The sequence below is a fragment of the Lactuca serriola genome, chromosome 4, assembly GCF_051521515.1.
Source record: "Lactuca serriola cultivar US96UC23 chromosome 4, Lser_US96UC23_V15, whole genome shotgun sequence".
Lineage (NCBI taxonomy): Eukaryota > Viridiplantae > Streptophyta > Magnoliopsida > Asterales > Asteraceae > Lactuca > Lactuca serriola.
Genome location: NC_136411.1, coordinates 74,018,633 through 74,090,721, shown reverse-complemented (window position 1 = coordinate 74,090,721; position 72,089 = coordinate 74,018,633). Strand labels below are relative to the sequence as shown.

At 36.7% G+C, this 72,089-nt stretch overlaps 4 protein-coding genes and 1 pseudogene across 4 annotated transcripts; 2 read left to right on the top strand and 3 right to left on the bottom strand.

Annotated features, from left to right (window-relative positions):
- Positions 1-12,025: 12,025 nt before the first annotated feature.
- LOC145098513 (uncharacterized) lies at positions 12,026-15,946 on the bottom strand. The gene is made up of 4 exons (XM_079036146.1): positions 15,449-15,946; positions 15,023-15,178; positions 14,706-14,959; positions 12,026-12,410 (listed from the first exon to the last, which is right to left on the bottom strand). Exons 1-4 carry the CDS (start codon positions 15,944-15,946, stop codon positions 12,026-12,028), a joined length of 1,293 nt encoding a protein of 430 aa, XP_078892272.1.
- Positions 15,947-18,632: 2,686 nt separating this feature from the next.
- LOC145098511 (GDSL esterase/lipase At1g29670-like) lies at positions 18,633-27,809 on the top strand (annotated as a pseudogene).
- On the bottom strand, positions 20,976-24,118 carry LOC145101903 (uncharacterized). The gene is made up of 7 exons (XM_079039207.1): positions 23,050-24,118; positions 22,828-22,954; positions 22,387-22,742; positions 22,195-22,299; positions 21,688-21,873; positions 21,322-21,531; positions 20,976-21,225 (listed from the first exon to the last, which is right to left on the bottom strand). The coding sequence occupies exons 3-6, from the start codon at positions 22,525-22,527 to the stop codon at positions 21,331-21,333; spliced, it is 633 nt and encodes a 210-aa protein (XP_078895333.1). The 5' UTR covers positions 22,528-22,742; positions 22,828-22,954; positions 23,050-24,118; the 3' UTR covers positions 20,976-21,225; positions 21,322-21,330.
- Positions 24,229-25,566, bottom strand: LOC145101902 (uncharacterized). The gene is made up of 3 exons (XM_079039206.1): positions 24,887-25,566; positions 24,482-24,808; positions 24,229-24,418 (listed from the first exon to the last, which is right to left on the bottom strand). The coding sequence occupies exons 1-3, from the start codon at positions 25,441-25,443 to the stop codon at positions 24,268-24,270; spliced, it is 1,035 nt and encodes a 344-aa protein (XP_078895332.1). The 5' UTR covers positions 25,444-25,566; the 3' UTR covers positions 24,229-24,267.
- A 30,908-nt stretch (positions 27,810-58,717) lies between the features above and the next one.
- LOC145100198 (GDSL esterase/lipase At1g29670-like) lies at positions 58,718-67,011 on the top strand. The gene is made up of 5 exons (XM_079037568.1): positions 58,718-59,011; positions 65,487-65,611; positions 65,857-66,102; positions 66,351-66,591; positions 66,720-67,011. The coding sequence occupies exons 1-5, from the start codon at positions 58,768-58,770 to the stop codon at positions 66,929-66,931; spliced, it is 1,068 nt and encodes a 355-aa protein (XP_078893694.1). The 5' UTR covers positions 58,718-58,767; the 3' UTR covers positions 66,932-67,011.
- Positions 67,012-72,089: the final 5,078 nt, after the last annotated feature.

Here is a 72,089-nt window from a genome sequence, read left to right as displayed (position 1 = left end):
TTGCTTCGATCATCTATGACTCCTATTGTTCCCAGAGCCTTTTTCACTGTGCCTATAATGTATTATAAATAAGCATTAGCTTACATGTATTTTCTAAATAAAAGAATTATGGTAAGTTTGGTGTTAAAACTGATTGTTGTATAAATTTATCTTTGTGTTCATGAATAAGAGACAAATAGGAACAACACTGGGAAAAGTTCATTAAGTTTTTTATGTGAGGTAAAAAAGAAACATAAACTTAAAAGAAAATAATATATAGACATAGGGTAAGTGTCGAACCATTTACATAATGACATCTAGAGCATATCACCACCTTCTTACTACTTGCCATAGCAGTACACCTTCTAACTACCTGCTTATAAATTCCATTCTTCCTCAAATGGTCCAAATTTGGATTTATGATCCTCTTTAAGAAGTTTACACGTTTTGTCTCCACCAACAGTATGCAGGAACAAGACTGAAAAGGAAAAACCATGTAAATGGGAAAGAGAAGGGGAAGGGGAAAAGCAAACATAAATTGCAACTACAATACCTTGCATATGCACTTCAAAATGTCCACAGCATGAGACATATATCCAACATTATAAACTGGAAGCACAAGTGGCAGGTAACCAAAGTGACCAGGCCAACTATGAGAATCCCCATGGCATGTCTCACATGTGTCGAGCTTGTTTGTAGGACCCTGAGATACCAAAAAAGATGCTTTTCTAAACTTCACTTCACTCACAAAAAAAGTAGAATTAGATTAATAATACAACTAAAGTAAGCCAATTGACCTAGAAAATATGTATCATAAGGTGGGAAGCATAGACATACCCACATAGGAGTCACTTCCGGAGTCATCGCCCTGTCGATTCAGATTTGAGAAAGTCCGTATGCGTCCACTAGACCGACTACCTGATGGCTTCTTATCCGTAGTGGTGTTCCTAGATCGTAGATTGTAAGGATTTTGTAAACCAATAGCAGGATGTGGGGAGGCTGATCGGGAGCGAGATGGAGAAGACGACGGAGAAAATGAAGGGGAATGTGTATCAGAAGGCCGGTTAGGGTGTCGGCCATGTAAGGCAGACACAGGAGCCTCTTCTACGGCGGCAGCGGTTTCGAAGAAGGCTCTTCTAAGAATGCTGCGATCATTTCCTGGTGAGCGTCTTAGCCGATGTTGGTTTCCAGTCTGTATTTCATTCTTAGTTTTCTTGTGTGAGATGAAGATGAAGGCCCTAGGGCTTTTTCTTGCTAAATCAAAGAGGGGGGTTTAATTTTTGGGATCCAATATGCGGGGGTAATTTTGATCGATTTCATTTCCCGCCTAAAATGCGTGTTTCAATTAAAAATTATAAAGCGACACATTTACATGACGCACATTTTATGAGAGTCGCGTCCGCATTTCTTTTTTTTTCTTTTCTGACACTAATTTTAGGGCACGCATAAATGCGTGTCCTCTAACCTTAAAATTTTGGAAAACTGACATTAGTTTTTAGGGCACGCACAAATGCCCGTCCTCTATCACTGTGTGTCATTGTTTGCACGTCCTTAAAAGCAGTTTTTCTTGTAGTGTAAAATTTAAAACCTTTTAATTTTAAAATTTTAAATATTAAAACTTTGGTTTAAAACTTTGATTTAATAATTATCCCAAAATTAAACTATTAGCTTGAATTATTAAATCTTGAAGTATTATCTTGTTAAATTAAACAATTAATTTAACCTAATCCCTTAAATCCCCTCTGATTCAAAAATATGGGATGCGATAATTCAAAATCTTTAATTATCAAATTAAACTATTAAAAAGATAATCAAAAGATATGCCAATATCCAAATCCCTAAAATTTAGGGATCTTATCTTGGGGAGGAGGCAAATTTTGAAACCCTAGGGTTGGATAACCCTAAAATCGAAATCTTGGAGGCTAAGGAAAGGATTTAGGAAACCCTATCAATTTTTGAAATCTAGGGTTTATGAACCCTAATTTCGAAAATCATGGCTTTAAGTTTTATTGGCTATAAACCCTAATATGACAAATTCATACTTTTATATAAAACTAATTGAAAACAAAACCATATGCTCTTATACCATTGATGGGATTTATACAAACAATCCTATGTGTGCATGCAACCCTAGATAGGATCTATGTTTTCACTATTAGTTACACAACATTATGAACACAAAAGAAACCTGTCATGCTTATAGTATTTTCGAAATCTCATAGAATAATAGAACACATACCTCTTGTTGTTAAGTTAACATAAGAACTTGTATCTTGAATCTCTTTGCCTTTGAAAGAAAGTATCACAAGTGTAGTACCTCTAATGGCTCACAAACACCAAGATCAAATGGAGAGGAAAGAGAGAAAGAGGGGAGAGGTAAAAATTCGGTTCTATGAACTCTAGATATCAAGTGGTTGAATTTCTTATGCCAGTAGGTCTTTATTTAGGTGTAGGAATTAGGGTTTCAGTCCTTATCCTTATCTGATTACTTGCCCACCAAGCAGTCCAAAGGATAACCCTAGAAACCTTATCATGGACAAAATCTAAGGCCTTATCCCCTTGAATTCGTCCACCGTATCATATAGGGCATCCTTTTCCCTACTTTGCAACTATCACATAATTACAGTTCAGTCCTCTAGTTTAATTAACTTCTTTTGATCATAAAATTAATTCTTAATTAATTCTTGACCAATGTTAATTAAATAAATATGATTTCTCTTTTAATATATTATTCTCATAATATATTCATAAACCATAATAACCTCTTTCTCTATTATTTCTACAGTCAAGTTGCTTTGGTGAAGGCAACCCAAAAGGACCATGCACAACTGGGTCAAGTACTTACTTAATATGGTTACGGGCTTAGACAGTAATCCAACAGAAGGTAGTATTGGGCTTGTACTACTGAAAGCACAGGATCCATACTCGAATTGATGAGTGTGTTGGAGAATCTGAGAAGCTTTTGGGAGGAGTTATGACCTGGTTTGGGGACAGAGGATGTTCCAGTTGTTGTAGCTTCGCCATTGGCAAGTGAGCTAGTGAGCGTGACAGGGTGCCAGACCCTGAAGGATATGCTTTCCAAGAGTTTGCAGATGTGAGATTGATTTGGAGCACCCTGGGAAGAGAGGGTCATGCCAGGTGCGTATAGTAAAGGGTCCCAGGAAGAGACCCATGACCTCTGACCATCGGATGAAAGGTCAACAGGGCCGAAGTCAGTGCAGCACGTGTGGGAAAGTACACAAGGAATTTTGACATTCCAAGGGTTTAGGCAGTTACAAGCATAGTGCGGTTGGTTATGTTCGCAGAAGGGGTCAGGCCCTACAGTGTAAGAAAAGAGAAGTCAGAACTTCAGCAGACAATGTTGTGGGAGGAGTAAGTGTATCCCTGGTTTATTTCTTTGCTCCTGTTGGGTTAGATCATCAAATATCGTCATATGCTAATTGCATACCATGGAATTACCGGTGGTCAGTGTAAGAGCCTTTTCTTTTTGCTGGTCTGGGGTGTTAATTGTTCTCTCGGTTCATAGTAGAGAATTGTCGCGGGACAGTTAGGGGCTCATCATAAGTGCAAAGCTTGTGAATCCTTAGAGTCCTTCAGGAAGGAGGATCCTATTGTTAGTTCATGTCATCGGGATCGAAAGGGAGTTTTGCACCATGATCTCAGGTTGATCGAAGTATCTCAGGAGGAAATGATCAGGATTCCTCCGGATGTTGCAGGTATGTCATCTTCTACTGCTACTAGGTGGATGTTGGGAATACGTATCACTTTGAAATTGTGAGTGAGTTTGGATAATTAAGATTTTGGGTTGGTTTTCTGCTAGTGCCTGGGATATCAAGGATCATATATGCCATCCTGCATGCCGAAAAGTCCTTGATGAACCCATAGAGGGACGCATATTACGGAGTGGGTTCCGCGTGTACCGTTATTATTCTGGATCTTGTCAGGATCTGTGTAGGAGTATTATTTAAAGGATAGTCATTCAGTATTAGAGCGATAGTTCTTCAGTGAAGTTATCGTCCATTGGTTCTATCATTTGTTCGGGTATGGTTGACAATTGCCTATGGAAGAACTTTGGAGTTCAAGGCACTATCGTTGCTAGGAAAGGGTTGGTAGCATGAAGATAGTGGAGTCAATTATAGGTGTTAGAAGCATAAGGGGTTGGTCATTGGATGTTCAAGAGAATTGTATTTTTGCATGGGCTGTGTTCAGTTAGAGTTTACTGGTGCTGCAAGATTGGAAGTGGGAACGAGGACTCGTCAACCAAGGTGAAGATTAAGGTCTCCAGTTGTCAGCATGGATGATGGATTGAGGTGTCACACTGGACCAGATCTCAAGGGTACTCTTCAGGATTTTAGAGGATGGACGAACTTAAGGTTTGACTGGTAATTGACCGTTAGCATTGGTAAGCTCAGATTGTCGACATTGGGATATTAGAAAGCAAGCAGGATTGGGAATCCTTCAATTCTCACGTGCCGTTAAGACTTAGTCAAATAGAAGTCGGGGAGAATCGATTAGGTATCCAGGAGCAGAAATATGTGTGTGAAACTAGGATGAGTTTCGCATCCCCGTTAGGACGGAAGACGGTTGAGTGGTCATCTTGATTGAGGATTGCGTGAGTTGGGAGCTCAGAAAACAACCCAACATTTGGTTCACGCTTTTCCTTGGCATCAGATAGCAGGTTTTGGGAACCCGGTTAGAGCTTCAGTTAGGACTCAAGTTTAGTTGAGTGGAAGGTTGACTGTGTGTTCGACCTGGTTTTAATAGTGTTGTAAGACTACGGGGGTAGCCGTAGCATTAACTAACATTCAGATAGTATGCAAAGTGTTGCATGACTATGGGGGTACCCGTAGCATTCACCAATAGTCATATAGTATGGAAAGTGTTGTAAGACTACGGGGGTAGCCGTAGCATTCACCAACAATCAGTTAGCATGGAAAGTGTTGTAAGCCTGCGGGGGTAGCCGTAGCATTCACAAGCGATTGAGATAGTGTGAAAAGTGTTGTAAGTCTACGGGTGTAGCCATAGCATTCACAAGCGATTGAGATAGTGTGAGAAGTGTTGTAAGTCTACGGGTGTAGCCATAGCATTCACAAGGCTGACAGATAGTGTGAAAAGTGTTGTAAGTATGCGGGTGTAGCCGTAGCATTCACTAGGTTGGTAGATAGCATGAGTGTGTTGTTGGAACGAGAAAGGAATAGTAGCACCCACCAGTTCAGGTGCAGCAGTGATGACGTGGCAAGTCCACAAATTGGTTTACAAATTTCCCTAGGTGGATTAGACCTGGTTGATCCAGTGATAGGATCGTGGGTATAGTTACGAGATGAAGGAAGCAATGGATTGCTTAAGGTTGCTTGTGATATAAAGCTACAATTAGTCATGTAGCAATCACTTTTAACCTTGGACTTGATGACGTCCGGATTCGGCATAGGGATCCGATTAGTTAGATCAAAAGGTTGTTAGAGCCACAATGATATGATACCTAGTGGCAACTAGTTCCAGAGAAGGATTTCGTTCAGGAGTCGTATCAGACAACTTTTAAGTGGGGGTCCTTTGTTTTGGGTTGCAAATATGGACGGATGAATTGGGACCAGGAAGGTCTCGGTGGATTTTGGAAAGCAGCAATGTGGCAGCATACTGCTTCAGGCAGTTAAGTGTTCTGGCAGTTTCAGCGTTTGAGCAGTATTATTACTATTTTTGTTTTGGGTTGCAAATACGGACGAAATAGCTGGTTGATTGGGAACTGACAAGTCACTCACAACAGGACTAGCTGAGCCTTGGCAAAGTATAAGTGATCTGCGGGGATAATTAGGTTTGTGACTTTGTTTTCCAGTGGGGGCCTCGTGTTATCAGAAGTTGAGTAGTCAGTTGAGAGACAAGTGGATTGGGTTCAACAATGATGATTTAGTATGAGCGGTCTGTCAGGGAGTCGGACCATCTCGAGACAGCAAAATTAAGATAGAGTAGATTTGATCATGTTGCGAGGAATTCGTTCACCTGCATATTTTAGGGATTTGCGAAGATTTGGTCACGGCTGCCATAGGAAGGCTGGGGCTATGCTCGGGGTTGTGGCCCTGTTACTTGAGTGGTCGGTCGTGTAAGGAATGATTTCGAGGACGAAATCTAATTTAAGTGGGGGAGAGTTGTAACACCCCGTTTATTAAATAGATAAATAAATTGTAACATCCCAAGTCCAGGTATACCTTGTAAACCTTGATCTATTGAGCATTTGTCCATTTTGGCCCTTTGTAGAGAAAAGGTGGTAAATGAGTATGCGAGGCGTACTAGAGTGTACGCTCAGCGTACTCATATGCATCCATTTCACGCGAAGGCCACCTAGTACGCTGGGCGTACTAGGCCCATATTAGAAACCCTAATTTGGGGTGTGACCCTATATAAAGGATATGATGGCCTCATTCATGGCCACCATTCCCAGACACTAAACCTTCCTAACCCTAAATCTTCGTTCTTATAGCTTGTGAGTGCATTGGAGAGCTTGTGAGAAGAATCTTGTGTTCTTGAAGTGGAGAAGGATCTTTGGAGAAGAAGGAGGAGAGTCCAAGCTTTTGGATCTGAGCTTAGCTGTGTGGAAAGCTTCACTTAGAGGTACAAAGCTTCATTCTCTCTCATTCTTTTGAATTGTGCATTTATATGGAGTATTTTAGGGTTTTATCCCAAAAGATGGAGACTTTATGATATAATAAGCTCTAGAGATCTTGATCTATCCCCTTTTAGTGTATTTTGTGGATTAGAGTCTTAAAAATCCAATCTTGGACGTTAGGAGTAAGCCATGCATGAGATATGACCTTCGTGAAGAAAGAGGATGGATGTTTTAAGTGTTTGTGACCTAATCAGCCATGTAAAGGCCTAAAGTCACTGACTTTATGGATTAAGAGATGTTAGAGAGTCCAAATCCATGATATGAGTTAATGTCTTAACTGATTAAGACGAAAAATGTGAGGAGAGTGAAACTGGGATGTACGCTAGGCGTAATCCCAGTACGCACAACGTAGTGGTCGAGCATCCCGATGTATGCATGGTAGTCGAGTACGCTGAACGTAGAGAGTTGGTACGTGCAGCGTACTCCCTCCCGTTGACTTTCGATTGACTTTTAGGGTTTGCTCAATTTGTGGACTATAAGGCCATAAAGGGGTAAAATGGTCTTTTTCCCATCTGTGAGTTTATAGAAGGGTTAGTTTAGCTTCAATGATAGCCTTATTAATTAGGGATTATGCTCGTTGTGTTAGGCGGAGGCTAGACCGGTGATTCGAGTTCGAGATTATTTAAGTTCTACGAGGTGAGTCTTCTCACTATACTTACCTTAAGTGGTATTCTATGTGTGACCGGAATGTCTTATGTGCATACACTGTGTATTGATATATCCTACTAGTTGTACTTGTGATTTATATGTTGTGTATTATATTAAGTTGTCGAGTTGAGGGACCGAGGGGTCCAACTGAGTTGTGGGACCAAAGGGTACCACTGAGACACATTGACCGGAGGGTCTTATCTGAGTATAGCCATGAGAGGCTAATGAGATATGTATGGTATTTTGGGGAAATCACTAATCTTTGTGCTTACCGTGTTATGTGTTATGTGTTTCAGGTACTTCTCAGGATCACTGGAAGGCTTCGGCTTGATTTTACACACGTTAGAGATTTGAGTTATGTTTGAGAGGATCCTGGATTTGTTAGATATTCAGTTTTTGGGATATGTGTTGAACGATTTGATACTATAACACTTTTTGAAATGTTTAAATTGAGAAAATGTGTTTTAAAATTTGAAAAAAATTTGGTTTGAAAATTTACATTATTACATAAATAAAAAATTAATGAATGAATAGTAGCCATAAAATCAATAATTATATAGCAAGGTGTGATTTCGAGGAGTTAACTAGCATAATTTAGAAGTCGGGGGTTAAAAGTGTAAGTTACGGATTAGTTTTGTAAGTATTTATGAAGGTAGGACTAAATGGTAACTTTTAGGATTTCATTTGAAGAGATTTTGGGGCTAAGGGGTTGTTTGGTAAACTAGGGATCAGATTTGAGAGGAAATATTGAAGCAGGGGGTATAATTGGTAAATATTGTACCTAGATTGTAATGGATATTTAATGTTGGGGTTTAAAGGGTAAATATGGAATTTATTTTGAAAAGATATTTCTGGAGAGGGACCAATGGTGACATTATGGCGAAAAGTTGGGAAGGCGTCGGGTATGAAGTATTCCCGTAACCCTAACCCTAACCTAAGGATGCAGCCGCCACCATTGGAAGTTCGACAACCGCTACCTTTCTTCGTGTTTCCGATCAGAAGAGTCCGACGAGCATGCCGTTTCCCAGCCGCCATCACCATCTGGTTGCATTTCTCCGACTGGTCACGTCTTCGAACGACCGCCACCATTTATCTCGTCCGCCGCTGCTTGCCAATAACCACCTGCACCGCAGTTTCATTGCCAGTGATGCTGTGAGCAACCAGGACGATCACCAGAGGCCGACGAATGGATGGAGTCGCTGTTGTGTGGTCATGAACGATCGGCAATACTTGGGGATCAAGAAACCACCGTCACCACCGTGAGGTGGTGGCTGCCATCATGAAACAGTTGTTGCCGCCGCCGTGAGCTACCACGTGGGTGGTTGGACCTTTTGAACAAATCAAAATCGTGTAGGTGTATGTGTTTTGTTGTGTGAGCGTTTTTTGGGCGGAAAACCAAGAACAGGCACCACCACCACCGTGAGGTGGTGGCTGCCACCATGTACCGTCGCGTGTGTGTATTTTAATAAGTGTGTTTTATGTGTACATTTGTTATTTTCATTGTAACATTGTAACCAGAGCTAGAATAATAAAAAGAAACTCAAAACCACCATTATGAGGTGGTGGCTACCGCCTCCTACCGCCACCAACCGTCATGTTGGGTGGCAGTGTGCTTAGTTTGTGTTTGGATTGCTTTTGGAGTGCTTGGACTCGATTGGACTAGAACCCTAAACCACCACTGTGAGCCGCAGTTGACCACCATTACCTGAGGTGGTGGTGGGTGGTGTCCGACTAGTGAAACCCTAACGGGCCTAATGAAACCCTAATGGATCTAACGACTTATTTATTGGGCCTATTGGGCTGGGAGTGGGTTGAAAACCCTAATAAGGGTTCAGAAAACCCTAATTGTGGATATATGGGCCTTGGACTTATCGGGACCCACATTTGGTCCAGGAAGGTCTCGGTGGATTTTGGAAAGCAGCAATGTGGCAGCATACTGCTTCAGGCAGTTAAGTGTTCTGGCAGTTTCAGCGTTTGAGCAGTATTATTACTATTTTTGTTTTGGGTTGCAAATACGGACGAAAGAGCTGGTTGATTGGGAACTAACAAGTCACTCACAACGGGACTAGCTTAGCCTTGGCAAAGTATAAGTGATCTGTGAGGATAATTAGGTTTGTGACTTTGTTTTCTAGTGGGGGCCTCGTGTTATCAGAAGTTGAGTAGTCAGTTGAGAGACAAGTGGACTGGGTTCAACAATAATGATTTAGTATAAGCGGTCTATTAGGGAGTTGGACCATCTCGAGACAGCAGAATTATGACGGAGTAGATGTGATCATGTTGCGATGAATTCGTTCACCTGCAGATTTTAGGGCTTTACGAAGATTTGGTCATGACTGCCATGGGAAGGTTGGGGCTATGCTCGGGGTTGTGGCCCTGTTACTTGAGTGGTTGGGCGTGTAAGGAATGATTTCGAGGACGAAATCTAATTTAATTGGGGGAGAGTTGTAACACCCCATTTATTAAATAGATAAATAAAGTGTAACATCCCAAGTTCAGGTATACTTTGCAAACCTTGATCTATTGAGCATTTGTCCATTTTGGCCCTATTTAGAGAAAAGATGGTAAATGAGTATGCGGGGCGTACTAGAGTGTACGCTCAGCGTACTCATATGTGTGCATTTGACACGGAGATTACCTAGTACACTGGGCCTACTAGGCCCAGAGTAGAAGCCTTAATTTGGGGTGTGAACCTATATAAAGGATATGATGGCCTCATTCCTGGCCACCATTCCCAGACACAAAACCCTGGTTACCGGTCGATAGGGCCAAAGGGGTAGTCTAGTACCCAGCTATGCTAGACAATATGTTTATGTTATGTTATGTTATGTTATTATGTAGTAGTGGTAGAGGGTGAAAGAGTCCCCGTAACCGGTTCAGATACACCGGAGGGTAGGTCGGGCACCCAAATATGCCTGACAGTGGGGTAGGTTGAAATGGTTTTAGTAAGTAACAACACAATAATTATATTAAATAATGAAATGGTTTTTTATTAATCGCCATAGCAAGTAGCTTTTTTTTGAAGGACAATCAAATGTATTAGCACAAAAAAGGACTTAAGCGAGAAACTCAAGTCAAAAACAAAAAAAGTTCAATAAAGATTACATACACCAAAAAGACAAATCAATATTACAAAATTTGGAGTTCTTAATATAATTAAAAGTGTTAATGCTAACATCACGCACCAAAAGTATAACTGATCGACTTTTAGTTTTGAAGACAATTCCATTGTACACCTTCCAAATAATCCATAAAGTAGAGTAAACAGGGGACAATCAATTTAAGAACATGCTTGTCACATGTATGCGAATTAACCTTATCCATAGACTTGTGCAAGAAAAATGCTCATCAATGAAGATACCCGACCACTCCAGCAACCACTTCCAAAGAGACGCATCAAAGGAATATGAGAAAAAGTATGATCGATACTTTCCTCGCGGGAAGGACAAAAGGCACAAAGACTTGAAGAAATGCTAATACCACACTTTTTTTATTAGAGAAGGTAGGAATTCGATTTTTAAACAATCTCCAAATAAAACAATTGTTCTTGAGTGGAATCCAATCTACCCACCTCATCAAAGTTGTCATTTGATTCACTGAACCTATCAATTAGTTGCCTCAATGCCTTAATAGAAAAAATGTAATTGGAATCCCATGTCCACTGTTGTTCATCTATTAAAATGAACAATACTCACCAAATCAACCATAGCCGAGAATTGCATGGATTCCCTACCTCATCCGTCGTAGCAAGTAGCTAGAAAGGAGAGAAACCAATTACAAATTAGTAATAAACAAACTAATCCGAGTTCCAAATGGAAAAACCTTTATTTATAACTACTTTACTATATCGAATCAACTATTATTTTTATTTTCTTATTTCTATCAAAAACAATATAATTTATTTTATTAAATATGATAGTTTTCGTCATTTAATATAGATATAGAAAGATAAATAAGAAGAAAAATTAAAAGGATATTTTATTTCTCTTTCAAATACCACACCACTCACAAAGTAGTCTTCATGATCGCTTCCACTGTTGATTTTTCTGAAACTAACGTTTGTAAAAAATCTAACCAAACTCAAAATGTCCATAACTACACTCAAAGAAGAAAAACAACATACATCAATCTAGGAATAACATCCCAGATTTTAGTCACCGATTCACATTCCGTAAAATAAACGATCTAGTTTTTCTTCATAATTCAAGCAAATTGAATACAAAGTCGAAGGAACTATTGGAGATCAGGCAATTGAACAGTAAACAAATATTAACAATACAGGGGCAAATTTGGAATAAAGGTAGCCGAATGATTTTCTTTATTGAATGAAGACTACTAGCAGCCTAATGATTAAGGTGCTATACAATGAAATTTCGACTGATAATGACTTGCTGAACTACAACTAATAAATAGTGCTAATTAACATAAAAAGATAAAAAATAGCAACGTTCCTATTCTAACGTTCCAGTCACCCACGTGCTTTTACCTTCCTAAATACTTGGTCAACCATTGACTAACATTTCTCCCCATCAATGTTGACTTTCTTGAGCTTTAGGTCTTCCACACCAATGAGTGCTTTCATCTCAACAAATTTTACTCCAGGCATTGCCTTGGTCAACACATCAGCCTTTTGTTGATCACCACTTACATGCTCCACATGGATCTGCTCTCTTTCAACACACATCTGGATGAAGTGATACTTAGTATCTATATGCTTACTCCTCCCATGGAAGACTGGGTTTTTTATGAGGGAATGGTGGATTGATTATCGATGAACAACTTCACCTTTTGAGCTTTCTTTCCAACCAGGTCACTGAACAAGTTTCTTAACCAAAGTCCTTGACAAGCAGCTGTGGTTGCAGCCATATACTCTGCCTCACACGAACTTAAGGCCACAGTTTTCTGTTTTTGTGAGGTCCATGTGATCAGATTCCTTGAGTAATAGTAGGCCACTACTGTGGTTCCTCTTCCATCCTTACGATCATTGCTATAGTTGTTGTCACTATAGCCAATGAGCTTTCCATCACCGCCCTTTCGATACATCAGCCCATGTTCAGTTGTCCCTTTCACATATCTGAGGATGTGTTTTACAGCTGCATAGTGGCTTTGCTTGGGATCTTGCATATACCTGCTCATAACCCCAATGTTGTAGCTTATGTCAGGTCTTGTGTGAACCAAGTACCTTAAGCTCCCAACTAGTCTCCTGTAATTTGTTGCATTTACAGGTTCTTCCTTTTCATCTTTGGTCAATTAAAGTTTGGGCTCCATCGGGTACTGTGAGCTGTTGCATTCTTCCTTACCTGCCACCTTCAATATTTTTTTGCATAACCCTTTTGTGAGAGCATTATTCCTTCTTTACTCTGAGTCACTTTTATTCCCAGGTAATAAGATAGCAATCCTATATCACTCATATCAAACATCTGTTTCATCTTTCTCTTGAACTCCAGAATTACCTTCTCACTTGAGTCAGTGACTATAAGGTCATCCACATAGATACCAACTATGAGAGTCAGGTTGGGTTTGTGTACCTTATAGACAACTTGTTCTTGAGCACATCTGGTAAATCCAAGCTTTTTGAGTGATTGGTCCAGCTTCATGTTCCAAGCTCTCAGTACCTGTCGCAAACCGTAGAATGCCTTGTGGAGTCGATATACCATATTTTGTTTCCCTTTGACCCAAAATCCAGTTGGCTGAGATACGTATACTTCTTCCTTTAGGTCTCCGTGTTAGAATGCAAACTTGACATCCAGGTGGTGCACAAGCCATTTCTCTTTCGTTGCTAACGCCAGAATCAACCTTATAGTCTCCAAGTGGGCCACTGGTGCGAAAACTTCTTCGAAGTCAATCCCTTTTTCTTGGACGTAACCTTTAGCGACCAGTCGTGCCTTGTGTTTGACTATGTTACCAACAACGTCCTTCTTTGATTTGAACACCCATTTTAACCCTATTGCCTTATGATTTGGGGGAAATTTGGTTAAAGTCCAGGTGTTATTTCTTTCAATTAATTGCAATTCCGACTCCATGGCTTGCTTCCAATTCCTTTCAGCTGATGCCTCTTCATACGATGTGGGTTCATCATCAACCAACAATAGTTATTGATTTTCTTCATATAGTTCTTGGATCTTAGCTTCATCTAACCTTCTTGTGTTCTCATAGACATCATTCAGGGATCGAAATCCCCTTACTGGAGTGTCATCGAAGGAAGCCACTGATTGATCTCCATCTTGGTTTCTCGAGGATTGAGTTGGAGGAGTTAATCGAGAACTAACTCTAGATGTTTGTGATCATGATGGGTTTTCAGGTTGCGAGTTATCTGGTGTATAGTCACCGTGAGAGTTGTTTAACGGCATCAAGGGTTCCTCACTTACTTCATTTGTTGGCTCTTGGTTTTGGGCTGTTTGGGTTGTCACGTTGACCACATAATTGGTCCAGTAGGGTGTGGTAAAAGGCTCCCCCGTAAGTTCTTCATTCCAGAACCACTTCCTTGCCTCGTCGAATACCACATCCCTTGAGACTACAATATGCCGATTAGTGGGGTTGTACATACGATGCCCCTTCGTCCCTTCCTCCGTTCCAAGATACACCATGGCTATGCTTTTATCACTCAATTTGTTCAGTCCTCGTAGCTTTTTCATATATCCTACACATCCGAAATCTTCAAATGTGCAATTAGGGGCTTTGATTTCTTCTAGGCTTCATATGGTGTTACATCCTTGAGCGCTTTTGTGCTCGTTCTATTCAGCAAATACACAAAATGCCTCACCGCTTCACCCTAGAATTGATCTGGTACATTCATCGCCTTGAGTAGCGCTCTTGTCATCTCTAGGACTGTCCTATTACGCCGTTCCACCACCCCATTTTGCTGTGGGGTGTGCTGTGTTGTCAATTGACGCCTGATACCTGTCTGCTCACAGAAAGCCTGGAATTGGTTTGAGTTGAATTCACCTCCACGGTCAGTTCTCAACATTTTGACTTTATGGCAACTTTCCTTCTCAACCTGTAATTTGAACTTCTGAACATACCAAACGCATCATCTTTGGTCTTGATCAGGTACACCCACATGTAACGTGAGTAGTCATCCACGATTAAGAAGATGTATTGATTCCCCCCTTTGGTCGCTGGTGTAATGGGTCCGCATAAATCCGCATGTAGCAACTGAAGTGGGTCCTTAGCTCTCCACTGGGCCTCTTATGGAAAACTTTGTCTTGATTGCTTCGATATCATACATCCCTCACATACTTGGGATGGGTGAGCAACCCGATTCATACCTGTCACCATTTCTTTACGTTTCATCTCTTCCAGTGTTCTGAAGTTCGTGTGACCCATACGTGCATGCCACCGCCATGAGTCATCATCTATTCTCATGCTTAAACACACGGGTCTTCCAGGCATGAGCTTTATCTTATAAAGCTTGTTTTTTTACCTTTGTACTTTCATAATCAGGCTCCCTTCTTCATCATACATGCGTAAGAATTCCCTCTTCATACCTATATCATAGCTTTCTTCTGTCATTTGACCCAAGCTTATGATGTTGCTGTGAAGGGTTGGTATGTAATACACCTCTGGAATGATGAATTGATCACCATTCTTACAGTCAAACAGCAACGTGCCCTTTCCTTTTATTGGGGCTCTGGACCCATCTCCAAACCGTACTTGTCTCGTTACATTTCCATCTAGCTATGCAAATAAGGATTTGGAGCCAATCATGTGATTACTAGCTCCATTGTCTAGATATCATACGTTCTCATCTTCACTTTCTTTCAACTGACTTGGATACACTCGTTCTTCATTCAGGAGCACCATGCTTGATGATTCTTCTCCACATACAGTTAATAGGAGGGCAGGGCCTTCTTCATCTGCAGCTAGGTTCACCTCCTGGTCCTGCTGCTTCTTTGCCTTGCATTCAGATGTAAAGTGACCAAGTTCTTGGCATTCATAGCATCTGATGTTGCTCTTGTCTCGTGGCTTTTTGTTTGTGTTTTTCGTCTCCTGTCGTGAGTCACCACCTCAATGCCCACCTCTGCCACGAAACGAGCCTCGCCCTCGTGTGCTGCCTCTTCCGCCCCTTCCTCGACCACCTGTTGAATTTTGCTTGCTTGGACTCCGGTGGATTGACGAGCCTTCTGCCTTGGCAAGCAGCAGGGCATTATCTCCCTGTGTGCTTGCCTTCCAGAGCTGGAGCCTGTCCTCATAAGCCTTCAAATGCACAATTGCTTCTTCAAATGGCATCGATTCCATATCACAGTTTTGTTCAATTGATGCCACCAGGTTTATAAACCTCTTCGGAACTGTGTCGAATAGCTTTCTCACCAATTCTTCATCTGCGAATATTTCCCCTGCACTCCCAAACTTTGAAATCATGGCTGATATATTTCCTGCATAATCATCTATGGTTTCAGACTCCTTCATTTGAAGTGCTTCAAACTCATTCTTGAGTACTCTTATTCTTGCCTTTTGGACCCTCTCTGCACCCACATACCGTAACTTTAGAGAGTCCCAAACTTCCTTGGTTGTCTTCTTCTTGGCAGCCTGTGCAAGAATCTCCTTTGGTATAGATTGAAAGATGAAAGCTCGAGCCTGCTTGCTCTTCTTCTCATCCACAATCACTCCAGTTGGTGGCTTAATGGCATCGCATAACCCATGGGCATCCATGATTGCTTCCATCTTTATTGATCAGGTATTGTAGTTTAGTGAGGTTAACATTGGGCATTGTAGGGTGAAGGGGCTGTCCTTGGACTGATTGGATGATGATGGGTTGTCATCTTGTTGAATCGAGGGTACTTGGGCATACAATTGATAAGGATTTGTAAAGCTCTGATACCAAGTGTTGGAGATCAGGCAATAGAACAGTAAACAAATATTAACAATACAGTGGCAAAATTGGAATAAAGGCAGCCGAATGATTTTCTTTATTGAATGAAGACTACTAGCAGCCTAATGATTAAGGTGCTATACAATGAAATTTCGACTCATAATGACTTGCTGAACTACAACTAATAAATAGTGCTAATTAACAGAAAAAGAGAAAAAATAGCAACGTTCCTATTCTAACGTTCCAGTCACCCACGTGCTTTTACCTTCCTGAATACTTGGTCAACCATTGACTAACAAGAACATCCACTTGATGGTGACACAAATTAGTTCTCGTTAGAAGATGATTTAATAGAGCTCTTCAAACTAGAATATTTACCTTTCTAAGCACCTACATACTCCACCTTATAATAGGATTTGACTTCTCCAATAGATAAACATCAATATACTTTCTAGCAATATCAAGTCCTAATTAAATTGTCTCTGTCTTTAGATAACATGAAATTTTATAACACTTTCGAACCCATGAAGTTGCTTAAGCTCGATTCAGCGTAATCTTCTTATGCCAATTAAAGTTCCAATCATTATTCAATCTTTTTTTTTTACCTAACAGTTTGCCCATTCACCAAATAGTACAACCTACTAAACCAATTCTTCAAAGGAATGTTTCCAATCAAAAACTTTCTTCAGATAATCTTATTATTCTAGCCCAAACTTCGAAGCCTCAGACTCGACTTTCACGAAATTGAATCCCCCTATCATCCTTAACAAATCTCCATCTTTATTTCTAGAGGAAAGAATAATTAAAAGCTTCCAAACTTTCAATAACAATATGACTATTATCCTTTGAAGCTAGCATAATGTCCTACTTGATCTAATGGATTTTTCGAGAACTCCCCCCCACCACAAAATAGAAGCTTTGCTCTAAGAACCTTCAAATAGTTTTTAACATAGATTAAAAACAAACAAAATAGACATAAAACAAATTCTACTGACTCTAGCACCGACGAAATAAGCTTTGAAAAACCTCCAATGGAAAGTATATTGACATTTCATTGGGAGAGCCTCTTGTCAAATCTATTTGTCACCCTCTGCCAAATTTAAATTCGACATATGCTGGAGACCAGAATCCTAAAATAATAATAAAAAAAAGAAATAAAAAAAAAAACTTTTCTGGTTTACAACCCAATAAATTGACGGGAAAATAACACAAATGCCCTATGAACTTTCTATGATTGTTCCATATAAGTGATAAACTATTTTTGTGGCTTTTTGAAGGAACTAACTCACGGGCAACCTGAATATTTAGCCCCTAAGACTTATTTTTACCGGTTCGCTTGCAACATCAGCCAAGTCAAGAATCAAATTTGAACCTTCATTTTTGTTGGTTGAAAGTCAACACATGCTTAGATTCAACTGTACACCTTCAAATCCCTTTTGAACCTGCAAAATGAAACAAAACTTCGAAACTCATATCAATCCTTCAAGCAAATTTGGAAACCAAAATCCATTCGGTTATATTTCAGTCAATTTGTAAATGTAAGTCGGGTTAGTAAATTTGTAGATGAAATGTTCTCCATGTAAAAATCACAGACAAAGCTACTCTACACCGGTCATCTTCAACACCCCCCGACTCAGATTCTCTTCTTCATGTCTCCAAACTTCCACCCGTTGTACATCTCTATCGAAGCATCTGTAACCGCAAATTAAAGATATGTACACAACATCTCTAACCTTAGTGCACGCCACCACCTACAGTTCCACGAAGACAAAGACGATCTTACTAACTAGAGAAAGACGAAGACGTGTACACTTACAGATAGACCCACCATTCACGTCTTCTATAAATCTTGTTTCCAAGAAAAAATCTATAAAGATTAAGTAAATTGTTTGTATTGTATTCTTTCTTAAGAGCACTCTTTGAATTTGAGCCAATTATTTTCAAAATTGGTAAAATTGTTTAGTTTCTATTGTGCTAATAAGTAGATTTATATGTTCTTGAAGCTTTAAACCTTTAATCGTCATAGATACATGCTACATTGCAAGTGAAAAACTGAAAGAGCTAAGTTACAGCGAAGAACTCCAATTAGAGAGAGAAAGAGGAAGATGGAGACGTTGGGGAAAAGAGAGTGCTTTTTGGTTAAGTTCACCGAGTGTGTTTAGCTTCATCTTAAATGGCAACATAAGTATGATTTTTGGTAGAGTTCCGCCTTTCTCCTCTATCTTCTCCACCACATTCACTACTATTTTCCGGTACTTGTTCGCCAACCATCTGTAAAACGACGAAACACCCATTTCTTCTTGCTTCAAGCAACTTCGATCTCCTTTCTCTGTTAATGTACCAAAATTGGAATTGATAGGCTGCAACTACTGGTAAAGTTCTTGAGTTCCCTATAACCCATGAAGCATTTACTTCATCGCCTTTGTTTAAACAAAGAATCAGAAGAAACCCAAAATCCAAATCAAAGCACATGACTTCATCCTCATCGTTTCCACGTAAATGAAAACATCCAAAATCTAGAAATACAAAATCTACATAATGATTCTGGTGTGTGTGTGTGAGAGAGAAAGAGAGAAGGGGAAAGAGAAGGCATATCAATAATGTTTGTAGAGGAGGAATCAATTTGAGATTGGTAAAGAAGACTAAAGGAACACCAACCAATGGAGGAAATATGGACACGTCCGCAAAAAAAAATGAGGTGGCAAATATATTACCGGCTTACCCCTTCTAATCTTCCAAAAGGACCTAACTGAACCGGCAAAAACGACCTTGTTCCTTCATAAAGACATTAAGAAAGTCAAATGACTAAAAGTAGGGGTGTTCGTTTGGATGGATCGGTTCGATCCGATCCAATTAAATAAATCCAAATTGATTTCGGTTTTCAAAATATGGATCTGAATAATCCAAACTAAATTCAAATACGATCCGATCCGATCCAATTACAATTCGGTAGGATCGGTTTTTATAATTCGGTTTTCAAAAACTAAAACATTTTAAAATGACATAATTTTAATATTATCCAATTTTTATAAAAGAAACAAAAAAAATATTTAGGTATGATTTAAAATTTATAAACTACTAAGAATGTATATTATAGTTTAATATTCAATAGATAAAGAACTTTTAAGAGAAAATGCATATTAATATTTTTTATTAGATGAAACTTTTTAAACTTATTTGAAAAAATAAATTATAAAATTAATAAATAGTTATAGTTATATTAAAAATAAATAAATAATGCATTGTTATTCGGTTTTTTTGGATTATTCGGTTCATATTTTATAAACCAAAACCAATCCGAAATCCAAACTAGTAATTCGGTTTTGTTGAAAACCAATCCAAAAATCCGAACCAAATAGTCCAATCCAATTTGTCCAATTGGACAATTCGGTTTTATCCAAATAATGAACAGTCGTAACTAAAAGGGTTAACCCTAGAAAGTTCGTAGGCTATATATGTCATTTTCCCTAAATTGACATACACTTTTAATTCATAAACTTAACACCAACTCAAAATAATAGATTTTTATATTCAGACACAAGCGAAAAGTAAAATAAAAACAGTTGAGAACCTTTGCAATGTTGGAAATATTCTCATACGATTATTCCCTCACAAAAAATAGCAACATGTGCGTAGAAAAGATAACACTAAGATCAACCGCATTCTCAGTAGTGTTGACTCGAAAGTACCATCTTTTTTCTTTTTTCTCACTGACAAATCAACCGATTTATTAATAATTAGTTGGACGTTCAAGATTTGCATACCTTTTATAAAGTGAGACTCTTCTTGACTAACGATTGTAACTCTTCATAAATAACGGACACACTTTCCTGGCATTTAACTAAAACAACTAACTGAAAAACAACTACTAAAGAATCCTAAGTCTAGTTTACTTTCACCATGCTTTTGTTTTTTGTATATAACCTTACTCTTTGGTAACTTTAATAATCATAAAAATATGTTTTCTGCTTTCTTGCCAAATAAAAATCCATTTTGATATTTTCCAAAAGTTAATTTTTTTTATTTGAATATATGTGAATTAATTAGCAATGTTTACTTTTTTGAATTAGATCGGTCATTTCAAGATTTGTCCAGGACCTCCAGGTAAAAAAGAATAATAATATTAATATAGTCGAATCTTATATTTGATTTAGGTCAATACCTGGGTTTTGTTAACTATATCCCACCTTACGCTACCGTAACTGACCAAGTAATCAGACCAAGTAATCAGCACTGGCGTAAACTATGGTAGTGGCGCTGCTGGTATTCGAGAGGAATCTGGAAATATTGCGGTAATCTAAATTTCCTACCTATTTATTCCTACATTTTTACTTGTAATCTATTATAAATCCCTCTCCAATGATCATATTTTCCCAATGAAGTTTACAATAACTAGAAGATACAAGAATATAGTCTCACTACTAGAAACATGAGTTTTAGAGACATAAGTATCCGTCGCTATTCCGTCGCTAAATGTTGTTTGCGATGGATCAGCGACGGACTCACTCCATAGGTAATTTATAAGTGGCTAATTTCTCAGCGAGGGTTTTAGCGACGAAGAGGTTTTTCCTTGCGACAAATGTAGCGACAGAATATCCGTTGCTAAATGTCACTCAACACATTTACTCAGGCATGGTTTTTTTCCATAGCTAATCCCTTGCAAAATTTATACATTAATTTTTTTTTTGTTCCGTCGCTGATCCGTCGCAAACTTTAGACATGATATTTTTCCGTAGCTAATCCCTCGCAAAATTGATGCATTAAAATACTTTTTTTATTCTCACCAATCCGACGCGAACTTGTAATATCAGTTTTTTTTATTATGATTCTTAAAGAAAAAAATACTACAATCATCAAATTTTTATACTAAAAAACATCAAATAACAATGCAACCAAACATTACAATACCAAAACTATCAAAGTTTACCAAAGTATCATTCAAAAAACATCCAAAACCAAAACTATCCATATAACATCAAACTCCCAAAGGTTTAACTTCAAAATAACATTTTAGCACCAAGAAATCCAAAGTATGCATCGGGAAATGAGTTTTCACAAAACATAATTTCAAAATAACATTTTAGATGCTCTCTTCATTTCATGTCCATCCAATCATCTTCAGTTCACATTCCTATAAAATATTATTCAAAACAATCAAAAGTATCAAATACAAAAGGTTAACAAATCATGCAAAAACATCAAATACTAATGGTTAACATCATATTACCTCTAATTTTCAATTTCTCATCATATTTTGTAAGGCTGCATACATCTTCTCCATTGCTTCATATTTTGCATCAATTTGTTGTTGTTTGACATCTATTGCTGCAGCTTTCGCATCCATTTCCTCACGCATTTGTTGATGTTTAGCTTCCATTTCTGCAGCTTTAGCATCCATTTCCCCACGCATCTCATTTCGTACACGTTCATAGACAAGCTAAAGTACAATGCCATGATAGGAAACTTTGTAAGTATAATGCCATGATAGGAAACTTTGTAAGTACAATACCATGATAGGAAACTTTGTAAGTACAATGCCATGATAAGTAACTTTGTAAGTACAATGATATGATAGGAAATTTTTATAAAGTACCTCTTGGGATGTTATTGTACTAGATGTTCCTTCTAAAAAGCTCGCTGGATCAGACACAGATCCGAATCCATATATTCTTCCTTTCTTGACTCCTCCGGAAACATCACACCATGTTTCATTATCCAAGAGGGGGTGGCAACTAGTATCATCACCAAACTTAGCCACCATAGCACGTTCATAAGCCTCCTATTATAGCAAAAAAAATATGAAACAACAAAAACATGAAATAAGGAATAGAATGGTTCATTCCATTCCATTAAATTCATAATTAAGGAATGGAATGAACCACTTCATAAGCCTCCTATTAATTAATACTCAAACCTTTTATAAAGTTGATTACTACTTACAAAATACTTAATTACAACTAGGCAGAGGATAAAACATTTAGAGATAATAATTTGTTTCTTTTCTTTTGTAAGTTGATTACTACTCACGAAAGATTTGTTTTCTGTCAATTTGTTGCTTTATAGTAGGAAGTTTTGTTTCCTAAAAAAGAATTGAAAATACCTTAACTTTAGCTGCCTTTGGTGTAATGTACTCCTGAGTAGACCGTTTAGTGTGCAACCTTGCATAAAGTTCAACTCCTGTAGGAGGGCGTTTAAGTGTTGCTTGCTACAAAATCCATTAGTAATACATTAAAAAACAAAACAAAAACTCAATAGTCTAAGTGGAAACTAAGGTGAGATGCAAACATCTTACCATTCTTTTCTTATGTTGACGAATAGATATAGATCCCCCTGTATGTTTGGAAACAGAGCCATCTTCTAATTTATTTCTGTTATTTTTCCCTGATTGTGATAAACGTTTCCATTTGGATGTGGTCCACACTTCATTAATCATTTTTTCCCAATACTCCTTTTTTTTATCCAATTTGGGTGATAGTCCTTTAGCAAATTTAAATCACCTTCTAGTGAGGCATTCACATTTGCAGCTTTGGCAAGTTTTAAAGATTCTTCACGTGCTCTTCGCATTATGTCAGGAAATCGTTTCTTCATACAGTCTTCCCATACCTTGCGAGCAAGAACATCAGTCGCTTCGGGCCAGACATACAAACCCTACATGTAGATCACGCATACAGTTATCTTTTCCATTTTACACCAAGTTTTACTTTGATAAATCATAAAAATAATAAGTACAAACCTTGAAGTGTTCCCACATTGCATCACAATGTTCTTTGTCAACCTTCTTCCATGAGGTCCATGGGCCGTCAAACATCGTCTTCAGTATACATGCGATGGCTCTAATCACTGAAATCTGATCCGTAAATCTTGCAAAAAATAAATAATTAAAAAATTAGCATTAGTATTATCATTAACAAGTAAATTCATTTTCATAAACAATTGTAAAAATTAACATTAGTACTCCTTTTCAGAATCGACTTCAATGAACTTCCTTTTTGATGGGTTACTTGGAACTTGTTCCAAGATGTTTGATCCTCTAACTGAAGAAGAAGAAGGTTGACTTTCTGCATTATTGTGTGATTGAGATGCATTTCTATCTCCAGCATCACGACCACCAATGTGACTACCACTACGACCACCACCACGGGCTCCTCGTGGCGCCATTAGTCAAAAACTAACCCTTAAAATCAAGAATTAATAAACTATTGGTTAGAACAAGTATGTATTATAATAGAAAATTTTAGAAGTAAGAGAAGGTAACATGCTATAATACACAAATAAATGAAAGTGCAATGTATATAGAAAAAGAAAACGATCATTTTAGCTAAAAAGTTATTGATAAGGTCCATTAGACAATATATAGTTCCAAATACATTGTTTCATTCCACATTTTTAGTAATTACTCATCATCAGAATTATCATCACATATGTTTTCTTCATCTTCAATATCATCTTGGGATGAATCATCCAAGTTATCATCAACTTCTTCATCCTCTTCTCTCTCAATGTCATTGTCATTAACTTCTTCTATTTCTCCTTCAATTACATGAGAAAGGGGTCCTGCCACCTCATTTGCACCACTACTTGTAGAAGGTAAAATTGCTTCACTTTCTTGAAAGAATTGGTCCTCTTCATACTCATCATCATCTTCTTCAATAACACATTGGCATAGATCATATACACCCCTTGGTTTCGTCTTGACGACAGCCCACCAATCTTTCAAATCCTTCATTGCGGGATATAGTGCATAATACACTTGTTCTGCTTGTGACGCTAGGATAAACGGATCTTCATTTCTTAGCCTTGATTTGTATTTAATATCAACCAAATTATGCTTTCGATCCACACGTACCCCTTCAGTAGGGTTAAACCATATACACTTGAACAATACTACGATGCAACGCCCTATGCCTTGATATTCTACTTCTAAGACCTCATCCAACAACCCATAATAGTCACACTCAGTCTCATTGTAACAAGTCCCTCTTACACATACACCACTATTGTGTGTGACCCGTCCATCACCATATTTTTCAATATGAGACTTGTAACCATTGACAAAGTATCCTTTATAGGACCTAACATGTCGTAATGGTCCTCATGCAAGGCATTTCAGATGTTGACTAATATCATTTGATTGTTGAAAAACCTACATTGATAAATTCATTTGTTAACTAATTCACGGGGGAAGACACTTTGGTAACACAAAATTTTCTAGTATCATACTCACATGATCTTTAAACCACATAGCAAAATGTTGATCCCTAAACCTTTCAAATGCTCCATCATCCATATCAGGTTGGCTTTGGATCACATAATTTTCAAACAACCTTAAAAAATAACAAACATTTTAGAGATTCACGATATCAAGGAAAATAGATAACTTGACATACCTTAAAAAAGGTAGAACCTCAACACAATTGATCAAGATGTAATTATGAGCAATACACATCTCATCATCTGTCAAAGGCCTCCGTTGTCCACTTTTTTCGAATAATCTTCGAGATGGAACTTTGAAAATGCTTAATCGAGAGTCGACCATGGTATAACTAGGAATGTCTGGGGCAAAATTACGCGACTCACGATTCAACCGGGTTTCAATTGTAGGCAAAAAGTATTGTGAGCAAAAAGTCGATATTTCTCCAATCATGTAAGCCTCAACAATGGACCCCTCAACCTTCGCATGGTTTTTTATCTTTCTTTTCATTGATCCCAACTTCCTAAAAAGATGTTGGAAAAGACTTATTAGAAATTCCATAGGTTTTATGATAGAATATTTTGTATGGTAAAAAATATACCTTTCATAAAGATACATCCACCTATATTGAACCGGACCACCAAGCATAGCTTCTCGAGCTAAGTGGATAACAAGATGCTCCATTGAATCAAAGAATCCAGGTGGAAATATTTTTTCCAACTTGCAAATGGTTTCAACAATAGTAGTTTGCAAGCGTTGTAAGTCATCTACGTGTAACACCCTTGAACATATTACACGAAAGAATGTACACAACTCTGTAATTGCATCCCATGTTGAATTTGGCACCATACCTCTTAGAGAAATAGGCAACAATCTTTGAAGAAATACATGGCACTCGTGACTCTTGAATTTGTAAAAGCTATTATCATCTACATTAACGCACCCCCCCCCCCCCAAGTTTGAGGCGTATCCGTCCGGGAATTTAAGTTTAATCAACCATTGACATATTTTAGCTACTTGTTCTTTGCTCAAAGCAAACGATGCTCTCTTTTTCATATCCTTATTTCCCTTCTTCCATGTATGCCATTGCACTCGATTGCAATACATTTCTATATCTTTTCTTGCATTCATGTTGTCTTTGCTTTTCGGAGTGTCCATCACGGTGTTGAAAAGATTTTCAAAAACATTTGTCTCAATGTGCGTGGGATCAAGGTTATGTCGTATTAACAACTTCCGCCAATATGGTAGCTCCCAAAAGATGCTCCTCTTAACCCAATTAAGAGTAATCCCGAAACCAGGCAATTTTGCATTCTTCGCTCTAAAAGGTTTGCCTTCATAAACAGTTGGAAAGTGTCGTACTTGCTCCCAAATCTGAAACTATCAAAAACATATCAAAAACATGGTAGATCCATCGTAATTCCGTAGCTATAAGTTTAAATTTTGCTAGAGAACATATCTGTAGCAAAATCCATAGCTGAAACTCAAGTTTCTAGTAGTGTCTATACCATAAGGTCTATCGATATTCGTTGTCCTTGTATTCATAAGGAAGCTGTGTAGAAAAATTCTAAAATTTTAAGGCAAACTACTTGGTGTTCCTTTTCTTTTTTTTCTTTTTTCTTTTTACAAAGACAAAATTACATATTTACTTGGTTTCATATATCGTATTTTAAAGATCATTCTATTAAACACATAAAAAAAATCAAAGCATATAGCCAAGGTTCTAAAAAGTTCGCTCCGCCATGGCGCGCTACGACTCCAAGGCTTGCACATGCCGCCAAGTTTTGCCAAAACGCCGCCTTAACACATATATGTGTATAAAAATGAATAATAGTTGAAAATACATATAAAAATATTAATTATATAGGAAATTGCCGCCTTAAGTCACGCCTTACAAGCATCATGACTCGCCAAGGCTCGGAAAAGCTTGAGGCTTGACATTGCCGCCAAGTCACGCCTTATGTTATTTACAACATTGCATATAGCCATATAATTTTGTTTCGTTTATTACTTCACTGCAGGGTGATCGGATCAGTTTGGATAGGCAATTACTTAATCACGTAACAACAATTTCTCGTATTTCTGCCTTGCAAAGAAACAAGACATTTACCAATGAATACCTTATGAAATGCATTTACTTAGCAGATATTGGAAGCAATGATTACGTCAGCAACTACTTCATACCTAGTATTTACAACACGAGTAATATATATATATATATATATATATATATATATATATATATATATATATACTGTTGAGGAGTATGCAGTAGTCCTTGCGGAACAATACTATGAACAACTAACGGTATAAATACTATAATATTTGGTCTGATTTTTCATAATATAGGATTTCTTGGCCATTCTTATTGCCAATCTTATCTTCCTTGCAAGTATAATATGGTTCAAATGTTATCACACTTCTCATTTTAGTTTCGAAATATTTTGTGATCTTTAATACTTTACATATTATAATTACATAGTTTTAAGAATACTTTATCTATTATAATTAAGTGTTCAACCAAACCTTTTATATATATATATATATATATATATATATATATATATATATTTAAATCATGTCACAGAAGTTGTACAATTTGGGAGCTAGGAAAGTTATTGTCTTTGGTCTGGGTCAGTTAGGTTGCATGCCAGGTGAGATAGCATTGCATGGAACTAATGGAAAACCATGCGTTGAGTGGATTAATGTTGCAGTAAAGCTATTTAATGACCAGCTTAAGCATCTTGTAGAGAAGCTGAACAAAGAGCATAATTGTGATGTAAAATTCACATTTATTAACATTACAAGCATGTCAGCACCACAAGAAGGTAATGCAAGAGTACAAAATCTTCATATAAATATGGTGTTTGATGTTGATTGCTACATCGTATTTTATAAGCATACTAGTTTATAACCCGTAAAACCACGGCTACAAAATTAATTAAACTTTAATAGTTAGAACACAAAATTATTAATCAATTATAATCGTTAATTTAAATAAATATGTGAAATTATATCACCTTATAATTTGTATTAATTTTATTTTAATTTTTATTGCATTGTTATTAATTTATTGTAATTAAAGTGAAATTTTTAAAATTTGAAATAAAGAATTAATAGGTTGACAAGTGGCATGCATTAATTAAGAGGTTTAAGGGGTAACACATGACAAAAAAAGAATAAAATGTGTATTAATTAGGAGGCCTACTATGATGACACGTGTCAAAAGGATATTAAAAGTATTCTTTTATTAGAATAGGGATTTATTACATAATATTGAATGTACTAACTTAATAAAATGTTTGGATATTGTAGATATACCTAATCCAAATGTTCCTTGTTGTCAAGTAACGAATGGACAATGTGTTCCAAATTCGATCCCATGTCCTGATCGAGATTTGTATATGTACTATGATTCTTTCCACCCCACAGAAGTTGCAAACACAATCATTGCAAAAAGGTCATACATTACACTTTCAACCATGGATGCATCTCCATATGATATCAGTCATTTAGCTCGACTTTAATAATGTTTAATAGCACATGATGTATACGTGTTGTTTTATGATTCTCTTTATGTATGCAAATAAATGATACAAATATAAACAATACCATCTAATTATGTGATTATGTCTTGTTTTCAACATTTACATCCATAAAATCCGACCACATTAATGGACCAACCAACGTTGACCTTTCCCAAATAATAGTACGCCTGAAATATGGAAAATGTTATGATTTTGATAAAGGGTTATGGATTGTCGTTAGAGGATCATAGGTAAACAACTAATTGACGTTAAAAATGCATATTAAATTCAGATCTTGAGTAAATCAAATTAGGAAAATTATTGTTGATTGATACGAATTCCAAAATGAGGTTCCTTCCTTTCCCTTTATCTTTAATATCATGAATGTTTCCATCAATTTGATAGTTATTAGTTGTTACCTTTGATATTAAATGCAAGTTTCCTTTTATTTTTTATATATCCTAAATTTTATTTCGTTTATCACTATTATAATCGTGTCCCTCAACATTGGTTTTCTACAAATACCACTTGTGTGCCTTGTGTATTTTCTAGAAAGGTTTTCATGTCCGTTCATTTGTGTTTTGTTTTCTTTTTAATCATATATTCTTCATTCATGTTTGGTTGATTTTCCAACAAGTGGGACTAGAGCCATGTTTTGAAACCTACAAATGTTTCAATTAAATTCCTTGAAACCTACAAATGTTTTCTTTACAAGAAACCAAACTTTTAGCGACGACACAATTACCGACAACGCAAGCTTTTAGCGGCAGCAAATGTTAGAGTTGTTGCTAAAAGCCTGTGTCGCTGGTGAAGGTTTTTCACCCGAATCCGCGTTATCCCCTTCTGATAGACCTCGGTCGTTCTATCTAGTATCTAATTCAACGGTTGGGGCCTCTTTTTCGCACAAAACCAATACTTGTGACATTTTGTCGCCGCTAATAGTGGTCTAAAAGAGGACGTGGTACCCTTCCCTCCATATAGTCGCCGTTGTTAACGTGTGTCGCCGGTAAAGCCTACATAGTTGCCGCTAAAAGAGTCGTCGCTAAAGGCTATCGCAGATAAAAAGAAAAAAAACGGATGCATTTTGCTCTTTTGCTTCATGTGTTCCATCAAAACATTGCTGCTCCTTCTTGCCACATTGTGAGAGTAGGGATCAAAGGTGTTTAGGGATTCAATTAAATGGGTTAACTCACGATTTCTAGCTCCATCTCGGGAAAAAAAGGTAACTTGAAGTTCTTATCTCTCTTTGTCTATCTATGTTATCTTCGATTTCTAGCTCCATTTGATGATTAATTGCAAATTATTTTTCAATTTCAATGGTTTTTGTAGTTTTTTCTTTGGGTTTATGGGTGAGGGTATTTTCGGGTGAAGACCAATTTTTCCGGCGACATATCCATTGATTTCCACCATTACATGTTCTATTTACTCCAATTTATTGTGAAATTTGAGTTTAATTGTAAGCTATGTGTAGTTGCATCAATTATGTGAAATTTGCCATATGTATTTATATTTGATATTTGTATCAATCTATGTAAATTCGGTGTATATATATTAATGTATATGTGTTTGATTTATATGTTGTATATGAGTATTTGGTAGAAGTATGATGTTATTTTCTATATATATGAAATTATATGTATTTGTTATACGTAGGATGTTATAACAATATGTAAGTATGATGTTATAAGTATTTAGTTATAACAATATATAAGTATTTAATTATAATTTTATCATATAACTAAGTGTTTATATATACTTAATTGTTACTTACTTTTGGGAATTACAGAATCGGTTAGTCGAACTCTTAGAACAAACCCAAGGTGAAAGTGAGTTAACACCCGCTCAACAAAGAGCTACTTTTGAGAAAGTATTAGGAGAGCGACGTGGACATATCAGAGGCTTCAGCCGTAAACCTTCTGCTCTCCCGCCGCTTTCATAGCCATCGCAACCATCACCACAACCATCACAACCATCACAGGTAAAACAATCTACTTTGGTTTTTTGTGGTGATCCTTTGCTAAAATCTTTGGAAATTAGGTTTTTGTCCCAAGTGCAAGAAATAACAATGTACTTTGGTTTTTTGTCTTAGTTTAAAAACAACAATCTACTTTGTGTTGGGTCAAAAATATGGTTTATACTTTAGTTCTCTAGGAAAATGTATTTTTTGTGTGTTGGACCGTAAACAACTTGGTGTTTACGGCCGTATACATGTTTACGGTTGTGTTTACGGCCGTAAACCCATTTACGGCCCATGTTCTCCGGCCCATGCTCCCCTTATATATATATATATATATATATATATATATATATATATATATATATAGGTGTTAGGGGTGAGGAGTAGAGAGTGTACGGTAGAGAGAAGAACAAGTGTGTGTTGTATGTGAATCTTGTAAGGGAACTTCATTCTAATCAGTTAAAACAAGATTCATATTATTCTTCTTCTCTTTCTCTTCTATTTGATCTAACCATCCGTTTGATTGGGATTCCGCACCATCAAACAGATCTGATTGATACACAAGCAGATTAGGGACTTACAATTGGTATCAGAGCTTGGTTGTATCAGTCAATTGAGCTTCAAAGTCGAAAAATCGGTGTTTTTGGTCGAAACCTACGAGGGTGTGGCGGAGTTTGCGGCTGGCGACTAGGGTTTCAGAGTTCACGGCCCGAGGTTCTCGGTCCGAGCTTGCGGCCTCGGAGTTTACGGTCAGCAGCAGTTTCCGGTTCGCACCAGGCCTTTGCATCGCGTCCTCGTCCTTGCTTCGGGAGGTACCGGGGTTCGAACTCGGGACGTCTGGCTCATCTATTCACACGCCTTACCAGTTGAATCAACCAGCAACTTGATACAAGTCTTTCAATTTTAATTCATAAACACTCCCCGTCGCACCACTTTCGCAATTTTTACACTTTTTACCCCAAAATTAAATTTCTTTTATTTTTAAATTCCTTTTCATCCAAAATAAAAAATATGTATATAAATAAAAATAAGAATAATTTTAATTAAAAAAATTTAATAAATAAAATTATATTTTAATTTTTGACTTTTATTTTTTTAACTTTTGACCTTAAATTTTGACTTTCACTTTTAAGTTTGACATTTTACTTTAAACTTTGACTTTTTCGTTTAACTTTTAAATTTTCAAATTTAGCTTTTCAGTTTGACTTTTAAGTTCGACTTTTCAAGTTTGACTTTTGAGTTTAACTTTTTAAATTTGACTTTTAAGGTTGACTTTTGAGGTTTATAATCAAAGGGTTTGACTTTTAAGTTTGATTTTGGCTTCTATTTGTGCTTTTTAATGGCTTTTAAGGTCTACGAGGGAGTTGAAAACATGAAAGAGAGTCGTCAAGATATGATAAGACAAAATTTCGACATTTTCGATTATATCCCTGGAGAAACCCTCGAAACTCAGTTGCAGCGATTTACTACACTTACTAGTGAGATGAATATAGTTGGGATCTTCTTGTCTAAATCTGAGATAAACAAAAAGCTATTGAATTCACTTCCAAAATCGTGGGATATGAACGTGGTTGTCATCAAGAAGACAAAAGATCTCAATCGTCTTAGTATTGCTGATGTAATTGAAGAGCTTGACGCTTTGAAGTGTGGAAAAACAATGAGTTCCATAAACCTTCTGGTCAATGAAGTTTCATGTTCTCAATCATGTGAGGTTTCATGTACACTATCTAGTGAAGATACGATTAAATTTCTTCGTGAATATAATGATTTGCTAAAAAGGGAAGTTGATGACCTAAAATACGAAGGATATCAACTCAAGAAATGACAGAAACCCCTGAATGCTGAATTAGAAGCGAAAACCAAAGACTTTAGGAAGCTTCAGGAAGAGTATAACAACAAGTGTGAAAATTATGACTATATTAAGAAACAACTTGCTGCTGTAACTGAAGAACTTGACACATTGAAAATTAAGTGTGGAAAAACAGATGTCAGTTTCAAAAATTATACTGCGTCAAGTCAGACAGTCGAGTCCTTATTTGAAACCCAATTAAAATTTAAAAATAATCAAAACAAGGGTCTAGGGTATGATAGTGCTCCTCCACCTTTCAATGATAACTACACATCCATCCTTATGACACATGAAGAAATTGCCAGGGAGGCACATCTTCAATATAGCAAACCAGTTGGATTCGTGTCAGGAGGTATTCAGATTGAAAATACTAATGTTTCTACTTCATGTGCAGGTAAAGTAGCAGAAGATGAGAACAAGGAGAACACTACTGAAAAAAAACAAGGACTCCTTGAACTCTGAATCTATTGCTTCGAATTCTGTTACTCCTAACAAACCCGCCGTTGAGAAATACAGGCCTCCAATTCCAGTGAAATAGAGTGCCTGTTGTAATTGTGCTTGTGGGAACCATAAGAGACAAGGAAAAGATACGCCACCAGGGGCAGGAAGAAATATCTTCACAGTGACGAAAAATACTTGTTTTCACTGTGGAACACCTGGACACATTGCCAGAAATTGTCCTAATCGCGCATATGTTCCCTACTATTCACAAGGCTGGCAGAACGCGCCAAGAGGGAGATTTTTCAAAAGAAACCCCTCAAGGTCACGTTCAGACAATGCTGACCGGAATGCCATGAAGTCCAAGAATTCAAATCCGAAGGCCAAGCATCCAACTCCTAAGAACAAGAAGGGAATGTTGGCCCAGAAGTCTAGTTCAAGAGATGCCCCAGCAAAACCAAGACCGACTAGGTCAAAGTCATCTCGGCGATTGGCTTCGTGTTCAAAAGCAAGTACTGAGCCACCCATTGGATCGAACAAGAAATGGATTAAACCCGAATATAGATGGGTACCAAAGGTAAAAACTCCCAAATCTTCTAATGACTCTAATATTTCATCGTCTTCTGTTTATGATAAACATGATATGTCATGTGAGAGAGTACCCTGCAATGATGACAAAGGTCGACCCAGTTTCAAAATGGACTGGGTTCGAAAGACCGACTGATCCCGCTCTGTGTCAGAGCAGCTATGGAGGCATATCATCAGACTTCGGTTTGTTGGTAGTGGCTGCTCCTGGCATATGATAGGGGACATCTCTCAACTGTACAACATTAAGAACTTTGTTCGAGAGTATGTGTCCTTTGCGGGAAGGGAAGAAAGGAAGGGATCACATGGGGTTTGTTCTTAACGACATGAAGAATTTTTGGATTTGTTCTGAGATTATGCGTGCTGTTCTCAGACCTTCTGGATGCAAAATTCAATCGGTGACTTACGGTTTGAATTTTCTTCTCTATACTCCTGAGTTTTTCTTAAGCTGATTCACTTTAAAGACTAATTTTTGTTTTAGGATAGTTTAAATTTGCGCATTTACTTTCGTTTCTCTCCTATGTATAAATTTAGGGGGAGAAATTAAAACAAAACAAAAGTTAGAAAATTTTAATTTAAAAAAAATCCAAAAACAAAAAAAATCCAAAAATCCAAAAACAATAAAAAAATCTAAAAATCCAAAAACAATAAAAATTCGGAAAATTTAAAATATTGCTAAAAGTCTTGTTTGCAAGCGTTGTACTGGGAAATGAAATTAGCAAGTGATAACGGGCAATCTGAATCTGCGTAACGTACCCAAGTTGAATTGTCTACGCTCTGCGCTCGATGCGCTGGTAGGCATGAAAGATTTTAAATGGACTTGACTAGGGAGAGTTGAACTTAATAAATTAAAGGACTTGACAAACATTGACCTTGTTAGATCTGTTTAGCCTGACAATACAATGCTCTGATAGGTTGAGCAGGGAGATATACACAGGAATCTACTAGTCACACTAAAGAACTCGTATCTAGAACGGTGGATTCACTTTTCCTCGATGTGCGGATTCTATCCTGAATTCCGGTTGGATGGGGTGACTGGGGAATTCCGATAAATTATGTCTGTAGAAGGTTATTTTCTTTTTTTCTGTCTGTTAGTCATATGTTGCCTCCTCTGCGTGATTGAGAGATCCGACCTGGACTGTAACATATGCAACTCTATCTCTTTGCATCTTCTATCTATGCAATTCTTTCTATCTGTTAGCCATATACTGTCTCCTCTTTGTGACTCAAATCCGACCTGGTACACAGTATATGCATCATTCTTTTTCTCAATCCCTTTAAAACTTCAGTTAGTCATATGTTTCATCCTCTGCATGATTAAAAGAGATCCGACCTGGGTGTATAGCATATGCATTCTAAATCTATCTTCTCTCTCAATAATTGTCTGGTCACCCAATGTAAGGAGTATTCTGGAAATCCTTGATTACTGGAGCATACCAAGAAGCGGGAAACATGTTCTAGTGCAATTAAAATTGAACACTTACTGGTTGTCTGTAGATCTCACTGCTCAATTTAGGTGGACAACAATATCCTTGGTCGTCGTCAGCTAATGGTCCCTAGGAAATTTATCTAAGAATATAGGATCAAAAATGTCTTGTCTTTCTTAACTTGTCCAAAATTTATCACATATTTTTCGTGTTTAAGTGGATCACAATACCGGCGATCGACCAGACATAGACATGAAGGTAGAGGTACCGACAAGTGGATTAAGGTTGTCTCACGACTTTGATCCCAAATATTTTTCTTTTTATTAAATTTGTTCATAGTTTTCCTCTATGCACAAATTTAGGGGGAGAATTAAAAAAAAGGAAAAGAAATTCAAAAATAAAAAAAAAATCAGAAAACTAAAAATAAAAAAAAAAACTATTTTTCTATTTTATTTTTCAGAAAATATGAAAATTCCAAAAATATTTTTTTGTGTGCTAAGTTTTCTTTTAGTTTAGTTTTGTCTTGAAAAGTGATTTCAGATGTAGATGAAACTCATAGTGTTTGTGTCGAAAAAAATTCTGAGCCAAAGCTCATCCGTGAGCATCGAAGAATTCTCATTCGAAAGAGCAAGAAATGAAGATTATTCTTTCGACATTCAATCTTTCAACCCCAGAAGTAAGGCAAAGCTGAAATTGAAGATTATGTGACGGATTGCATTGTACCTGCTGAAGTGATCTAGAAAATTATTTCTCTCTGAAGATTCTCAAGCTGAAAGCACCAATTTTCATGAATCAGTAACTCAATCCTCCTCACCCAATGTGCGTTCAATGTTAAATCTTGAAGAAAAGCTCAAGTGCTCAAGATGATGTCATTCAGTGAAGATTCATCAAGTACATCTTGAAGCTATGAAGTCATCGAAGATAAACGCTGAAGCCATTCTCCAACTGAAGATTAACAAGAAAAGCCAGCTACTTTTTAGGAAGTGCTTGTTGGGTCATTTAGAAAAGAAAGTTATAAACCAAGGGGGAGATTGTTGGGTCAAAAATATGGTTTATACTTTACTTTTCTAGGAAAATGTGTTTTTGTGTGTTGGACCGTAAACAGCTTGGTGTTTATGGCCGTATACGTGTTTACGGTTGTGTTTACGGCCGTAAACAGGTTTACGACCATAAACCCATTTACGGCCCATGTTCCCCTTGTATATATATAGGTGTTAGGGGTGAGGAGTAGAGATTGATGAACAATAGAGAGTGTACGGTAGAGAGAAGAACAAGTGTGTGTTGTGTGTGAATCTTGTAATGGAACTTCATTCTAATGAATTCAAACAAGATTCATATTATTCTTCTTCTCCTTCAATTCTCTTCTATTTGATCTGACATCATCCGTTTGATTGGGATTCCGCACCATCAAACGGATCTGATTGATATACAAGCAGATTAGGGACTTACACTTTGGCATCATAAAATGCATGTTGATTTGGTAATTTTGGTTTTGTAGTGATTATTTGCTAAAATCATTGGTAATTGGGTTCTTGTCCCAAGTGTAAGAAATAGCAATGTACTTTGGCATCATAAAATGAGGATATGGTGAATGATTTTGCTAAACTCATGACAAGAAAATTCGAAATGAGGATGAATAGAGAGATTAACTTATTTCTAGGACTTCAAGTGAAACAAGTCCCTCAAGGGATATTCATTCATCAAGAGAAATATATCTCTGAACCGATGAAGAAATTCTCAATGGACAATTGTTCCTCAGCAAAGGTCCCGATGGCCTTCGCATACAACATTTCAGCTGATCCTACTGAAGAATCAGTTGACCACAAAATTATCGTGGAGTGGTTGGGTCATTGATGTACCTCACCGCAAGTAGACCAAATATTGTCTTTGCAATAGGATTATGTGCAAGGTATCAAGCGGATCCCAAAGTATCTCACTTGACGGCAGTCAAGCAAATCTTTAGATACCTAAAGGGAAGTAAAGCGTTAGGCCTCTGGTTTCGCAGGAAATGATTTTAGCCTTCAAGCCTTCACGGATGCAGATTAGACCGAAAAAGTACTTCAGGTGGATGTCAACTTTTAGGAGGAAGACTAGTCAGCTAGTCCCCACAGAAGCAAAATTGTGTCTCGTTGTCTACCATAGAAGCTGAGTATGTGGCTGCAGCCAGTTGTTGTTTCCAAGTTGTATGGATGAAGACTCAACTCATGGATTACGGATACTGAATGTTGTGGGTACCAATTTACTGTAATTCAGAGAGTGCGATAGCGATTTGTCATAATCCTATTCACCACTCAAAGACGAAGCACATTGAACTACGGTACCACTTTCTGAAGGATCACATCCTCAAAGGTAACATCGAACTGATTTGTGTTCCCAGTCATGAGGAAATAGCAGATGTTTTTACCAAGGCACTTAATGCTGCAAAACTAAATAGCTTTTTGGAAATGTTAGGAATGATGAACCCAGACCCACAATTCTTTTCGAGTTGATAGGTACCGCAAACCACATTTGGTCTCCAAGTGTGAAGAAATTGTTTTTTTTAAAGTAAAACAGTTGAAGCATTTTTCTCACTGCGGTTCTAGAATAATATATTCAACATATATCTTTTCAGTATGCTTAGTATACCGCAATGATATATGATCTATATATTCCTTGGCTCCTTTATTTCTTTTATTTCTAACTTCTTGTCAAGTGTTCCTTCAACATTCCACCGCAGTCACCTGAATCCATCCGCAGTTTCAACAAATGACACCACAGTCATCTTACTTCCACCGCAGTTCCAATAAATGATTTCACATTCACTTAATAAAAATTGAAACCTTTGTGTGCTATTTAATATCCTTCATTAAAAAAACAGTACTTACAACATTAATTTTGTAACATACAACGTTTCAGTCTCTTTCAAATTAACTTTTCTTAGTCAGGCCTATTTTAGGCAAATAAACAAATAAATCGTTTTTCCATAAAACGAAATCTTTAAAGAAATCTCTTTCCACAGCCGGTCATGTCTCACAGCCATTTAATGTCAAATTACTTTCAACTTCCTACTTTTTCACAACGGATAAAAACCTACACCACACGATTAACATGCATGTGATCATGGACCTGACATCGCTTTACGCTTTCTGAATCCCTCAAGACGATCTCCATCTTCTTCACCCTCTTGCTCAAACTCTTTCCTCCAAGTTCCAAATTTTTTTTGCAATCATGGTGAAATCGGGTATTTCCAAGAAATAGTCAAAGGCTTCTGGGTCTGCTCGTCCCACTGGCTCAAAAACCACCTTTAAATACAACTCACCGTCCATAGCCTTGAGCAACTTCAGAGCAATTTTCAAAGATCATCTGTCGTACAATGATGCAATCATACTAATGATGAAGTTCCTTCCAAAGCATCTTCCAAAGCATCCACTCTATGGTGCACTAAACTCTTTTACTAAAGTTGATCCTCTAGCGACTCTGTTCAAGTGCTATTTTTTTGCATTTCGTCCAATCCACAATCTTCAAGAAGTGCATATTTTACTCACCAAGTCTTAACGATGTAATTTCAACCCTATACGAGATGGGTTACCAGAAGAAATTAAACAGAATCGGAGAATTCAAGAACGGTCATATCCCGGCGGTGTAACAGCCATGTGTCACTTCATAATCAGAAGTCTTTCCGGCAGGACAGGTGGCACTGATACTATGGGTATTAAACTATTAGAGATAGTATGGAGTTTTTTCACAAGGAACGCGGTTAATTACGGACAAATTATATGGAATGATTTCTTGCAATATATTCCAAAGGAGGCTCCTCGAGAAGATGCAACCGAGCTCACTTTTGCTCGATTCTGGCCCCTTTACATCTTGAATCTACACAAGGATGCCAAGCATGACATGGGTGACGACATTATGCTTTTTGTCACTCATGATCTAAAAAATTACACTCCCTCAAAATATCAAACAACTTTTGGACCACTTAGGAGATTACCTAGATATATTTGTTGGATTAGTGTCTAAGTCCATAACTATTTTGGTATGTATTTGACCCGATGGTGCATGGTCCTTTTGGGTTGCCTTCACTAAAGCAACTTGATAGGATGAATTATGGAGAGAAATGATTAAATATGATTTATTAATATATTATGGGAATAATATATTAAAGGAGAAATCATATTGTTTAATTAATATTAGTCAATAATTAATTGGTAATTAGTTTTGTGACTAAAAGAGATTAATTAAACTTAAGGGCTGGAATTGTAATTATAAAATAATTGCAATTTGGGCCATGGATTGCCTTGAATCAAGGGGTGGACGAATTCTGTGGGGAAACCCATAAGGAAATCGTCCATGGGCTTGATTAAAGGAGTCTATGGCTTGCTTAGGGCTTAAGCAACTAAATTAGGGTTTCCTTGTTAGATAACCCTAATAGCCTCACTATAAATAGATCCCTTAAGGAACAAAAACGTGTACAAGTATCTTGCTAGGGTTAGAACACATTTTGGGCAGCCTCCATCCTCTCTCCTCTTCATTCTCTTGCTTATGGTGTTTGTGGGCCATCAGAGGAGTGACACTTGTGACTCTAAGCCTTCCAAAGTCAATTCAAGGAGGAATTGGGATTGTTATTGCTACATAACAATCAAGGTAATATCTTAAACCTAATTATATGTTAATATTGATTTCCATATGCTAGAATTAGGGTTTATAGTCTTGGATTCAAAGCATGTACAATAGAGAAACCTAGATCCAAGCATTAGGGTTTGTATGAGCACATAGGATGTCTTTTGACCAAAACCCATTAGTGGTATCAGAGCCTAGCTTGATTTCAATTGTATTGATGCATTGTATAACTGGAAAATTCGATTTTTTGGATTCTGGAGGCTGGACTCGCCGAGTCCATGGCTGCACTCGCCGAGTCCATGCAGACTCGACGAGTCCAAGCCTGACTCGACGAGTCAACTCGTCAGATAGGGATATCTTCGCGATTTCTTGCTGTTTTTGCTTATGGATAGTTACCTTATCATGTTAGATCAATATTAATCCGATTATATGATATATTTGACTATATTTTTGATCTAATTGAAGATATTTATCAATTAATAAGATAATTGTTTCCTTATGTGATAATTGTTTAAATTATTTTGATTAAATTGATAAATTGTTTTGCAAGAAATCATTAAATAAATCAAATATGGATAATTATGTAATTAAATGTTAATTTAGATTATTTGTTATTTGATCCTTGTGCTTTGAAAAGTTTCATATTTTCCCCTTTAGGTTTTATAGTTTAAATTTGAACCCAAAAGTTTTGTTGTTTTTGAAATTTAAATAGTTAAAACTCCAATGTTTTGAAAAAGGTTTCAAAACTTGCCCTCAAGTTTTGGAATTTAAATTTTTATTAAATGGTTTAATTTTGATGTATATTTAAATTCTAAACCCTAATGTGTTGAAATGTTTCAAAACTTGCCCTCAAGTTTTGGAATTTAAAGGTTGATTAAAAGTTTAATTAGGAATGTTAAATTCTAAAACTCTAGTATAGTTTTGAAAAAGTTCAAATCACACCCTTATGGTTTTATTAATTAATTAAGGTGTATAATTAAAAGAGGTTTAATAAATCCATAAAAGTTTTTGTTTACAATTTAATTGAATTAAAAGTATAATTGTTAAATTAGACCACCTAATATTTTAAAAGTATAAAACACACCCTATACTATATATAACATTAAAAGTCTAACATTATATATATGTATGAGTAAAAGTCAGTCTTACCGTTAGTAGGCCTCATTCACGAAGCTGGTCTATGAGGGGTGTTTAAGGAAATTGCCTATAAAATGGCGATTGAATGGGTATCCACTCTTACCCACTGCACTCTTGACTAGTGGAGGGTCGTTAGCTGAACGGGTAGGATAGGACGAAACCTTCCATTATAAGTATAATGAATTATAAAAGTAACTAAATGTTTTTAAAATTCCCAATCTTAGTTACTTAGGCAAAAGTGAATTGATGCAATTCCATGAAATTACACTTTGTGCCCTTGCAAAGACGTTAGTGGAGCGTGTGTGGTTTACCGGCACACTAAATGGATCTAAGCAAAGGTAGAAAATGGTGACTCAATGTTTGTCATAGTTCGGTGGAGCGTGTGCGGTTTACCGGCACATCGAATAGGTGACTGTAACATGTGAGGGCACCATGTAAGTTTGCATGGTTATTCACACCCGCTTTGTGATCCTCGGCATCCCAGTCACAAACAAGAGGGGCATATTGAGATTTAAACATGCCATTGAAAGTTCAATGAATCTCAAAGGATCTAGGAGTTTTCATAGATTTAAAACTTAAATTTCTTTTCGTTTTTCATGGTGGAAATTAGTGAATCGTCATTCACTTACCTTCAAATATTCTGCAATTAGGGTTACGGCATCCCTCTCCCGAGTTGTAGAATATTGTGTTGGGTGACTCAATGTTTGTCATAGTTCGGTGGAGCGTGTGCGGTTTACCGGCACATCGAATAGGTGACTGTAACATGTGAGGGCACCATGTAAGTTTGCATGGTTATTCACACCCGCTTTGTGATCCTCGGCATCCCAGTCACAAACAAGAGGGGCATATTGAGATTTAAACATGCCATTGAAAGTTCAATGAATCTCAAAGGATCTAGGAGTTTTCATAGATTTAAAACTTAAATTTCTTTTCGTTTTTCATGGTGGAAATTAGTGAATCGTCATTCACTTACCTTCAAATATTCTGCAATTAGGGTTACGGCATCCCTCTCCCGAGTTGTAGAATATTGTGTTGGGTCCTAGCCTTAGTATCTCATTTGGGTGATTTACTAAGGACTCTATCAATCAACTAACTTGAATTCGTTTTCTCCCGTATTGTAGATGTCAAAGTTCGACAACTATGGTCTTCCCGAATCCCGTGGAACAAGCTTTCCACATGAAGATGATATTCCACGATTCGATCGAGGAACGAGAAATCATGCTTCACTTCCTCCTCCTCCTCCAATTATTCTCCCTAACCCACAAGTTCAAAGGCTTGAAAAGTTCAAGATCACTCAAGCCCCTTTGGCAAGTAAACATAAAGAAGGAAAGTCGATGTGTGCACACGTCCTAGGGATGAAGTCACACATTGATAGGTTAAGAATGTTGGGATCCGTTGTCTGTGAGGAGATGGCTGTTGATTGGGTTCTTCAGTCACTTCCTAACTCATATAGTGAGTTCGTAAGAGAGTACTATATGATGAACTACGACGTGACCCTTATAAATCTCACCTATATGCTTATTTCTGCTGAATCAACAATGATTTGGCGCAATAGAAAAGCAAAGTTGATTGGTGAATCTGCCTTCGATACCTCTATGGATATAGACAATGGCAACGAAAGACATGCTATGATCGAAAAGTTTGATCACAAGAGAAAGGCAATGTCTGAAGTAGTTCCATGTCATGTTCCAAAAGTGTCAATTTGCTTTTATTGCCAAGAGAAAGGGCATTGGAGACGAAGCTACCCTATTTACCTAAGAGATCTAAGAGATGGGAGAGAAACGTATGACTTTGCTTTAGGTAAAATCCATTGACTAACTCTTTTAAACTTCTATTCTAGATTCTTAACACATAATGTGATAAGATTACAATTGATGTTTTGTAGGATCAAAGAAAAGAAAGGAAGCTTAAGGGAAGAAGTGAGCAGAATCTAACCATGAAGGAATGAATTTCGATCGCATTTCTCGAAGATTAGATTCTTAAGCTACTACTTAGAGTTAGAATTACATTGCTAAGAAAGATGTATTAGCATAAGTTTTTCAATGAGTTACATTGTAAGGACAAATTTTTCCGCAATAAAATAAATTTTGATTTTAAATTTTATTTATTTATCCTTACAATGGCGTGTATGAAAAATTGATGTTAAAATGTTTCTATTATTAGCAATAATGGATTTGGTTCTTATTATGTTATTTATGGAAAGTTGAGAATTTACCAAATAGGGAGAGTTTCTCATCGCCCAAAGTTTCAATTGGACAGAAATTTGGAATCACGCAACTTGGTTGCACGATGAATGAGAAATTTCATATTTGGAAATTAGACAAATTCATTGACATAATGTCAAGTGAAGGGCTAAGAGATCGAGCACACAATGTTGCGTGTTGATCAAGCCCACCATAAGAGTAACAATGATATTCGTCATGATTTACTAAAGGTTTAGTAAATATGATTATACTTACAAGATTAAGTGTAATTCTGAATTGATTAAAGGGTTTAGATCAATAGCAGAACGAATAAGAAGAATCAAGTAGGCAGAAAGATAAAAGTTTCTCCATTCTAAGAAGATGGGAGAGTACCTTTTATGCTTTATGATAGGTCTTAATGATTAAGAACCATATCTCAATTGATCCTCTAAGTGAGTCTTAGTACAATTATATGTCTAAGAAGAGGAATCAAGAATTGAAGAAATGGTTAAATCAAGAAGTCAATCATACTTCGTTCCAATAACAAGTCTTAAAGTTAAGATTGTGACATTGAGTGAAAAGTATTAAAGGTTTATAACATTCATCAAATGTGGAAAGTTGTGATGTCTTGAATAAGACAAAGACCAACTAAGACCAATTTATGAAGTGTTTTAATAAAAGATACACTAACTCTTGAATATTTGTTTGTCAAGAAATGATTATTGACAAGAGAATCTTATATGTCAAGGATTCAGTAGGAGTCTTAATGGTCTTGAAAGGTTTCAAGAACAAATCAAATAAACCTTATCGATCATCACTAGCACACGAGTTGAGGTTTACAACCTATCGTGTTGACATCATTTTGTATCTGTGCCAATCCAATCGAGTTAATTATGCATGTGAGTTCTATGAGTTCTCATTTTGAACGCATAAGAGGCAAAGCACCTTAATCAATGAAAGGTACATTGATAGGAAAGGGCGAGCTGCTTAACTAATTGGAAGACATGGTGGGCAGCTTTGCTACCATAAGGCAAGAAATCAAGATTAAAGAAAGTTCGGTCCACATGGATAGGAACATATACACCGTTTAAATCTAAGTGTCATAAGATTTCCTCCTTCATGAAAATGATTGTGAGGAAATGCTTTCACTAAGAAAGATTTCAAGAAGATAGGGATTGTAAAATTGCATTCTCGAATTCGATTATGGTTACGGTATCCCTTTCCATAATTTGAATTGTGAGGTTTGGCAATTGTTTACACACACATATGAACTATCTAAGGCAAAGGTGTATAAGTTCAAGAAGCCTTGATAAAAGATTATCAAAGCATTAAGTATTAGAAAAATGGACCTAAGAAATTCAATAAGCATTGTTTTTCTGAAAGTTAAGATGTTTATGAATACATGTCGAAGCTAGTGGGAGCATAAGTGTTATGTTTTATAGTAATCATCATTATAGTGGGAGCATAAATGTTATGATTGTATGATTATTAAGCAAAGTATTGCAAGATTAGCAATATTAATTATAGAAAACAAGAGTCATACTTTGCAAAGTTGTAAGAGTTGAATAGTTGTTTTGCTATAATTAAGGGAGAGAATATTATGCTTCATTTCAAATCTAAAGGTTTAGGTTGAGAAATGTTAATAAATTTAGTCAAAGGTACATAGTGTGTTCTTAAAATTTCGATTATGATTATGGCATTCCTCTTCACAATTCGAATTTTGAGAACATACCAAATAAAACATTGTGCGTCGTGTCCCATACGCTTCGGGTATAGGATCGAATGCAAATGCTTTAACGTTTGACCGTTCTAAAATTTTCCAAATGTCGAGCGCATTTAGAGGGAAAAGGGACTAGAATTGGTTTTGACTAAAATAATTAAACAACTATCAAAGGACAATCCAAAGTTTGACAAGGATTGGTCGCTTGTGAGTAGTTGGAAGCATGGTATTGGATGGACCATATCGACATTATTATGAATAGAAAAGATTCTATTAAGAATGAGTTGTCTTATGGAAATTATGGAAATGTTTCCATATTGGATGGACCATATCGACATCATTACGAATAGATAAGATTCTATTAAGAATGAGTTGTCATATGGAAAATATGGAAACGTGTCCATATTGGGAATTGAATATTGAAAATCTATGACTAGATTCGGAACTTTTATGCAAAAGGATGTTCAAAGGAATGTACTTTGAGAGAGAGACATCATATCTAAGGAATTGTCTTGTAACAATCTCCGATAGAAGACTTTGTAATATCATTGGCAATAGTCTTTGTGACTTTGGTGCAGTGACATTACGAAAGGATAAGTTGCATAGAATGTTAGAATCTAGCATATTCTATAAGAAGAAAGAATTTGATATTCTTTCACTTATGAAAAGGATTTGGAGTTGTGAAATGAGAATGATTGGAAATGTGTTCAATGAGATCTATTTCACAAAGTAAGAACCATAGGTAAGCACTGTGTGCATGCTAGGAGCATGGGACAAGTGTTGTAATTCAAGTAAGAAGTTGATTAACCGAAACGACAAATAATGAGTAATCAATATGGTGATAAATAAAAGTTGTTTTATTTATGCTCAAAGGATTGAGGCCATATGGGATTAGTATTATTCTTGTGTTTCACATTTGCATGTTTTGACTTCCAGAATAATTGAGTTTATTAAGAATAATCGAATTATTCAAACGGGCCACAATCGTTCATATGTTGGAAGTAGATATGAATGAAGACTGTCGTGAATTGGTGTGTGGATTGTCTAAAAGAGTATTAGACATAAGCAAATGTTTGCTGCAACGTTCATGAGTGCTTATGAATATGATTTGAGCATTGGATTAAACCCACGCTCACTTAGATCACTCCATGAATTGTATCACGAGTGATTAGTGAAACGATAACATCTTATATTTTTGAAACCGAGATGTGTGAGTTGTATCTTGCAAATCGGTTGCACATTGATAATATATAAACGCACTAGTAACTTGGTGTTATAAAACATATTGTTGTGTGTGATTTGGTTAGTGAGTGCAAGCAAGCATTGTATCAAAGTTTATCCATTCCTTTTATCCAAGGCAGGATAAAAGCGATATCTTTTGGGCCCCTCGATGATTTAGTGATGACAAACGTAAATGCTCGGCCGGGCTAGGGCTAATTTGATTTGTTCAATTAGTCAGTCGTCATAAATCGGGAATCAAGATATAGTACAAAGAGAATGATTTGAAGTCATATCTCATATGATATCTAGAATGGAGGAATATATGATCCCTTATCTAAGGACACGCGTATCTGATAGGATCAAAGTTGACAGCGGCTTTGGAAAGCTACGATTGTAGATCAGGATCTGAAGTCATACGCAGAATAGTTGTTAGACTTATCCAAGTGGGAGACTGTTGGATTAGTGTCTAAGTCCATAACTATTTTGGTGTGTATTTGACCCGATGGTGCATGGTCCTTTTGGGTTGCCTTCACCAAAGCAACTTGATAGGATGAATTATGGAGAGAAAGGATTAAATATGATTTATTAATATATTATGGGAATAATATATTAAAGGAGAAATCATATTGTTTAATTAATATTAGTCAATAATTAATTGGTAATTAGTTTTGTCACTAAAAGAGATTAATTAAACTTAAGGGACCGGAATTGTAATTATAAGATAATTGCAATTTGGGCCATGGATTGCCTTGAATCAAGGGGTGGACGAATTCTATGGGGAAACCCATAAGGAAATCGTCCATGGGCTTGATTAAAGGAGTCTATGGGTTGCTTAGGGCTTAAGCAACTAAATTAGGGTTTCCTTGTTAGATAACCCTAATAGCCTCACTATAAATAGATCCCTTAAGGACCAAAAACGTGTACAAGTATCTTGCTAGGGTTAGAACACGTTTTGGGCAGCCTCCATCCTCTCTCCTCTTCATTCTCTTGCTTATGGTGTTTGTGAGCCATCAGAGGAGTGATACTTGTGACTCTAAGCCTTCCAAAGTCAATTCAATGAGGAATTGGGATTGTTATTGCTACATAACAATCAAGGTAATATCTTAAACCTAATTATATGTTAATATTGATTTCCATATGCTAGAATTAGGGTTTATAGTCTTGGATTCAAAGCATGTACAATAGAGAAACCTAGATCAAAGCATTAGGGTTTGTATGAGCACATAGGATGTCTTATGACCAAAACCCATCAATATTTTGTAGTCTATCGAACTCAAAACTCATGAGGTAGCTGACCACATCATGTCTACGAGTGGTATTGAACCATACCACTCTTCCCTGCCTAGAACATGTAAGGCTACCGCAACCCATACCGCAGTACAAGTCCATCGTATCGCAACTTAAGTCCCCCCTACCGCAACTCAATTCCCTCCTTCTGCAACACAAGTCCCTCCTATAGCAGACCAGATTGCTCAACCCAAATTCAAATGAATCAAGAAAACAGTGACATCAAGAAAAGCACCTCAAAATGTTTTAAAGAAAAGAGGTGAACCTTCCAAGAAACACAATTCTAAAACCACTGAACCCTCGGTGGCGGTTCACTTTACTCCTACCAGAACTCAAGATCCCGCAGTCAATGTGGAAGATGAAACACATCATGAGTCTTCAACTTCAGTATACATGTTTAGAAGGAAGATGTTGAAGTTAACTCCAAACCAAAGCCAAATGCACACCACGACTCATACCACAGTCTCTGAAAAGACTCTGATAGTCCTTGGAGCTACTGCAGGCTCACCCATTCATACCCTATCTAACCACTCAGATACAATAAGTGTATCTGTTTCATCCCAACGTGGAGACATACCCCCAGTCGAATCCCAAGTGGATCCCATTGGTTCGAGTCTCCCTACGGTCTCCAGGGTATCACACTTACACTACTTTGAGCCTAAGGAGTTGAACTCCATTTATCTTCAAGTCGTACAAACACTACAAACACCATTCACATAGCAAGGAAATTCTTCCGCCTTAGTCATAACTAAGCCAAGGCCAAACTTGACTTCAGGTCAAGGAGACCAAGGAAGCTCAGGAAATCCTATTCCACCAAAATTCCACACAAGTGGTCTAGGTGTGGGGAGTACAATTGTGCAAGGAACCACGAACCCGAGAGACACCCCGATGCATTTTAAAGGAATTGACGATGATTGTTCAGAAGATTCTTGGTCTCGGTACCTCCAAGTACTGATCCCGGAATCCAAAAGTTTGAAGCTTTTCAGAGAACAGTCCAAGCACGAAGGGAACATTAGAAACTGCAACAACAACAAAAAGATGAAGCTCATCAAACTGTGGCGAAGTACTGGGTAGACTCGTTCAACAACACCAAGACTGTTCACGATATTTTTCGGATTCAAGATATGGAAGCTACAATGCAACAAGATCAAAATCTTCAAGGTATTGATGGTCCATCGAAGCCTCCCCTAACTGCTAAAAATCATGACTCTAATGATGATGAGATTGTAGTTGAAATCCTCTTAGGTCCAATGTTTGGACTTGATGACATTGATCTTGATGACGTTCAGCAACCCCCAAACTCAAAAGAGTTTATGATGGTTTTTGATGATGAAGAATCTAGTGGATCACAACACTCCACTTCCAAACCCAAAGCAAAAAAGAAGAATAAACTGGTTGTTACAAGAAAAGAATTTCAGGGTCTCCAATCAAAAGCCGACAATATATTGGCCGCAGTCACCACCAGCCAACCAATTAAGACGGAGATCCCTGCACCGCAATCTCTAATTGAAAGGATAGAAAGATTGGAAGCGAGAGAACGACTGGATGTAGATTGTATCACTCTAAAAGTTGAAATGGGTATTAGAGCCTTGGATAACAGTCGCACTATTGATCACAAAGAGTTTATGGCAGCTGCTGAAAACCTCATCAAAGAGCAACCACATTGAAAGATGACTTCAAGACTTCTCTTGAAAAACAGCCAGCCCATTCCAAACAGCTGGTAGAAGAAACGCACAAATCTTATGAATCTACCATTGCGGTTCTTCAGTCAACCATCAATGGTTTAAGGCATTCCCTTATGGCTAATTCAAGTGTTGATGAAATTCTTTGATTGACCAAGAAGATTTATAAACTGCTGTTCAACACTAAAATTCCCAATAATCTCCATGTCTTAGAATTAATCAAGTCTCAATTCAACGAGACCTTCTCCAAAATTGATGGCCTTAAACAATGGTTTGAGGAACAACAGATAGATATTTCCTCAATAGGGAGAAATAAGTCCCCACTACACTCCCATCTACATTTTAATCAATGACATTCAAATCAATCTCCTCTAAGAATTCCAATCCATCAAAGGATTGTAACTCCGCAACCAACTCCATAACCTTCACCGCAACCATCTCCATGAAAAAATCCTCCAAGACAAGCAACTTTGGTGCCTTCTCCAAAATAAACTCCACAGCAATAGGATCTGTGACAACCTTCTAATGAAACTCCCCCGCAGTTCAAAAAACTTGGAACCCATCATGTCCTTGGATCATACAAACGACTCCCCAACTACTCGCCAAAGAAAATCTCAGTGGAGAGCTGCGAAGTTCGTTGAGAAGATATGGAAAGAACATGGTTTTGACACAACCATTGATGATACCTTAATCAAATCATGGGTAAAACCCATCTGGTTACTTCTTGATGATGATAACAGGCCCATCTTAACTTATGTTGAACCCCCATCTGATGGATATTGGGACATTCTAATTTCTCCTAACTCTAATTTTTTTTCAGTCTTTGAACCTTTTGATCTTAGCCTCCCAGATGATCAAGGACTTACTCTCGAGTTTAAATGTTTAAACCAGTTTCATGCTAAGCATGGAACTACATTCAAAAACATCTAGTCTAATGACAGACCATTGGCAATGAAGAATTACAAGGTGAGGAAATTCATGAAAATTGACTTTGTTCGATATACACTCACCCGGAGAGGAGTTGATTACATCAAGAAACAGACTGACTTCCCTTGCATGAACCCCGAAGAAGCGTTCCTGATTGCAAGGGTGTTCCAAGTCAAAGCAGAAAAACATCCAAAAATGATGATTGCATGTGAAAAGCCAGTGATTTTCTCAGAGCATTGGTCTGTGATTTCAGCAAAATTGATGTTGAAATTCACCCTATTTTGGCCATAAAGTTTAACTTTCCAACTATTGTGCCCGCGCCAAGCTTCACTGAAGGTTATCAAGAGATGTCAGTCGGAGCAACAAACTTTCCAGAGTTAGGAGTGATTTTCAAGAAAACCAGCAGTGGTCTCAAATACTTCATTCCTGTCACCGCATTATATAGACTGACAAAGAAGCAATTGGAAACAACTCTAACTTTGGTCCATTGATCTAAGCATATGACTAAAGAAGTGAAGTTCGAAATCAATTGAAGGATCCAATGGTTGGGCGAAGGAAGGAAATTTTGGTGGCTCATTATCGTTTTCCTGCAGCTTAACAAATGAAGAAAAGTTGAAGAGGTCACTTTGGGGGAAATTGTTAAAGAAAAAAGTGACCCTCTTAAACTTAACGATCTGCAGTCCATTTTACTATCGTATCTCTTTTATGCTACTGCAATCAGTCTTGCCACTGCAATGGATGTTTGTCTACCGCAGTTGAAGTTTTTTTTTTGAACTGCAACCTCTCTATCGCAATGAATATTTTTGGTTACATCAACTGACTTAGCGTGTTTTCATTACATTGTCCAGTGAACCTTGCATGGTCACTTAGATTCATTAGTTTATTATTGTTTATTAAAGATGTAACTTTAAGGAACTCTATAAATAGAGTATTCGTCTTCATGTATTCTATACTGTTTACCACTACTTCTTATCATATCTCTATAAACGATATTTCTGAACTTTCATTCTGAAATACTAAGATCTTTTCCTCATATCTATATCTTATCTTACTTATTATCTTCGAAGATCCTCTTCATGTTAAACTAATCACACATACTAACTAGTGTTTGAATACAAACCATGTTATGAATCAGTTTGGTGTATACTTGATATAACTTGTTGTCATTTACACTTCCTTTACTTTTCAACACTTTATAATTCCACAACTAACCATCTAACAAATCTAACTTATTATTGTTGAGATTTTATGATCCATTGAGATTAACTTATTCTACAACTATAATCTTGTACTAACGTTTGTTCAAGTGTGTCTCAAAAGTTTTTCTCTCAACATATCTAGCGCCGGTGAGGAGCAAGCTCGGACTCTGGAGTCAGGCAGCTAAATGATTAGATGAGGGAGTTCATTTCATCTGAGATCACACGCAGTATATTGGACCACACTCATGTGACCTTTGGTACGGTCAAGGAGGGTATTCTGGAGATTCTTGATGAGAGGTTGAATGATTTCCACACCGAGATAGCGACCATGATGGGGGCGCGCACGATGAAATTCAGGGAGTTCCGAGCTTGTGGAGCTCTAGACTATCATGGGGCTCGTGACCCCATTACTAGCAGCTGGTAGTTGGTTGATGTCACCAATGCCTTTCTCACTAGCAGATGTCCCGAGGGTGACAAGGTCCGACTTGCTTCCTTTCTCCTGAAGGACAGGGCAAGCGACTAGTGGGAAGAGGTTGAACATGCAATTGGTGATGATGCCCTTAACACTATGACATGGAGTGACTTCTCGACCATGTTCAGGGCCGAGTTTGCACCTGTGATTGAGGTGCAAAAGCTTGCAAAGGAGTTTTAGGATCTCCATCAAACTACTGAGATGGTAACTGAGATTATTTCCATGTTCAAGGAGAGGGCCCTTCTTGTTCCGCGGTACGTGGCAGACGAGGAGATGAAAAAGACCCGATACCATGAGATGTTGCGGAGTGATCTCTGCCAGTTTGTGAGTCGATCTAGCTGCAAGACGCTAGAGGATATGATTGCGAGGGCTTGGGAAAGGGGGTTGGATTTGGAGATGGAAAAGAAGACGAAACCAGAGGGGGTTCAGACAGGGGGTACGGGAAAGAAGCCCAAGGTATCAGATCACCGATCGAGGAGCCAGCAGGGCCACAGCCGCTATGCCAAGTGCGGCAAGATGCACAAGGGGACGTGTAGGGCGGGTAGTTCGGACTGTTGTAAGTATAGCTGAACTGGTCGTGCAGCAGGGACTGTACTGCTACCACCACCACGACAGTATCTAATCTGATTTGCTTCCAGTACAATCAGAGGGGATACAAGCGGTCCCAGTGCCCGAGTTTAGCAGCAACATGATAGATGGCGGCACCTGCTCCTGCTACACTGAGGATTACGGATGGCCAACAGGGCCGGATGGAGGCGCCTGTGGAGAAGAGCAGGGCCTTTCAGCTGACAGCAGAGGAGGCACGTGTTGCTCCTGATGTAGTGTCAGCTATATATTTTCTCCTTATCTCTTTATTAATATTGATTTCTTGCTTATGTTTATGTGTTTCATTATAGGATCATTCCTTGTGAATGTTATATCTTCCCTAGTATTATTTAATTCGAGGGCTACCAAATATTTAGTGTCACTCGCACTCAGCAAGCAATTTGTGGGAGCTCCAGGGGAGCTGGACTACCCACTTGATGCAGAGACAGCGGATGAAAGGACTGTTCGAGTTGCGAGGGTTCATCGAGGATTTACACTATAGTTGTTCGATGAGAAATTTTCCATGGATTTAATCCCCATTCCCCTACGAGGGAATAAGGTTATTGTGGGGATGGACTGGTTGAGCCCCAATGGGGCAGTGATCAACTGCAGACAACAGCTTATATGAGTTCGGACCCCAAGTTGGGGAGATTTAGTGATTTAGGGTGAGAGGCCGCAGCATGGGCCGGCTTTGTGTTCAGTAGTGAGAGCTAGGCGTTATCTTCAGCAGGGTTGTGCAAGTTATGCTACATATGTTATGGATTCCTGGGATAATGGTACGATCGTACGGGAGTACCCGGACGTCTTCCCAGAGGATTTTCCTGGGGTACCTCCAGAAAGGAAAGTAAAGTTTAGGATTAACCTAGTTCCTGGTGCGACTCCGATAGATAACGCACCATATTAGTTGGCTCCTCCTGAGATGCGGAAGTTGTCTAAACAGCTGCAAGAGCTATTAGACAAGGGATTTATCAGGTTAAGCAGATCGCCATAGGAGCCCCAATGGATCGCATCAGATTTGTATAGATTATCGAGAGCTGAATAAGGTAAAGATGAAGAACTGTTATCCCCTCCCGAGGATTGATGATTTATTTGACCAGCTTCAGGGTGCGTCTTGCTTCTCCAAAATTGATCTATGATCGTGTTATCACCAGATGCGAGTCAGAGAGGACGACGTACCGAAGACAGGCTTTTGGACTCGCTATGGTTACTATAAGTTCGCGGTGATGCCGTTTGGTCTTACCAATGCACCTGCCGCATTCATGGATCTCATGAACCGCGTGTGCAGATCGATCCTGGACCAGTCTGTGATAGTCTTCATCGATGATATCTTGGTTTACTCAAAGATTTTAGGAGCAGCATGAGAAGCACCTGAGCAAGGTGCTGGAGACACTGAGGAGGGAGAGACTTTTCACAAAGTTCTCCAAGTGCGAGTTCAGGTTGCACGAGGTGCAGTTTCTGGGGCACCTTGTCAACCAGAAAGGTACTCTGGTCGACCCGGCCAAGATAGAGGTCGGGATGCAGTGGGAGGTTTCGAGGTCTTCATCTGAGATTCAGAGTTTTCTTGGTCTAACGGGTTATTATTGGAGATTCATCCACGATTTCTCCAAGATTATTGTTCCTGTGACCTGCGAGGCACCGGTTCTGATTTTTCCAGACGGCACCGAAGAATTTGTGGTTTATTGTGAAGCTTCGATCATGGGTATGGGTGGAGTGCTAATGCAGCGGAATCACGTGATAGCGTACGCTTCAAGGCAATTAAAGCCTCATGAGGCGAATTACCTGACGCACGATTTGGATTTGGGGGCTGTGGTTTTTACCCTCAAGATTTGGTGACACTACCCCTATGGAGTTCGTTGTACCATTTACACAGACCACAGGGGCTTAAGGTACTTGATGGATTAGCCAAATCTAAACACGAGGCAACGTCAATGGTTAGAAGTGGTGAAAGATTATGATCGTGAGATCCTTTATCACCTAGGGAAGGCCAATATGGTGGACGATGCTCTTAGCCGCAAGTCAGTGTCAGCTCTGATTCAAGACATATGTGTAAGGATGATTACTCTATTATTGGAGCGGATCCGGGAGGCGCAGGTCGAGGGTATGAAGGAAGAGCGTCAGAAGTGTGAGCGGATCGTAGGCGAGGTGGCCTCATTTGATTAAGACAGTCACAGGTTGTTAACCCTACATCGGAGGGTCTGGGTTCCTTACTAGGGCGGTGTATGCTAGATTCTGATGGATGAGGCTCGCAAGTCGAGATTGTCCATCCATCCCGGGGTGCGCGAGATGTACCGGGATCTTCGTCATGATTATTGGTGGCCTTTCATGAAGCAGGACATAGCTTGGTATGTGGAGCGGTGCTTGACTTGAAGGAAAGTCAAGGCCGAGCACCAGTAACCTAACGACAAGATGCAGTTGTTGGAGATTCCCATGTGGAAATGGGAGTACATCACTATGGATTTCATCACGAAGCTTATAAGGACCGCATATGGAGTGGATTCGATATGGCTCATCGTGGATCTGTTGACCAAGAGTGCTCATTTCATCCCGATCCAGGAGAGTATATCGGCTGAAAAGCTAGCCGAGATCTACATATGTGAGGTAGTGGCACGTCATGGAGTACCGGTTTCGGTTGTGTCAGACTGAGACGTCCGTTTCACTTCCAAATTTTGGAAGCCGTTTCATGACAAGATGGGTACTCTTCTTCACTTCAATACCGTTTTTCACCCTCAGACAGATGGAGAGAGTGAGAGGACGATTTAGACTTTAGAGGAGATGGTACGCGCATGCGTATTAGATTTTGGAGGTAGTTGGGATAAGTATCTTCCATTAGCGGAATTTTCGTATAACAACAGTTACCACAGTAGTATAGATCGACCTCCCTTGGAGATGCTCTACGGGAGAAAGTGTAGGACCCCAATTTGTTGGGGCGAAGTCGGTCAGATAGTCATGGGGAATCCTGAGGTGGTACTCAAGACCACAGAGAAGATCCAACAGGTCCAGAGCAGGCTCCACACTGCTTAGAGTCGACAGAAAAGCTATGTCGACAAGCGCCGATTAGACTTGGAGTTTTAGGTGGGCGATATGGTCCTCCTGAAGGTGTCACCTTGGAAAGTTGTCATCCAGTTTAGGAAGCGGGGCAAGCTGAGCCCCAGGTACATCGATCCAATCATGGTTTTGGTTGGGTGGGCCAGGTTGCTTATCGTTTGGATCTTCCAGCAGATTTCAGCTAGATCCACAACACTTTTCATGTCTCCCAGCTGCGGAAGTGCTTAGTCGATGACTCCGAAGTTGTACCTCTAGAAGATATTCATGTTGATGACAACGTGAATTACATCGAGAGACTAGTAAAACCCGTGACTTGAGGTAGTGATAAAACCCGTGACTTGAGGAAGACGAAGGAGATGAGGAGCAAGAGGGTAGAGTTGGTCAAGGTGCAGTGGCAGAAACGCAAGGGCTCGGAGTGGACTTGGGAGCCCGAGGATGAGAAGAGGGAGCACTACCTGGAGCTATTTCCAGATGCAGCGGACTTCGAGGAAGAAGTCTGATTCAAGCAGGGGAGAATTGTAAAACCCGTGACTTGAGGTAGTGATAATTACTTAATTCCTTTAAAATTAATTGTTGTTGGACTATGAGATTAATATTGGATTATTGAGTTGGGCCTTTAGCGAGTGGGCCATTACAATTGGGCTACCCGGAGACGTACGTTGGGTGTAAGCTTGGCGTACGCGAGGTGTAGTGCAGCATTGGATGCAGGGGATTGGTATGCGTACGCGCAGCGTACGCGAGCATATTTAAAACCTTAATTTTTAGGGTTTAAGCCATATAAATGCCACATTATGTCCCAAACCCTATCCTCCTTTCCAACCTCTCAACCTCAGAAACCCTAGAAAGCCTTATACTCTTCATCTTGTGTGATTTTGATCTTGTGAAGCCATTTTGGTAGTTTGAAGCTTGGAAGGAGAAAGAAGAAGTTGGTGAAGAAGAACTTGAGTAGCTTGAGCTCAAGGATCTGAGATATCAGCATCATCTAGCACTCTTTTGAGGTAAAAAGCTCACAACTAGCCTCATATATGTTTAGATCTATGATAATGGTGTTTTGGACCTTTTTGGTCCCAAGAATGGATTTTTATGGTTCAAATCCGTTTCTAGGCTTAGGGTTGCTACCCTTAGTGTTATATGTGTCCCTAGAACAGAAAAAGTTTCCATCTTGTGTGACAACTGTCACTTTCTGGTCAAGTCAAACCGGTCAACTCAATTAACCCTTGTATATTAGGGTTTACATTATGTTTACTATTGTACAACACACTATTTTAATACAAAAGTATCACTTAGGGTTTTCATGTGTTCAGAAAATCTAAACCCTAATCAGGGTAAGTAATAGAACTACTCAATAAAACATTTTTACATACCCTCCGGGGGCGTATAACTCTCATAACAACGCTTAACAAGGTTTACAAACCTTGCATTAAGAGGCCAAACACTAACAAAAGTCACAAACAAAGTCTCTCTCAATCTCTCTCGCTCTATATCTCTCTCTCTCTCTCTCTCCCAAATCTTTCTCAAAATCCCTTATAACTTTTTATAATCACTCGGGGCATTCTGACCGTTAGAAAAGTCAAAAATCACTCGAAACGAGAAGTTTATTTGAAAATCAGCCATATAGAACCGAAACTAGCTTTAAGGACCGAAGCCCTAATAGAACCGAACCTCCCTTACAGAACCGAAGCCTCCTAGACCCGAAACCTCTTAGGAACCGAACCCACTTAAGGACCGAACTCACCTTCGGTTCGGATTATTCACCTTCGATTCGGATCAAGTCCCTTCGGAACGAAGCACCGCCTCCTCTCGGTTCATTTTGCCTTCGCTTCCCTTACACTTTCGCCTGCGAGCTTCTCGGACCGAACCTACCTTCGGTCCTCAGCAGCATGAACCGAACCCTCGCAGATTCGCTTCCTTATTCCCGGTTTTCGAGTAGTTTCGCGTTTTAGGCCCGTTTTTCATGATTTTAACGTGGGATTTTCACCCAAATCCATATTTTGTCATTTTCAACCCTCTAAGATCAGGATTTATCCATATCTTGGATATTTCTAAGATAAAATCCATTATATTGATTAGGATAAAGTGCAAGTACAAGAAGGTACTTTTGACTTTCCCCATAAAACTATGACAACAAGTCATCCCCCATACCCACTCTAGGACAACCTCCAGTCACTATTCACACTATACCTTATCAAATCATTGTCCTTTATTGCACCTTCCAACACTCCATATGATTCTCTAACAAAATCCTAGCCAAACATTACCTTTCCCCTCTAAGACTTCACTCTTTCACCAAAAAGCAAACACATCTCTTCTTCATTTCCTCTCTCTCAAAACTCGAGATTTCAAGGGTTGATCTCAAGCTTTTCATCCACTTTTGGTAAGTGTCTTTATCCTACACTTGAACATTCTACACACTTCCACTCGAATCATGGATTTCTTACACAAATATCGACATATTTGTCCTTAGAATCTTCAAATCCTAAAGCTTTCTCCAAGTGTTATTGACTTAGAAACCTCTTCTCTTCAACATCCATCTTAAGGAATCACTGAAGGTGAGTTCATACCCATACATTTTCATGTTTTCTTCAAGTTTTAGGGGGGGGGGGGGGATACAACTTAAATCACCTTAAAACAACTGAAACTCATACTTCATCTTTTCATACAAAAGTTGAGTTCTATTCGTGGACAGTTTTGACCATCTTAAACATAATATCTTTCAAAAGTGTTTAATATGCATGTAGTTCGGGTTTATAACTTTCTAGTGACTACTTGCAAATCTCCATACGATTTTTCTATAATTTATGGTGATTTTTAAAAAACTGCCTATCATTTCAGAAACAAATTCGGACCAGTCTGTGAATATGAACATTTTCAGACAAGTTAGAGATCACTAAAAATCATAGTAAAAATTATGAATAACTAGTCACATTTTGTAAACTCTCAAAGTTTACAGATTCAGCTTTCGACTTCGTACGATTTTTCTGTGATTTTTCTAAAACAGTGTAAAAAGGTTAAAAACTAGTTACATAGCTTACAATATTAACAACACTTTGTAACAAAGGTTAAAAACTAGTTACATAGCTTACAATAATTCTTGGGATTTAAGACTATATAATATTTTATAAGGAAAATATTGGATTTTTCTTGGTTATACTTGCATTTACTAACAAAGGTTTCAAACTCTACATTCAAAAGCTTATGAAACGAATTAATGTATGTTGAAGATGTAACGAATTGATCATATATTTTTGGACATGTAAGTATTTTATATTTATAATTTTCGATTTGTCGTATTTTATATTTGTAAGATTGCTGGAATTGTCGTTTTGTAATGTTGGATTCATAATCTTGGGTTTTTAATTTTTTAGTTTCTAAAAGATTAGGTTTTTAGATTTTAAAGTTATTAAAAATAGTTTTCTTAGCCTAAAACAAAAGCAGTTTTTTAGCAAAAAAATCGAATTTGAAGCCTATAAACCAGGGGAACCGGGGCGGAACCGAATGCTATGTAAACGGGGGATCTGGGGCATTGGCGGAGCCAGAGTCAACGTAAAGGGGTATCCCGAACCAATGAGTTCGGTTTCTCGGTTTTCAGTTTTCCAAACCCAGTTTCGGGTTTAAACCCAAACCCATTCAAAGGTTTAACTTGTTGAGAATTGAGAATCTTGTGTTGCTTATATAATAGATGTATAGGGCTATGTTTCATTTTATGGCCGATGTGGGACAATTTTAGAATTATAAGAAATAAGAAAGAAGTTGAAGGGATATATGATAGAAACTCATAAACAAAAATAATTAACATATGTCAAGCCCAAGATTCAAACTTCCAACTTCCGGAAAAACACCATGTCATCATAACCAACGGAACCAACTAGAGCTTTTGTTATTTTTTCGCAAAACACATTTATATTAAGGAACTCAAAATAAACAAAACTTTTTGGAAAAATTTCTACTACTAAATTTTTTTTGAGGGACATCCCGGGATACCCCGGGATCCAATGTAGATCCGCCAGTGATCCGGGGGCGGGGGCAACAACTAATTAATTTCGGGAGCGGGGCAGGGGCAGCTATTTCCGCTCCCGTTTGATCCCGTTGACATCCCTACTGGAAAGCACATGGTCGAAGGTTTCAAGGTATATCATTAAAAAGGGATTTTGGGTTGTTTAAATATCGTTTTTACTCTACAGCTTTCTCTGCAAAAGGTTTAGTTTATGTACAATGGATTTTTTTTCTTTCTAGAACTACACAATTATTAATTAAATTATAACTTTTAAAGTATCATGACGTCGCAATCATTTTTAATAAACCCCACGTTTTAGTTAAAAACTCAATCCAAATTTAATATAGAATGAACAATCCGAGTCAAACCGTTGACACATATATAATAAACGACAAGATGATCGATTGGTTGAATAACACATGATATAAACTCATTAACAAGTAATTTCCAAAAAGCAATATATTAATTAAACCATCAAGAAAACAACATTTACAGTAAATATATAATAAATTTATTAGACACTAACTTGCCACCTCTTAACGCTTAAAAAAGAATTTCCTCATGCCCAACCCTCTTAATCTCTTCCCCTTTAAGTAGTATGCTTTCCCCATTGAAGAACGATCACAAGATCCCTTCCATTAAGAAATTAACATGACTCGGGATCAACTCAGCTTATTTTTACGGATCCTCATATTTGTTGGGTTGTTGCATAGCCAGGCATCCTGTAAACCGCAAGTCCCATGTTACTTCATATTTGGGGACTCATTGGTTGATAGTGGCAATAACAATGGCCTCAAAACAGCCGTGAAAGCCAATTTTCCGCCGTATGGGATTGATTTTCCAGAAAGCGTTACAGGCAGATTCACGAATGGTCGAACTGTTGCAGATATCATTGGTCTATTTCTCTCTTTATCTCATTTTGTTTGACAATTTAGATTTTTGGATGTTGATTAAGAAAAATAAAGAAATTTTTTAGAGCAAAGTGTCAATTTACTCGTTTTTTGACGTTGTAGTTATTATTTAGTGAGGGGTATTATATACAATCATACGATACTAATTTTTCCGGCATATCACTTTCTTTATTAACATTGCATATTTGACCTTTTTCATTTTAAATTTCATTTTGTGTATTTTATTAACTAAAACTCAAAAAAAAAAAAAATGTTAACATTATATAAGTGTTTATAGCTAATATCTTCTCTTAATTTTTTATTGCAATATAATACATATTCGCCTTTTAACAAAAACATCTGAAAAATAACCGATTTAAGAGATCGCTGCATACCCTATCATTAACTTCGGCTATCGTGGACGACAAATTATAAATTAGCTTATTTCAATCAAGAAACATCGTTGACAATCCTTGGTTCATTATCATTAACTGAGATTTGTCTAGATATATTGCTCGATACAAAATTAAGATCCAATGACATAAAAGCAATAAATTAAACAAAATTTCTATGATAAAAAATGGGGTAAATGACATAAAAAACATTTTTTTACACAAAAATTCGATTTTGACACCGTGTTTTTTTTGTGTCAGTTTTGACACTGTGTTTTTCAATTTGTTACAATTCTGACCACTTGACCGATTAACCAGGTTGCATGCTGACGTGACATGATGACGTGTCAGTTTTGATGACGTGGCATGCTGACATGATATGCTGACGTGTGAAAATTGAATTTTTTTTTCCTCACAAAAAACACTAAGTTTTTTTTTTTTTTTTCGATTTTGACACTAAGTTTAATTTTTTCTTTCAAGTTTGACACTATGTTTTTTTGTTCGAAATCGAACATCATTCTTTCCAATTTTGTTCAATGTTGACAATTTTCTATTTGAAACCGTATAAATATGTTTTTAATACATTTAAACCATATAAATATGTTTTTTTTTTCATTTAAAAACCGTAGTTTTGTATAAATACTTTTTTTTACACTCAAACCATATATTTATGTATAAATATGTATTAGTTATATAAAAATTGTATTTTATATTAAATATGCAACTTTAAAATGTGTTTGGAGGTTTGGAGGCGTGCAGTCGATCAAAACTCGGATATCAAGTTTGCAACCCATCAAATTTTTCATCTTATTAGAAGCTTATGGTTAGTTTGATTCTCATGATATAACTAATGTTTTGAATGTAAGAAAAAAAAAACACATTGTATTTAAATAAAAATGTGGTTTTTAAACGAAAAAATATCTTTATACAATTTAAAATGTAATAAAAAAATATATTTATACGGTTTCAAATAGAAAATAAACAAAATTGAACAAAATTTGATAAATGAAGTTCGATTGGAACAAAAAAAAACATAGTGTCAAAATTGAAATAAAAAATTAAATTTAGTGTCAAAATCGAAAAAAATGAAAATTTAGTGTTTTTTGTGGAAAAAAAATCAATTTTGACACGTCAGCATATAATGTCAGCATGCCACGTCATCAAAACTGACACGTCATCATGTCACGTCAGAATGTAACCCGGTTAACCGGTCAAGTGATCAGAATTGTAACAAATTGGAAAACACAATGCCAAAATTGACACAAAAAAAACGGTGTCAAAATCGAATTTCTTTGTAAAAAAAATGTTTTTTGTGCCATTTACCTATAAAAAATGGATAATGAAACACGTTACCATTCATTTTTTTTAAAGTCATATGCTTTTAATACGTAACAACACAATAATTATATTGAGTAATGAAATGATTTTTTATTAACCGCCGTAACAAGTAATTTTATTTTTAGTGGCAATCAAATATATTAGCACAAAAAATGACTTAACCGAGAAGCTAAAGTCAAATACACAAGAAGTTCGATAAAGATGACATACGTAATAATGACAATTCAATATTACAAAATTTGGATCTGTTTTTAATCCAATTGAAATTGTTGATGCTAATAAGCCTTCAAAATCATCCATAAGATACAGTAAATAAAAGAAAAAATCAATCTAGAAATTGAGAAAATATTGGTTCCTTGATCAAAGGTTTAACATGCATATTTGACCATTTTCATTTTCATTTTGTGTGTTTTATTGTGAATGTAACTTTTCGCAGCATTGGTAATTATTAACTAAAACTCTAAACGCAAGAAGTGTTAACATTATATAAGTGTTTATACACACATTTTTTCATAAATACACATATACATATACATTTCACATACAAATACACTTATACACACATTTTTATCATACATACACATACATTTCGAATACAAATACATTTAACATACAAATACCAACATTTCATATATCACATTTTATAAAAACATAAAAAATAAGAAAAAAAAAAACCTGGAAAATCGCTATGGTGTGGTTATATTTCTTGTTGTTGCCGGAGAAGAGGTGGTCTCACCGGAGAAGAAGTGGTCTCACCGGAGAAGAAGCTGTGAAACCACCAAAATACAAAATTACCATACAAATTTGTTACATAAAACAAATTGAAAGAGAGAGGAAAAAGAGCACATATCCTCGCTGCAGATGCCGGAAAAACGCAAGTTTTCATACTGGAAAACTTATCACAGCCGAAAAAACAGCCTAAACTAGTGGGGGAGAGGAGGAGTGAAGTGGAAAGGAGAAAGAAGATGATTTGTGGTGCTGGTTGCCTGAAAAATCGAATGGAGGAATTGTTGTGGTCGTAAATCACCGGAAAATCGTCGAGAGGAGGATTGGGGATCATTATGGGCTGTCACATGTTCTGAGACATGGTGCTGTGGTAAAAGGGGCGAACCGTTTAGTGGCGCCGGTATTTGTGGCAACAGGATCACAATTGGGGCGACATGTTGGAGGGGATGGGTCCCACGTCTTTTTTGGTGACTAGTAGCGACGACGGCCGTGTCTCTATTAGGGGCGAACCGTTTAGCGATGCTATTGCTTTCGTACGGAGGAACCCTATCCATTCGATCAGATGAAAAGTGAACGACCACTACGAAATCACATGGATGGCTGACGTGTGCTATTAGATACGACGCATTAGCGGTGATGGGACGCTTTTAGCGACGTCACATACACGTGTTGTCATGTGTCGTCCCTAATAATCCATGTCGTCTCTAATACTGTCGTCTCTAATCCCTATATTTCTTGTTGTGCTTTTATTGCAATATAATTACATATTTCGCCTTTTCACTAAAACATCTGAAAAATATAGTATAACACATGTATAACCGATTCAAGAGGTCGCTGCTTACCCTAACATTAACTTCGGCTACCTTGGACGACAAATTATATATTGGCTTATTTTAATCAAGGTGCGTCGTTGACAATCCATGGTTCATTATCATTAACTGAGATTTGTCTAGATATATTGCTCAATAAAAAATTAAGATCCCACGATATAATAATAATAGGAATAAATTAAATAAATTTCTATGATAAAAAATAGATAATGAACCACGTTGCCATTCTTTTAGATTAGCACACTTTTACAAAGTCATATGCTTTTAATAAGTAACAACACAATAATTATATTAAATACTGAAATGATTTTTTATTAGTCGCCGTAACAACTTAGAACTAGCTAGAAATGAGAGAAACCAATTACAAATTAACAAAACAACCAAATCCAAGTTCTAAATGGAAAAGGCTTCGTTTATAACTACTTTACTATAAAAATCGAATCAACTATTATTTCTTTTATTCTTATGCTCTCTAATAAATAAAGGCTTATTTTGCAACTTGTCATTTTTCAAAGCTTTTGTCACATATGATTATATTAGATTTTATAATTATTTAAATTTCAATGATAATCTTTATTTTTTTTATTACTCAATAATCAATTCCAGTAATTGATGAGTCTAGTATTATATATATAAAATATTTAGTCTATTTAAATATTTATTAATTTACAAATATATTTGAATTCAAATAGATGCTTTAATTATACAATTAATGTCGTGTATTTGACGATTCATTTGAATTCAAAATATACCTTTAATTTTTTGTAATTTTAATTCGAATTCTAAAAAATTTATTATTTATTCAAAATTTATAAATAAATATGTATGTATAATACATTTTTATCTCTATCCTAATAAATAAAAAAGAACACCATCTTCAAAGAAGTATTTAAAAATTTTGAATTATAAAAACTATTTACAATATGTAAACAATTTTTTTTTTTTATTAATATAGAATCAACCACTACTTATTCATTATTTCGTTTTTATTTATTTCAAAAGTTAATTTAAAAATTATTTAATGTTTACATCTTAATTTTCAACATCATTATTTAAAATATCTTAATAATTTTTTATTAGTATAAATTGAATTACTTGTTTATTCATTATATGATTCCTATTTATGTAAAAGTATTTTTTTTAAATATATTTAACATTTATACATTGATGTTAAAATTTTACTTTTAATAAATCTATGTAGTACATCATGGATCTCACACCTAGTTTCTATAAAAAAACTATATAATTTATTTTCTTAAATAGGACATTTGTTATCATTTAAAACAGATATAGAAAGATAAATAAAGACAAAAATTGTCATCTTTGAAAATAGATATAGAAAGATAAAAATGAAATTTTATAACACACTCTCCAACCCATGAAGCTGCTTAAGCTTGATTTAGCCTAATCTTCCGATGCCAATTCAAGTTCGAATCATTATTCAATCTTTTTTTTTACGAAGCAGTCCCAGCCGTTCACCAAATAGTACAACCTGCTAAACTAGTTCTTTAAAGGAATGTTTCCAATGCAAACATTTCTTCAAATAATCTTATTATTCTAGCCGAAACTTCGGAGCCTTAGAGTCGACTTTCACGAAACTGAATCCCCTATCATCAAAATACAAAGTCTTTATCTCATAGCGTGTAGCTCATTATGTAAGGCATGTCAGAGACTTGCCTTGATAATAGATAGGTTGTGGGTTCTATCCACAACATCCCCCATGATTTCTAGCCGTTGAATGAGTCAAATATAACCTCTCATCAAGTACCCTTGGAGACTAGGTTTGATGAGGCTAGTTTGGGTTGCCAACATCAACCTTTTGCCTTGATTTACTAACAAAACATCATCATCCTTAACAAATCTCCATCTTTATTTCTAGAGCAAAGAATAATTAAAAGCTTTTAAACTTTCAATCACAATATGACTATTATCCTTTGAAGCTAACATAATGTCCTACTTGATCTAATTGATTTTTTGAGAACTCCCCCACCACCTAAAAGAAGCTTTGCTCTAAGAGCCTCTAAATAGTTTTTAACATATATTAGAAACCAAAAAAGAGACACATAACAAGTTTCTACCGACTCCAGCAGCGGGAAAATAAGCTTTGAACAACCACCAATGGAAAGTATATTGACATTTCATTGGGAGAGCCTCTTGTCAAATCTATCTGTCACCCTCTAGCGAATTTAAATTCGAGACATGCTGGAGACCAGAATCCTAAAAAAACAACACAAAAACAAAAACAAAATAAAAACAAAAAAAACTTTTCTGGTTTACAGCCCAATAAATTGACACACACCTTTAATTCATAAACTTCAACACCATCCCAAAATAATACACTTTTATATCCAGACACAAGCGAAAAGTAAAATAAAAATAGTTGAGAACCCTTGCAATGTTGGAAATATTCTCATACGATCATTTCCCCGCAAAAATAGCAACATGTGCCTAGAAAAGATAACACTAAGGTCAACCACATTCTCAGTATAATAAAGTCCCTCCATAACTATGATAAAAAGAAAAGGGATAAAAGATCTCCATGCCTTAAATCCTCTCTCTAACTAAAAATCAAGAAAGGATTCCATTTATAAAAATAGAAGTCATAGCTTAAGATAACCAAACACGGACCAAAGCCACCCACTTATCACCACAACCTATAAAAATCATGATTCGTTCAAAGTATTCGCAACAAATACAATCATACGTCTTCTAGAATCAACACTCAAAAGTACCATCTTTTTTCTTTTTTCTCTTTGACCAATCAACCGATTTATTCATCACTAGTTGGTCGTTCAAGATTTGGATACCTTTTTGAAGTGAGACTGCTCTTGACTAACCATTGTAACTCTTCATAAATAACGGTTACATTTTCCTGACCTTTAACTAAAACACAACTAACTGAAAAAAAAAACCCGACCAAAGAATCCTAAGTCTAGTTTGCTTTCAACATGCTTTTGTTTCTTGTATATATCCTTACTCTTTGGTAACTTTAAGATTCATAAAAAAAATATGCTTTTTTGTTTCTTTCCAAATAAAATCCATTTAGATATTTTTCAAGAGTTAATTTTTTTCTTTGAATATATGTGAATTAATTTGCAATGTACACTTTTTTTAATTAGATCATTTATTTCAATATTTTTCCAATTAAAAAGGAATAATAATATTAATGTAAACAAATCTTTTATTTGATTTAGGTCAATACCTGGGTTTTGTTAACTTTATCCCACCTTACGCTACAGTAACAGACCAAGTAATTAGCACAGGTGTAAACTACGGTAGTGGTGCTGCTGGTATTCGAGAGGAATCTGGAAATTTTGTGGTAATCTAAATTTGCAACCTATTTGTAATTATAAATTCTTATGTGATGATCATATTTTCCCAATGAAGTTTATAATAACGGGAAGATACAAGAATATAGTCTATACCATAAGGTCTATGAATATTCGTTGTCCTTGTATTGAGAAAGATTCAGGTAGTGTAGAAAAATTCTAAAATTTTAAGGCAAACATATATATAAAAAAAAATAAAGCATATAATTTTGTTTCGTTTATTACTTCACTGCAGGGTGATCGGATCAGTTTGGATAGGCAATTACTTAATCACGTAACAACAATTTCACGCATTTCTGCCTTGCAAAGAAACAAGACATTTACCAATGAATACCTTATGAAATGCATTTACTTAGCAGATATTGGAAGCAATGATTACGTCAGCAACTACTTCATACCTAGTATTTACAACACGAGTAATATATATACTGTTGAGGAATATGCAGTAGTCCTTGCGGAACAATACTATGAACAACTAACGGTATAAATACTATAATATTTGGTCTGATTTTACATAATATAGGCTCTCTTGGCCATTCTTATTGCGAATCTTATATTCCTTGCAAGTATAATATGGTTCAAAGGTTATCACACTTCTCAATTTAGTTTCCAATATTTTGTGATCTTTAATACTTTACATATTATAATTACATAGTTTTAAAAATACTTTATCTATTATAATTAAGTGTTCAACAAAACCTTATCTATATTTTTTAAATCATGTCACAGAAGTTGTACAATTTGGGAGCTAGGAAAATTATTGTCTTTGGTCTGGGTCAGTTAGGTTGCATGCCAGGTGAGATAGCATTGCATGGAACTAATGGAAAACCATGCGTTGAGTGGATTAATGATGCAGTTAAGCTATTTAATGACCAACTTAAGCATATTGTAGAGAAGCTGAACAAAGAGCATAATTGTGATGCAAAATTCACATTTATTAACATTACAAGCATGTCAGCACCACAAGAAGGTAATGCAAGAGTACAAAATCTTCATATTTATATGGTGTTTCATGTTGATTGCTACATCATATTTTTTAAACATATTTATTATCTAATATTGAATGTACTAACTTAATAAAATGTTTGGATATTGTAGATATACCTAATCCAAATGTTCCTTGTTGTCAAGTAACGAATGGGCAATGTGTTCCAAATTCGATCCCATGTCCTGATCGAGATTTGTATATGTACTATGATTCTTTCCACCCCACAGAAGTTGCAAACACAATCATTGCAAAAAGGTCATACATTGCACTTTCAACCATGGATGCATCTCCATATGATATCAGTCATTTAGCTCGACTTTAATATTGTTTAATATCACATGATGTATACGTGTTGTTTTATGATTCTCTTTATGTATGCGAATAAATGATACTATTGTATACAATACCATCTTATTATGTCTTCTTTTCAATATTTACATCCATAAAATCCGACCATTAATGGAGCAACCAATGTTGACTTTTCCCAAATAATAGTATGCCTGAAATATGGAAAATGTTATGATTGTGATACAGGGTTATGGATTATCGTTAGAGGATCATAGGTAAACAACTAATTGATGTTAAAAAATGGATATCAAATTCAGCTCTTGAGTAAATCAAATTAAAAAAAGAGAAATTAAATTGCCTCCTACTAATATACCTACCCACAAAAATTATGCCATTTTTCATCAATATTCCATCTCATCTAATTTAATTTGATATTACTATAGTGTCCTTAATGAGGTAATTGACAAAAAAGAAAAAAATAAGTCACGTAAGATGATGATCACATGAAAGTGCGCAGGTAATCCCGATTCCTTCACAATACCGTTCTCAAACCCTTCTTCTCGTGTACTCTCTTGCCCACGACAATTGATACCCGAGCGCCAGCAGCAACAATCACAGCAACAACGATCAAAGTAGCAACAATCAGGTAGTTTTTGTTTTAATTATGTGAAGGCACTACACGCAGTAATGGTGTTTTTGAGATGGTGTATGTGGTTAAATTTTTCCTCTTTGGTCCCCTACAATTATCTTAGATATGTATATTAATCATATGAGAAAACAAGAAATCTATAGAAATATATTCAGTTATTCAAGTGTTATATCATCATTGAAAATTACAATTGCAATTATCTTGATTATCTTGATCATGAACTGATGCACTTTGCCTTTGTCTGATCACAACCCTACTCCATGGAACAAGTTCATCCCATTAAAGTTAATGTTATGGTGTGGACACCTTAATCGTCTTCCCTTGAGAATCAATTTGCATGATAAAGGTTTGGATATCAACTCTTATTTATGTTTGGTGTGTAATCAACATACAAAAAATGTGTATAATTTGCTCTTTGGGTGTTGTTGTTTATCGATACGAATTCCACAACGAGGTTCATTCCTTTCCCTTTATCTTGAATATCATGAATGTTTCCATCTATTTGATAGTTATTAGTTGTTACCTTTAATATTAAATGCAAGTTTCCTTTTTTTTTATATCCTAAATTTTATTTCGTTTATCACTATTATAATCGTGTCCCTCCACATTGGTTTTCTAAAAATACCACTTGTGTGCCTTCTGTATTTTCAAGACAGGTTTTCATGTCCGTTTATTTGTGTTTTATTTTCTTTTTAATCATATATTCTACATTCATGTTTGGTTGATTTTCCAACAAATGGGACTAGAGCCATGTTTTGAAACCTGCAAATGTTTCAATTAAATTCCTTGAAACCAACAAAGGTTTTGAAGAGTGTTAGAAATAATGTTTGAATTAATCGAATATATGAAAGAGATAAAGAACACCAAAATCTTAATAAGAACTCTTCGGCTCTGATTAAGTCTAGAAAGAGTACAAAGGTTTTGAGTACAAAGAGTGATCAGAGAGTGTTCCTTCCTCTATACCTAAGCACTTACCCTATTTATAGAGTACATCAGACATACAAAAAAAATACAAGGACTTGACCATACATATCGAAAATAGAAAGCGCCTTGTTAATATATTAGATAACGAAAGTGCGTAGCTTTCGTTATTTACGGACAAGAGACCTAAATATATAGCTTTTTACTACTTACTACAACTTTCAACTCTACAATCTCTCCCTTAGTGAGAATAGTTGAAACTTCAAGCTATAATATTCATTGTCTGTAACAGCTCTCTTCGAATCTCCATGTATGATTTTTCAGATCTCCTCTTTTTCTTCATTGTCATTCATCTTGAAGTTATTGATATAGATTAAAAGATTTGAAAAATGAGAGTTTGTGTATCTCTCAACGTCATTCACTTGGAAAAGAAATTTAGTCAGCTTTCCCATCTTGTTCTTTCCTTGAAAAACTATTCCAAAAGGTTGATGAATAATCTCAGCATCTTCAAATTAATCAATGTTCATATTCCCTCTTAACAACGACTGAGGCACCTTTAAAGTTTTACTGATTGCTAAGGCAAGATCTATGTCTGTAATTGCTAAATACTTGTAGTAGCATTCAGGAAATGCCTTTATGTGACCATATCAAAGAATAAATGCATCTATATTCCCCTCTCCCCCTTTCGAAACATCAACATTGCACAAAAGCTTTGATATAGTGATGAGATCATTCAGATTCATCAAAGGAAAGTCTGCAATTGTGAACTCAAAATGTAACGCCCGCGTTTTCAGGCTAGGCATTATCCATGATGTAATAGTCTAGGTTAACCCTTGTAACTCTTTTTGAAGTATTAACGATGAAATATTTGAGTATTAGGTGAATTATGTGAATTATGTGGTTATTTTCTTAATTATTATGATTTAATGAATTAAGAATAAAATAAGCGTCAAATTAAAGTATGAGATAAGCCCGATATCTTTGCATAAAGATGTAGTGGTGGAAACAAGGATTCCGAAGATATATAGAACGCCGAAATCCGAGTTATAACGAAGAAGTTATGACCTGTTGAAGTTTCGCGACAGAACCGACAACGCTGAATGACGTAAAAAGTGAAATTTATATTAGAGAGATATCTAGCCTTAGTGATCTAAATGAAATTCGTAGATTTTGTTAAACCGAGAGCGTGCATAAAAAGAACGCCCAAATCTGACTTCGTATGAGGAAGTTATGATTTTTCTAAGTTTCGACTTAGCAGTATGCAGCCCGAATACTCGATTTGAGACCGAGCGGTTTTTAGCTGAAACAATCTAAACGAGAATCGAAGATCTCGTTAATTGTAGTGAAACGATAAAAAGATAGGCGAAAACGGACGTCGGATGAAGAAATTATGAATTTATAACGGAGTTTTCCTGTCCCGGCCTACTAAAAATAAATAATAAAAATAAATTCAAAATTAGCCAACTGAGTCTAAACGAAAGTTGTAGAGCGTAGTCTCACCTACGCGTGGATATAAAGAACGTCGAAAACAAAGTTCGTATGAGGAAGATATGAATTTTTGAAGTTTAATAAATATTTTCGATATTTAATTTAAATATAAATTATCCGATATTATCCAAGGGGCGGACTCAACGAGTTGATCCTCATTACGCCCAGCGTAATTTCAGATTACGCCCAGCGTAAATCGAAGTTCCAGCCCCTATAAAAGGATGTCGAGGGCAGCTGATTCTTTTGCTCATGTCTTCCCTTTCTCTCGCGTTTTTGCATTGTTTTTCGTGCAAGAATTATCCTGAAGCCCCGGTATCATTCCCGAGCCCCGAAGCAAGTCCCGAAGCCCCGAAGATCCCAAGAAGTGCAATTCCCGAGCCGAAGCTCTGCCCGTGAGGAGTCCAGTTTTGTTGAAGATCTTCCAGATCTGCCGAAGAATACTACTTCTACAAGCCGTAGTACTGTCCGATCATCTTCTGATCAAGTGAGTGTGTAGTTACTTTCTTCTAACGCATAATTATGAAGTATTTTATATAAAATACGTGTTATGTGTATATTTTGTTGTTATATGTGTGAATGTATATTCACTTTCTTCTATCTCATAGATCTGATTTATTCTCTATGAAATACGTGTTATGTGTGTGTGCGTCATCTGTTATGTGGAATATGTATTGATTGAAAATGCTATACCAGTTTTAAACTATGTATAAAAATATATATTTTTATCTACTAATATGTTGGGTAGAACATGGGTAGATAGTTGACGTATGATAAACAGATGAGAGGCCTCGATGTTGTTTTTGATTCAGTCATCTAGCGGAGTTTAGATGATGACCACAGACTTTTCTAGACAGTCCTGTGGAACGCTAGCAGGTTCGCCACCTGTAGGTGTTAATGAACTTGGGTGTTCATTATCTGTACTCCATCCCCCTCATGGTTGCCTTATTTGACATATATTGTCGGGAAACCCCCGAAAGCATGTGTTGTCGCCCCGATGAAATATTCTTAGACTAGGTCCCTTATGTTAGTTGTCTTAGGGACATAAAGTGAGAATAACGGGAATGGGTAATTGGGTTATTGTTGGTTGGTGGAATTAAATATAATTATTTATTGTGGGTTGAAAACCCTATATGCTCACCAGGCTCCCAAGCCTGACCCACTCAGTTTTATTTGTATTACAGGAAGTGGCGCAAGGGCATAAGATGGATGAATCATCAATTTGTTTTGTTTATAAGTCTGTATATGTATATATATGTTGAACGACTTGTAATGTTATCGTTTATGCTTTATGATCTGTATCGGAACATGACATCCCGAGTTTTGATTATATAATGAATGAATTGCTTTGGTAAATATTATTTTATCATACTTTGTTTTTGGGAACAAATTCCGCAACTCTTTCAAATCAAAAGGATTTACTCTGAAATTAATTTTTAAGCATAAATGAAAATCGATCTTTTTTTGCCGTGATTTTCGGGATGTCACACAAACTCCACATTATTTTCCCCCATGACAGAATCACAAAAGTTTTGCAGCAATCCCTCAAACAACACATCAAGCACAATTGACATCACTTTGTTAATCATTTCCAATGATCAAACCCCCTCTTCGATTTTTCCTAAGACTGCATGAAAGCAAATCTTCAATCTCTTGTATTCGTCTTTGTTATTGAAGTTGTGAGATATTTTGAACTGAGTAGATGTGAATGACAAATGATTGATTGGTAAATCAAGTTGATTGAATTCTGAGTTCTCAGTGACATAACTTTTATTATACCTTTTTAAAAATTCACTATTCTTACCGAGTATTGCAATCACGATTGTTTCATGACACCACTTCTTGTTAGGATCACCCTTATTCAAACCTGGTGGATAACTCATCCTTTGACCCATTATGTTGTTTATTTGCCTTTTTCTTTCAATCTCTATTGCTTGTAATATCTTCTTCTCCTCATTAGTTTGTAAGACTTGAATGCTTTTCCCTTTATCTTTGGGATTAACATTTGAAGATGATTTGACAAGGGCGGAACTCGAACCTCAATCTTCTTCATTAATCAAAATCCCTATTGTAGTGGTTGTTGTTGTTGATGTGATAACTAGCTCCAGTGGAATTATTGTTGGAATTTGCATATACA

Bases quoted from the DNA above. Each gene is read 5' to 3' on its own strand.
- LOC145101902 (XM_079039206.1), bottom strand. From the start codon at position 25,443: ATGGACACTCCGAAAAGCAAAGACAACATGAATGCAAGAAAAGATATA. The intron at 24,809-24,886 runs GTATATTTTTTA...ACATCTTTTTAG, and splicing joins TGGATGTATCTTTATGAAAG to GAAGTTGGGATCAATGAAAA. The intron at 24,419-24,481 runs GTATGTCAAGTT...TTATTTTTTAAG, and splicing joins GAGGTTCTACCTTTTTTAAG to GTTGTTTGAAAATTATGTGA.
- LOC145098513 (XM_079036146.1), bottom strand. From the start codon at position 15,946: ATGGAAGCAATCATGGATGCCCATGGGTTATGCGATGCCATTAAGCCA. The intron at 15,179-15,448 runs GCAAGCACACAG...TCTGAATGCAAG, and splicing joins ACAGGCTCCAGCTCTGGAAG to GCAAAGAAGCAGCAGGACCA. The intron at 14,960-15,022 runs GTATGATATCTA...TTATTTGCATAG, and splicing joins AAGAAAGTGAAGATGAGAAC to CTAGATGGAAATGTAACGAG.
- LOC145101903 (XM_079039207.1), bottom strand. From the start codon at position 22,527: ATGATTAATGAAGTGTGGACCACATCCAAATGGAAACGTTTATCACAA. The intron at 22,300-22,386 runs GTAAGATGTTTG...TGGATTTTGTAG, and splicing joins GTCAACATAAGAAAAGAATG to CAAGCAACACTTAAACGCCC. The intron at 21,532-21,687 runs GTACTTTATAAA...ATTGTACTTTAG, and splicing joins GTACAATAACATCCCAAGAG to CTTGTCTATGAACGTGTACG.
- LOC145100198 (XM_079037568.1), top strand. From the start codon at position 58,768: ATGACTCGGGATCAACTCAGCTTATTTTTACGGATCCTCATATTTGTT. The intron at 59,012-65,486 runs GTCTATTTCTCT...TATTTGATTTAG, and splicing joins AACTGTTGCAGATATCATTG to GTCAATACCTGGGTTTTGTT. The intron at 65,612-65,856 runs GTAATCTAAATT...ACTTCACTGCAG, and splicing joins AGGAATCTGGAAATTTTGTG to GGTGATCGGATCAGTTTGGA.